The following is a 72,089-nucleotide window of genomic DNA, read 5'->3' as shown; positions in this document are numbered from 1 at the left end:
GTCACTTGGGAGAAATGTCGGATAGACCTCTCTCTACTGGAAGAGCTACATACCCTCACTGAAGCCTGATGAGTCGACCCACTGCGCCGTATGGGGCAGTTAGCCAGGAAATGCCCCATCTGAGCACAGTAGATGCACCTTCCCTCGTTGCGTCTGCGAAGCCGTTCCTCAGGGGAGAGCCGGGTGCGTCCGATCTGCATGGGCAGGGGCGGAGCTACAGGGGTGGCTACGGGGGCATTTGACCCCCTTGAAATCTGATTGGCTACCCCAAGTGCCCCCCCAGATGATTGAAATGTTACAGCACAGAAGATTATGATAAACCTGATGGAGCGCTTCCATTTTCACCGGCGCAGCTTTTGCAGTCTTTACGGTAGCAGTTCAGCTGCTGTGATAAAACCTGACGGAGCGCTTCCATTTTCACCGGCGCAGCTTTTGTAGTCTTTACGGTAGCAGTTCAGCTGCTATGGAAACGCACAGACCAATCCCACGTGATACTACTCAGCCAATCAAGTCTGTGCATTACAGGCGGTAAACATTGCGAACCTACAGTGCAGACAGAAAAGAGATTGAGTCAAGTCACACATGAAAAGACGATAGATAGCATACAGTTAGAGAAAACAAAGGGAGATATACAGACGACTGACTTGTAGAAAGTTGAGAAACAGGAGTGAGACGGACAAAGGGAGAGGAACGGACGACGGAGCCAGAGAAAGGTATAGAAAATTAAGGAACAAATGGCACTCTCCAAAAAAAGAAAAGTGGACAGCGAAAATAGAGCATTTAATCCGGAATGGACAGACTCGTTTCTGTTCATACTTCCCACTGGGAGCATTAAAACAGTGTGTCTCATATGTTCAGAGACTGTGGCACTTATAAAAAGGGCCAATGTGAAACGCCATTATGAGACAAAACATAAAGGTTTTGAACAAACATACCCACTCAAATCTGAAGTGAGATCACAGAAAATAAGTGGTCTCAGAGCCCAATATGACCAGTCCAGAAAGCGTTCTGTGAAGACCTGTTAGGTGTCACTCCCCTTCAGACCAGTACAAGAGGAGAAGACATCTACCTGGCCATAAAGGAGATGTTAACAAAGAGAGGAATAGAGCCAAAACAAGTGGTTTCAATAACCACAGATGGAGCCCCTGCTATGACCGAGAACATTATACTTATCTGCAGTCATACATACATGTTCAGTTCTATGTTACGTGACAATAAATATTGTCAAAAAGTTTTTGAATTGTACTGAATTCATTTGATTTAACCGTAAGGTTTTGATTACATGCAGATGTTGATACAACTACTTGGCTACTTAAATATATATCACACTAAACTTAAATATATATCACACTAAATAGTTAGACATTATGATCTTCCGGACCTTTGCTTCGAGAAATTTTCTGTAACTGGACCTCTTTAAATTTTAGTTGAATACCCCTGCCCTAGAAGGTAGAAGATCTATGCTTTGTTGAAGCTAAGATGGGTATTGTTTGTCTCTGGTTATGGCCATGCTCTGCACTGTGTCCTACTTACCTGTGTAGTATGTTTTGCTTAGTTAAAACCTTGTCAGTCTTTGTATGTCATGTCAAATTGTTGTCAGTTTACTTTTTTGTTTTGGTTTTGGGTTTTTTGTTTGGTTTTTGCTGACAATTGAGGGACTGCTGACTGTGTGAACAACTGACTACCTGTGTGTGAGAGTAACTGTGTAACAGACCCAGTGTCTGAGTAACTGTGTGACTCAGTTATTAAGAGCATTTTAGTTTCTGTCAATGGTATCAGGGTGTTGGTAAATGCACCATATTCATTTTGTACATAAATAAACTAAAAATTGCACTCAAAATGACATCTTCTGTCTGCTTAATATGTGGCTACTTAAACATTATTGAAAATTGAAATTACTGTTTATAGGTTTATATAAGAAAGATCAATACACATTAATTAACTTGTAAAGGCACCAGAAATAATCACTTCACATCTTTCATCTGTAGTCCCTGGAAATTGTGTGTGTGTGTGTATATATGTATATATATATATAGTATAAGACAAAAATGATCACAAGTCATGACATATCAAAGAAGAACACAAGACAAGAGAACAACATGCGTAAGTCCATATAGGAATAAATAATAATAAAACAATAACAATAATAATAACAGATATACATTACTCAATTACTAACAGATGGTTTGATGTTCTTCTGGTGCCACATTACTGTTAGCGCATAAACTTATTTGTGTGTGGTGTAAACCATTGACCCCCTGAAAAACACTTGGCCACCCCATTGCTACCCCAAGAAAAAAAGTCTAGTTCCGCCACTGACTCCCAGGTTATTGTACTTTTGATATAAATCCACATCCCTCTGTCAGAAATCACAGTTATTTTCAGGTTTCAGCCGCTAGCGGGGACATTTTTTGAGTTATTAGCGCCAGCCCTATGGAAAATGGTCATTCTGCACTCGCTCGCCAGCGCCCCCAGACAAAATCAACTGAACTGCAGCCAAATTTTTTATAATGGGGCGAATAGGAAGTGGAACGGCTGTCTGTAAAAGGGCTGTGGTCCAACTCTGGACCTTGAAGGCCATTCAAAGACTCTGACCCTTGGACTGCTACATTTTTATCTATTTTTAGTCCCGTATTTCTTTTATTCCCTCTTATTTGTTATATTTTAATGGTTTTAACAGATGGCTTTTTATTGTTGAGACATTTTATTTATTTTTTTTTTTTTTTAGCTTTAGCCCTTTATTCGTTTTTAGTCTATTGCTGGTTAGTCTGATCCCCAAATAAATTTCATTGTGAATCCAAACTTTTTAGTGCCTTTTCATTTCTCAACAGTGGAATCATTTGCTGGTGTCACTGTTCAATATTTTAATATTGGAACCCCCACCCACCCACCCACTTGTGACATTTGTTCTTGTAGGCAACTTTCCTGTTAGCTGACACATTTCAGAGTTCTCCTCAGACTGTACTCAGCGGGCATAAAGGTGTCTTCAACAGAGGGAACGAGGATTTATCTCTGTGCTTCACCCCGGCAGAAGCAGATAGCAGGGGGCGGGGCTTGTTCCAAACTCTCAGCTGCTCTCCCATTGGTTATTACTTATGACGTCAGAGACGGACAACGTTCCTACTGGCTCCTGAAGCCGGTGTAGCGGAAGTGGTTCTGGAGGCAGCAGCGCCGCTTGTAATGTTCACAGCTTCTGTTTGACACCTCAGAGTTTATAAAACTCATACAACACTATCAGAACACATGGTCACCATGGGAACCTTTATAAGTTCAGGCTTTCTAAAGTAACGGGACACACACATCAGTCCAATCCAGATGTTTTTCTCATCTTTTCACAGTTTCCTGTTTTGCCTTCATAACTCAGATGGAATCAGTCAGTGAAAAAGAGAAAGTAAAGGTGTTCACCAGACCAACCAAGTCTGAACCTGACGGATATATCACTGAAATTACTGAGCACATCATCAGACAGGAGAAGAAGAAGCTCATTTTCACTGATATCAGCATCAGATAGCAGATCTGGAGGTGCTTTTCTCTCTACAGCTGGCCTTCTCTCCTCTGTGTCTTCTCTCCAACCATCTTTGTCCCAACCATTGCATCTGTGGTGTTCAGCACATCTGCAGCATCAGGCCCGCTGGCTCCGTTCTGCTCGTCTTCTGCAGACGGCAGGAAACCATCCAGTGAGTCAGGACTCTGCAGGAACCACTGGAAGACTTTCACTTCCTCCTTTAGTTGAACGCTTCTGTGTTCCTCAAACTGACTTCATGCAGTTCCTCTATTCGCCACCAGAGGGAGACATCTCCATCAATGCAGAGTCCCGCTCAGTATTACTGACAGTACTTCACAGCCACTGAGAGGACACATTTAAATCAGTAAGAAATGATTTCTATATTTGAGCCAGGCTTCCACCTCCATATGAGACACACACTGTGTCCTCATACAACAAGCAGCTCTCCTGTCTGAGCTTCACATCTTTACAGTTAGCATCAGCACACACAGCATGTTGATGAAGATTCTCACTCATCCAGCTCATGGTAATCCTAAGAGCTCCCATGCTCTGGCCTAAAAGGCCTCTAGCAAAGAGCCAGATAAGACCTGAAGTTCTTCAAGTAAATAAGTTTATATTAGCTTCTCTTTTGGTCAGAGGCTCTGGTGCTCTGGAGTTACACCAAGTGTTTCTGAATGTTAGCTGCAACACCTTTAAGATCTGTTTCATCTCCATGCAAACAACAGCTAATCCTAACTGTCCTGTTGTTAGTAATGTGTTATCTGAGTTCTAAAATGATACTTCTGCTATTCATGCTTCTACTACAGAATCAAGAGCCACACATGGTTATGAGACATTCCTGTAGTTCCCTCCTATCACTACCTATGTCAGATGAGTACAGTGCAGTAAGTATCACAGCGTCATATAAGACTTCTTTGTTCACAGAAGCAAAGAAATAGGAGTTCTTTTTGAGCATCCAAGGTTAATCTAACAAGATAGGAGGAGGCTTCCCCCAGCACACAGTGCCCCTGAATCTTCCAACACCTAAAGAAAAACATTATTGCTCACAGTACTTCTTTTCTCATAGTATAACCTCAGGATATTTTTCTAACATTTTCTACAGAGGCAGCTACATGGCTGTTAAACGTGTACGTCCGCATTATTCCCCATTTGCTTGTTTCATGAAACAGAGTTTAAAGTTGGAACCTGTGAAACTTTAGTTAAAAAAGGATTGCTTCCATAAAAATGGAATTTGGACTGCTTTTTAAACGGGTTTTATTCAACTTTGACCAAGAATGGAACTCGGGCTCATTCACTTCAACAGCTTTATTGTTTCCAGGCTTTTCCAGGCAGCCGCTCAAGTTAACCTTCACAAACTGAAGCTCCCGTTTGTGTTTCTACTCTTCCGGGTCACGGACTCCGTATCCGAGTCGGTCTGCGGAGGTACAGTGAGCCCAAAAGGTTCTGGCCAGATCCTGGATCCGGTCGCAGCCGGCATGTTTTCTGAGCTCCTCCACCCGGAGTCAGAGGAGGTCATGGCCCAGTTTGGGACGTCACGCTTCTGTCGGCCCTCTGCAGAGGAAATGAAACGGGTTTAAACAGAACCACGTGTGCTTCCTATAGCTTCATAGCGTCACTGTCCTTCCACACACAGTTTGCTGCTTCTTTGCATTTTGTAAAGTTAATATATGACCAAGATTAGACAATTTACCCAAAACAGCTCAAATCTAATCTGCTGATATTTGTAATAGTTCTTCTTTTTTACAACCAAATACTCAGACTCAGCTGTGTGGACCCCACTCTCCTCTGCACCTGAAACACGGCAGCACAAGCATCAGTTCCTCCTGTTTAGATCCAGTTACTGGGACGCAAATACAATGCTGACTGTCAATCTTTCAGTCAAGATATGATGTGTCACAACTGCAAGAAGTACGTCTTATTCTATAAACTGTAAATGAAGCAGGGAGGATCCAAGCTTCCTAAAGTAACTCAGGAGTCCACAAACTCAGGTACGTCATGACCATGAACATACAACTGGCCTCAGTTTGGCTCCTCCACCACATAAATGCTGAACAACACCACTCCCTGTTTGCCTGTTGAACTTGACTCTATTAGCCTCAAGGCCTCTGAACTGCTTGAAAGTCAAATTTCTTGCCATCTAGTTTCACAAATGTATAAAATAGACTGAATTACAGTTTAAAATCACTGGACGTTATCCAACAAAAAGAATGTCACAATGACTGATCTTGTAAGAGGTTTAATTTTCTTTTATACACCAGCCCGCCTCTTGGATATTACCCAGATACATCTCCAGCAGCAGAAATTTAAAAAAACATTTTAGTGCCAAAAGCCAACTAGTTTGAAGATGATTTATGAACTGATTTCTTTCCACAGTTCAGTAAACAAGGAAAGCCAGATTTAAGAGTTCATTCCTCTTGAAGCAGAGGGAGACAGGAGCTGGAGACTGAGGCAGGTACAGGTAGGCCACCGAGTGTTTCCAGGTGGATGTTGAATGGAGCAGTCGGTGAAGTGAGTGCTCATCAAACACAGCTCCAAAGCAGTCCCCAGGTCAGAGCCGGCCTTCTTTAGCAGTTTGCTCAGTTTCTTTGAGCCGCTGGCTCTGATGCTGCTGCCACAGCAGATGCTGCTGAAGAAAGATGGCACTCTGCACCACAGACTTAGGAAAGATATGCAGCATCTTGCTGCAGACACTGAAGGATCTAAATTTCCTTCACAGGTACAGTCTGGTCTGTCCTTCTTTAAGACAGCTTCAGTGTTGCATATCCAGTACAGTCTGCTGCCCAGGTAAACTCCCAGGTGTTCCTCAGCCACCTCTTCTGCTGGGATGGAGACGCTGTTTGGCTTATTGGTGCTCCTCCTAAAATCAGCAGCTGAGGCGATTATTCCCACACCAGGCCACACAGTGGTTGCCCACCTCCCTGCCTCTTGTCCTTCCTTCCCTGGTTACCTGTCAGATTTTATTACTCATTTTAAAAGCTTTGAATAGTTGGACGGTTGCCTCTGTCTATGATCTGTGAACTCCTTACTCCCCTGATTGCTGCTCACACGGCCCACTGTTTAAAATAACTGACCTGTTCATTAGATGGAAAGGAATCCCTGCATACTCCTAAAAATCACTTTATTTTGAGCCTTTTTCTTCAAATTTAAACCCCACTTTCATAATTACTCGGAACCCTTTGTAAAATACAAATAAAACCAGAAAGATATGATCTTAGAACTGTTAAAAAGTTCTATCTAATTAGAAATAGTGCAAGTTTGGTGCTATCTGTTGGTTTCCTTAGCTAGGAAATAGTTTTTGAATTGCTCTGTATGAATGAATTGGATTCATTCTGAATTGAATGAATTGGATTATAATTACAATGAATTGAACTCCAATCGGCCTGAATTGGACTTGATTATTGAAGTGCCCTGAGCTGACATTTGTTGTAATTGTAAAAGTTTATTTTGGCAACATTTAAAAAAAAAACGGACATAATTCTGTCAATTGCATGTGGGAAAGTAGATACACGCCTAACACAACACTCTCACACATGTTGTTTATCTCATCCATAGAACATGACGAAGACGGTGTTTGACCTGCTCATGTCCAATTATGCTCCGTCGAGTGTAATTACGGCCTCTGTAAGATAAAGTTAATATAAATATGAAATGTTTCCGGATATCAGAGCTCTGTCACTCCGAGTCCAGCGCTGCTATACTTCACATGTGACCACTAATAAATACTTTGTTTAACTTAAGAGTTCTTCAGCTTGTTCTTGGGCTTACAGTGAAAGAATCGGACTAACACCATCAACTTGTATCTTAGACCCATTCTCACTGTTCAAGCAGGTTTTCCCCTGAATCCACACCTCCACATTGGATTTGATCAGTCCACCACAGAGTTTTCAGATTCCTGGAATTAAACCTTTACTTTGAAACTTTACTTTTGCTCTGGAAGCAGAAATTCCCCTTAAAGTTCTCTGAGCCATAACTGGTGTTGGCAGCAGAGGCCTTAGAGGGAGTCCCCTCCCTCTGAGTGCTGCCCACAGAGGGAGTGGAACAGCTTCCTGAATCTGTAAACTCCCTCTGAGTGCTGCCCGCAGAGGGAGCGGGACGGCTTCCTGAATCTGTAAACTCCCTCTGAGTGCTGCCCACAGAGGGAGCGGGGCGGCTTCCTGAATCTGTAAACTCCCTCTGAGTGCTGCCCACAGAGGGAGCGGGACGGCTTCCCGAATCTGTAAACTCCCTCTGAGTGCTGCCCACAGAGGGAGCGGGACGGCTTCCCGAATCTGTAAACTCCCTCTGAGTGCTGCCCACAGAGGGAGCGGGGCGGCTTCCTGAATCTGTAAACTCCCTCTGAGTGCTGCCCACAGAGGGAGTGGGGCAGCTTCCCGAATCTGTAAACTCCCTCTGAGCGCTGCCCACAGAGGGAGTGGGATGGCTTCCCGAATCTGTAAACTCCCTCTGAGTGCTGCCCACAGAGGGAGTGGGACAGCTTCCTGAATCTGTAAACTCCCTCTGAGTGCTGCCCACAGAGGGAGCGGGACGGCTTCCTGAATCTATAAACTCCCTCTGAGTGCTGCCCACAGAGGGAGTGGGACAGCTTCCTGAATCTGTAAACTCCCTCTGAGTGCTGCCCACAGAGGGAGCGGCACAGCTTCCTGAATCTGTAAACTCCCTCTGAGTGCTGCCCACAGAGGGAGTCTGTAAACTCCCTCTGAGTGCTGCCCACAGAGGGAGCGGGACGGCTTCCCGAATCTGTAAACTCCCTCTGAGTGCTGCCCACAGAGGGAGTGGGGCGGCTTCCCGAATCTGTAAACTCCCTCTGAGTGCTGCCCACAGAGGGAGTGGGGCGGCTTCCTGAATCTGTAAACTCCCTCTGAGCGCTGCCCACAGAGGGAGTGGGACAGCTTCCTGAATCTGTAAACTCCCTCTGAGCGCTGCCCACAGAGGGAGTGGGACAGCTTCCTGAATCTGTAAACTCCCTCTGAGCGCTGCCCACAGAGGGAGTGGGACAGCTTCCTGAATCTGTAAACTCCCTCTGAGTGCTGCCCACAGAGGGAGGGGGACGGCTTCCCGAATCTGTAAACTCCCTCTGAGTGCTGCCCACAGAGGGAGTGGGACGGCTTCCTGAATCTGTAAACTCCCTCTGAGTGCTGCCCACAGAGGGAGCGGGACGGCTTCCTGAATCTGTAAACTCCCTCTGAGTGCTGCCCACAGAGGGAGTGGGACGGCTTCCTGAATATGTAAACTCCCTCTGAGTGCTGCCCACAGAGGGAGTGGGACAGCTTCCTGAATCTGTAAACTTCCTCTTGCCGTGTTGAGCTGCAGAGGCCTGGGGATGATTCTGCAGGAGCTGGACATCCTCTGAGTGAGGAGTCCCAGCAGCAGCAGAGACCTCTGACTGCTGCTCTAACAACAGCAGATTTTCTGTGTTGGGTGTGTTGGAAGCAGCAGAGACCTGGGATTGATGGTGTTCTGAGCTCGCTGTTACAGCTTCTGGCCTGTTGGCGGGTTCCTCACAACTTTCCTCTTTGCCACTTTCAAAGGGAAATATGTAGAAACCCTCAGACTCCTTTTCCAGAATCTCTTCATCTACTATGTCCCCCCACAGAAGTGCAGGAGAGGATATTCTGCTTTGACTCGTTTTGCTTGTTGTTTTTTAGCGTTTGTCTAAATGACTTTTTAAGTACGTGTTGTTTTTCAGGCGCTTTGTCTTTCAGGCTTTTAGAAACTACAGTGATGTCATGTTTCCACTGTGAGGTGGGGTATTTTGGTTGTTTTGTTTGCTGTGTTTTTATATATATACTGGTTGCTGTGTTACCGTGTGCTGTGAATACAATGACTGAATTGCTGTGAGTGCACCGCGTGTTCCCAATTGACTCCCACCCACATACCGTCTCCTCATTGGCGGCTCACTAATGACTCGATTGCCTTGAATTAGATCTGCTACACGGACAATTAGTACTCCACCTATCCTGCTGCTTGGACATTGAAAGGGTTGGGTATAAAAAGGGATGGTTGCAGACTTACCAGGAGGTCAGCTGGGGCTGAAAGGCGGACAATGCAGCGGGATGCTGCTGTCAGTCTCCTGCGGGGTTTTTGTGGGAGATTAGCCGATACTTAGCTTCGCGTGCGTGCGGGACGCAGGACACTCCAGCCAGCCGCGTCAGGTGGATGTGTCAGCCTGTTGGAGACTTACCGGGAATTCAGTGGGGATCGGATGCAGCAGCAGACGAGCCAACACTGGTGGACCCTGGAGAGCAGGACGAGACCGGACGAGACAAACGAACCCGAGGAACCGTGGCCTGGACCAGAGTTGTATACAACGCCTGCTCTACTCTCCCAAAGGAACGTGAGAAAGTCCTGAGTGTGTGCGCGCTCTACATTTCCTCTGCTGGCATTTGTGTTTCCTGATCCCTGCTCTTTGCGACACGGCGGCTGACTTCCAACCGGAGCCTAGACCAGACCTGGAGGACCACGACGCCGACCTGTCTTTCATACAACGCTCGCTAACAACAACTTAAATGGACGTAAGACACCTCCTTTACGGTTGCCTCTGTTGTTGTTGCACTGTATGCTGGCTCCGCGCTGACGCTTGGTTCTGCTGTCCGAGGTTGGGCCGCTTCCTGGACAAGCCACTGACGTCATCAGGGATTCCCTCAGCCATCGACCGCCAGAGCGGTGACGTCACGAGCCGGGCTTTCCCACTCACCTTGCTTCCTCCACGACTGGCACGCCTACGGAGGCCCACTCGCGCCATAACTGGACAGCTTTAATTTAATTTCTTTTATTTTACTTTCTTATTAGCTTAGGCTATTTTAGAGGACAATTTATACTTATATTTACTTAATAAAATTGTTATATATTTTAAATCTGTTTCTGTGTCGTGGGCATTTACCTAAATCCAAAAGGTTTTTAAAAAGGCTTTTGGCTGACAATGTCATGCAAAACTGAAGTCATAATCAGTGATGACATCACTTGTTGTGATGTCAGAAGCAGTGGTGCTCTGTTCTCAGTCAGCAGTCATCACGTGTGCTGTTTTGCTCTCTGTTTCAGCTTTCTGATCTGAACTGTAAATAATATGCAACACATAGAGCCCAGGCAATGGTGGCAAACATGGGTTGTATGAATGCTGTATGAGATGTAAATGAAAACAGAAGCAGTGATCCTTTACATATATATCTATATATATGTGATTAAAAATGGGACAACAGTAACTGAACCTGAATGCATCATTGTCCAGGTCAGTAATGTATTTATTGTATGTTGTTCAGCTGTTTTCATGCATCAACATAATACAGTGCAGTCATGCTTGTTTCTGTTAAGAGCTGCTTACAAGTCTTCAGTCTACAGTGAGGACTCTGCAGAAAGCTGCACAGCTCCTTCGCTGCAGAGTTACCGAAGATGTTCCCGCTCAGGTCCAGTTCTGTCAGATGGGAGGGGTTGGACTTCAGAGCAGAGACCAGAGAAGCACAGCTGATCTCTGACAAACTGCAGTTCCTCAATCTGAATAAAACATGTGAGCTGAAGCCAACAGGATGCAGGTTAAAACAGTCCAACAGAGCAAGTGAAAAAGAGCTCTCATTAATATTAATGACAACATGCTGCTGCTTCAATAAAGACGGAGTGACTTCAGCTCTTAAACTCTGCCAGCTCCACCAGTGGCTCCATCCATACAAACTCATGTTGTGCAGCCAAATGATTCAAGTTTCAAAGAAAACAAACATGTCAGGAGGAACTTTGGAGCAAATGGGAACACCTGATAGAAATGGAGATCAGGTTCACTGTTTTATTGAAGGTTAAAGGCAGAAAAACATGTTGCAGTGATGTTTAATGGAATCATGGAATCAAACTTCTTTAGAGTCGACAGCAGCAGAACTTGTTACTGTGACTTGTTGTGTTTGAATATTTCAGTCAGTGCAAACATTACAGAGCCTTAGAAAAGTGTTGGAAGCATCCAGAGGTGGACTGATTGATCAGTTTGGCTGATTAATGGATGCTGATGGACGCTTTGACTAACTATCAGAATCAGTGGAGTTTGAGGCTGATGGTTGGGAGACCTCCCCCATCTCCAGCAGGAAGCTACAAAGCTGAAGTCAAGGAGGAGTCAGAGTGTTAAGTTCAGTGTTTCCATTCAGTGTTTAAACATCACAGCTTCCATCAGAGTCACACGATTTAGAAGCAGACAGAAACACAGCAGGCAGCAGCTCCACTGAGAGACTCATCTTCAGGAAATGCAAACACTGGACTAATGAGCAGATCAGTACAGATGCTCGCTACCAAAGCAGGAACTAAAAGATGTATCTTCTGCTGTTATGGGCTCATCCTGTTTTGTTACAGATGATCTCAGCTCAGGAAAGAACACCATGTGAGCAAAGCATCTTCTCACACTGACAGTCGGCTGTTTTGCCGGAGTGAACAGGGCAAATAATACGGCCTCTAAATAAGGCATTATCTGTCTTTATTTCACCAATACTTTCAGACCAATGACTGAATGAACCGTGCTATTGCACTGTTAGCTCAGAGCTGCCATGTTGTTGTTATTTGGAGCTATCAGGGGATTTCTATACACGCGTCTCGTGGCACCGCATGCGTCGATGATGTCATCCCACTGTATTGTTTAAGCCCGGTTCACTCCCGTTATATGGATATACGCGGATCTCGAGTGATATAAATAGCGTCCGAAGGACGCCGACTGTTGAGTTGTAAATACATGTATGATTTGTTATCCCATATATACTCTATTTTTGCTATTGATTAAGAATCTTGAGTTGAAGTGTGCCTAGCTTGTTGTGTGCAGGTCATAAATTATATTGTTAGGAATGTGGCCTGGTCAAGCTTGTAACTGGATATCCTTCCTTTGTTTCTTTGCACATACACCCATTTCTCTAATAAAATAAGGGGGAGCGGCAAGAGATCGGCAGAGCGGGTTAGGAGATTGTAACTGGAGGTCTCTTGAGCGCTCTCCTCATGAGTAAGAAATCCTATAAACGTCTCTCTCTCTTTTCTTTATAAATTTGTAGGTATTTGAACCTGACACCGACTTTCACCAAACTGTTATCGGTGAGTAGATGAACGTATTTTATGCCAGAAATAAAGTTCAGGTTTAAAAAAACGAACTTCCCCTTTAAGTCGAGTGTGTCATCACCCAGCAAGGATTGGCTCTTTTGGCCCTTCTGCCCTAAATTCCTCAGGTTTATCTTGTCATTTTGATCCCCTTGGTCCATCAATAAACCTTTGAACTCCAACTTAGCATGTGGAAATATTTCATGTTCCTCTCCTCTAAAGGCCCGGTCACACATGTCCTCCACGGGCATATCGCGGCCGAATCACGGCCAAAACTGTCTGCCCGTGAAGCAGACGCTGTTGGACGCTTTGAGGTCGCGATTGAGACGCGATACAGCCGTACTTCACCCGTCGTTACACGCGGTAAGAAATTCACACGCGGTTGGCCGCGCGAAAAAGTTTTGGGCTGCCCAAAACTTTAGACCGCGGGTAATCGCGGGCGGTACACGTTGTACACACGCGGTAAAGACGCGGTACAGACGCGGAACGAACGTGCTGGGACGTGCTACGGCCGCGGTTAAGACGTGGTTACACGCGGTAGGATCAGCGGGTAATCGCGGGTGGAGCACGGTCATAACACGTTTGTTCCGCGTCTGTACCGCGTTGTTATCACGTGCATTAGCGTGTGTACCGCGTGTAAGCAGGGACAAACGCCTTTCTCCGCGATTTGCCGAGCATTCGTCAGTTGTGCTCCAGACGTCAAGGGGTGAACATGGATCCCCGTCACAGTAATGACCTCGTCTTGCTGCTCCAGCAGCATCAGAACCAAGTGTTACAGTGTTACAGCACTGGGCTGCCTTCATCTGCTGCCTTCGCCCTCGGCTTCTTGCTCGCACGCTGCTTCTTCTTCGGTGCCATCTTCACGGGACTGTGTCTTGAGCGGTTATGATTTCTACAGCCCGGTTCGGCTGCTTTATTATACCCGTGGTAGGCCGCGGTACCGCCGCGCTTCACCCGCGATAAGGACGCGGAACAGTCGCCGGCGTCTGTTCCGCGGGCATACCACAGGTAAACCGCGGGTAAGCCAATTTTGCACATTTTCCACAGCGTCTGCTTCACGGGCAGAAATTTTTGGCCGTGATTCGGCCGCGATATGCCCGTGGAGGGATGTGTGACCGGGCCTTAACCCAAGCGGAGCGGGGCTCTGTAGCTGCAGCCTTTGTGTGTCACTCTGCAGACCGCCATGCTTTCTGTAGGACTGGCAGACCTTTCTTCCAAGATATTAATACAGAAAGGACAACTTGTTTTTCTCTTACATTGACTCACTTTAAAAAGTTTCGACAGGAAAATACATTTAAATAGCTTAAACTGAACTTTGGTTGGTTATTTATTTATTTATTTTTAGAGTTTCTCATGTTCAAATCAGACAGCAAAACTAAATCTACACTTCAGGACGTACTGTGATAGAAACAATCTGATCCTTTATGCCCATATAATCATTTCTACTTCTGTGTAACTGCTTAAGTTGACGCATGCATGAGATTAATAGCTGCACTCTGGAGATCACCACTGTCCGCTCTAAGAACTGAGTGTCCCACAGCCTGGGCGGCATCAGCACCACTATCTGCTGCCAGCAGGACAGAAGGAAATGTCTCATGCATAGACGCAAGCATCCGTCTTCTCTGCCCTATAAAAGCTTCCTGAGAGCTCTGCATCTCTGAACATTTGCATCACAGCTTCTGTATGTAAACCTTCCCTTGCTGCAGGACATTTAATGTCCTCTGCTTTTGAACTTCAGACAGTATTCCTGAGTATTCTTATTCATTTTCCTGACATACTGAAAACATGCAGTCATCATGACTCTGAGGAGTCTGCGGAGGAAATATCTGATAAAAACAGCAACATTTCTGTGGACTGTGGGGAGCTGCTTTTGGACAGCTTCTAGATTTAGTCTGATAAAAAGCTATAAAATATCCTTTTTGTGCCATTTTAATATTAGGACTCAGACTTGGTGAGCAGTAGGACTTGCAGATCCTGATTGTAGTCATCTACAAACATCTGTTTATAACAATCACTTGGACATGATTTTTTTCCCCAGTGTGTTCAAACATGTCTTATTCACATCCAGTGACACTTAGAAGGATTCTGTGTGTTTGGGAAATACATTCAGCTTCTGATTCACTAAAGGATTATGTGGCTTTGTCGCCCGTTAAATGGCAGCAAACCAGAGGCTGCACATCTGTCTAATTCACAGTCGCCTTCACAAAGGCTCAGGTTCACCTCAAACCAAATAACCATACAGATATCATCACTGTGTTCCAGTGCAGTGTGTCCACATTTAAAGGAGGGTTGATGCTCACATTTAGAGGGAAAAACAGCTCATATTTCTGTAAAGTAGTTTACTTTGGGTATGTGATGGATCTGTGTTTTAGGACAAATCTACAGGAATGGAAAGGAGTTCAAGTAAAAGAGCACTTTGGTATTATTATACCAAATATTTCTTATCAGAGTTATCAGAGTTATTTAAGCCAGATAATCAAAAGGCAGAACAGATCAACCTGTTTCATTGATCAAGGTACCTGGAAGCTGTTTTTAATCCATTTAAGCCAGAATTATATCAGCTCGCAGCTGGAAAGGTCATGAATCCTTACCTGAGTTTTTCCAGTCTGCAGTTTGGACTCTTCAGTCCATCAGAAAGCTGCTTCACTCCTGAATCCTGCAGCTTGTTGTTACTCAGGTCCAGTTCTGTCAGGCTGGAGGACTGGGAGCTGAGAACTGAGGACAGAGCTGCACATCCTTCATCTGAGAGCTTACAGCCACTCAGTCTGAGGAGGACAGGAGATGGAAGGAAATAACTTGATCCATTAATCAATCAAACTACATTCGAATTTGATTAGGGGAAGAGTTCTGTTTCCCTGTTTGTTTCTGTTTATATGTCAATGGAAATAAAGTAAAAACATAAAATAAAAGAAGCTAAATAGAGTTTTTTTCTCTGTTAATAAGTAAAGAACGTATTTAAAAAGAAATATATCTATGTTGTACGTACAGGGCTTTGTTGGAGGCTTTGACCACTGGCAGCAGCCTCAGAAGAGCCTCCTCTGAAGCAGAGTACTTCTTCAGGTCAAACTCATCCAGATCTTTTCCTGATGACAGTAAGATGAAGACCAGAGCTGACCACTGAGCAGGAGACAGTTTATCTGTGGAGAGACTTCCTGAACTCAGGGCCTGTTGGATCTGCTCCACCAGAGAACGATCATTCAGTTAATTCAGACAGTGGAACAGATTGATGCTTCTCTCTGCAGACAGATTCCCACTGATCTTCTGCTTTACGTAATCGACTGTTTCCTGATTGGTCTGTGAGCTACTTCCTGTCTGTGTCAGCAGGCCTCGTAGAAGCTTCTGATTGGTCTGCAGGGAAAGACCCAGGAGGAAGCGGAGGAACAGGTCCAGGTGTCCATTTGGACTCTCTAAGGCTTTGTACACAGCACTGTAGTAGAAGTGTGTCTCTTTGCTTGATATAAACCTTTTGGAGGTTATTTCTTCTTCCATCAGGTTGAGTCCAGAGCTGATGAAGGTCAGATGCACATGAAGAGCAGCCAGAAACTCCTGGACACTCAGATGGATGAAGCAGAACACCTTCTCCTGGTACAGCCCTCTCTCCTCTCTAAAGATCTGTGTGAACACTCCTGAGTACACTGAGGCTGCTGAGATATCGATGCCACACTCTGTCAGCTCTGATTCATAGAAGATCAGGTTTCCTTTCTGCAGCTGCTCAAAAGCCAGTTTTCCCAGAGACTCAATCATCTCCCTGCTCTCTGGACTCCAGTGTGGATCTGTCTCAGCTCCTCCATCATACTTGAGCTTCTTCACTTTGGCCTGAACCACCAGGAAGTGGATGTACATCTCAGTCAGGGTGCTGGGCAGCTCTGCTCCCTCTCTGGTTTCCAACACATCCTCCAGAACTGTAGCAGTGATCCAGCAGAAGACCGGGATGTGGCACATGATGTGGAGGCTTCGGGATGTCTGGATGTGGGAGATGATCCTGCTGGCCTGCTTCTTATCTCTGAATCTCTTCCTGAAGTACTCCTCCTTCTGTGGGTCAGTGAACCCTCTGACCTCTGTCACCATGCCAACACAGCCAGCAGGGATCTGATTGGCTGCTGCAGGTCGTGAGGTTATCCAGAGGCGAGCAGAGGGAAGCAGCTTCCCCCTGATGAGGTTTGTCAGCAGCACATCCACTGAGGTGGGCTCTGTAGCATCAGTCAGGGGCTCCTTGCTGTGGAAGTCCAGAGGAAGTCGACACTCATCCAGACCGTCAAAGATGAACACAACCTGGAACTGTTCAAAGCTGCAGATTTCTGCTTCTTTGGTTTCAGTAAAGAAGTGATGAACAAGTTCCACCAAGCTGAACTTTCTCTCTCTCAGCACATTCAGCTCTCTGAAAGTGAATGGAAACATGAGCTGGATGCAGGGACGCAGGAACACATTTTCACCAGGGGGTGCTGGGGGGGATTCATTTTTTTTAGAGGCAATTTCCTGCATTCTAATCAATTTTAGGGTGAGGAATGGCGAATCCTAGGCTATCTGACTTACTCTTGCATGTTTTATGCAGCCTAAAACAAGGAGGCTAGATTCTACCATTTTTTTATTTTAAATCTCACGTTGAAACGATCAAGTTCTTCTTTTAGACAAAAATTGATTGTAGTCCACTCGCGTTTGTGCTCTCTCGCTCTCCTGGGCACACAGCTGAAGCAGCCGCGCTGATTCTCCTCAGACTTGCGCTCATTCAATGAACTACAGCAAAGTAGGATGACTTTTTCTCTTTGGCTTTTTGCCCCCCTCCATCTTTAAAGAAATCTGAAATCCTTTTCTGGCTCATTGCTGCTAGCTTGACACCACAAGCTAAATAAACGAACGTCTCTCCCGTCACACTGTTCTACGCCACTGTTCTTTCCGGTCTGGTTGAGGTCTAAAAGTTTATCATTCGTTTCAAACCAGATTTTCAAAAGACATTTAAAACTACTTATAAGTGTGAAAAAAGTAGAAAACATTCATATTTTGTGTTTTTATTTTAGAATAATAATTAGGGGAGATAAACTATGCCTGAATTTAGGCTAATACACAAGTGGTGTAGTGGGAGAGGGTCTGGGTACTAAAGTATAATCCGTTTTTCTGTCAAAACGAAAAACGGAAGTAGCTGTCCTTTTTCCGTTTTTGGTTTTAAACCAAAAACGAAAAAACGGCGAAAAAACAGAAAAACGGATTGTACTTTAGTACCCAGACCAAACAGACCGCTGTTGGTAAGCTGTGTTTCTCAACTCAATCAAAAGCTGTTAATTCCAAAATCCGTTCTTTATTCCAAGAAAATCTGGTTTCATCCCCATCTTGTGTATCTTATTGGAACTCCTTTGTGCAGAATGTTAATTGGGAGAAAATTTGGTCTCTCCCACACAAGTTTTTTCTCACTAATAAAGTCAAAGAAGTCTCTTTTAAATTAATTCATAAATTTTATCCAACTAAGCACTTTCTTCAGAAATATAAAGCTGATATTGATATTTCCTGTTCTCTTTGTAAGCTTTACCCAGAAACATCTGTTCATCTGTTTTGGAACTGTACATGCTCGAAGAAGTTCTGGAAAGACATTGTTGCTCTAATATCCAACTATATACAACCAGATTTCCTTCTTTTCTTTGAACATTTTTTGTTTGGTATTACAGATTTCCAGGCGACAAATTCCTCTCCCACATACCTTATCAATCTAATATTGTTGCTTGCTAAATTTCATATTCATAAAAGTAAAATAATGCACAGGAAATCACTTTTCGACCTCTTTGTAATAGATGTAAAATTGTATCTTGACTCTATCTCAAATTCAATTAACAAAAAGGCTGTAAAACAATAAGTATTTGGAAAGAATATAACTTATTTTTGTAACTCGCATTTACTTGTGCAATTTTTTTTATTTGTTATTTATTTTATTTTTTTTGTCCTTTTTTTCTCTCTTCTGTTCTAACAGTTTTCTATCGTTGTATTTTTGTATTTTTAACTATGTTCTTTCATTTTATGTCCTTTGTTCATTACTGTACACTATTTCTTTCATAACTACTGTTACTGTGATTTTGTGAAGTTAAATAAAGTCATTTAAAAAAAAAAGAACTTGCATGCGTAATTCGTTACTCGTAACTCGTAATTCATAATTCGTTACTCGTAACTCGTAATTCGTAATTCGTAACTCGTAATTCTTGATGTCAAAACTTTTGGACTCATTTATGCATGCATTTCTAAATTATGCACACGAACATCAAAACATATGCATGCATTTCTAGTTTATGCACACGAACATTTTGACAGCTATTTTACTCCATAGAGGTGGCTTACAGCGCACATAGAGGTGTGGCGTGTGTACTGCATCGTTTTCAGCAAGCGTCGCGTTTCCATGTGGACACAGAAGCTTTCCTGTGTGGTCGCAATAATTTTCGTACCCGTTTTCAAAAAAACCCTCGTTTCGTTTTCGTGTAGCCGTAGCCTTAGTGTTGGTACAGCCTTAACTTTCAGCTTCAGTCATCAGCATCATACAGCTGTCTGGGAAGTACAGGGAACAACTCCAAACCTTTTTCAGACTGCGTTAAAGATTTCTGGGTCTTTGGGGACGATGATAAGGGTCAACTTTCCCTCGTAACCAAACACACATTTTCTTCAAAAAATATCTGTGTAGCAAGAACAGGAAAAGCACGAGAAAAGTTAACATCTGATCTTTAATGAACTGCAGAACAATGAAATACAGAGCATACATAAAATTTTTATCTGAACAAACAAGGCTTCTGATTGGTAGTTCCTCTTGCTGCTCTCAGGTGAATGTTTGCTTATCTGCTGTAAAAATTGTTGTTGATTTAAGCCAATCACTTCTCTGCAGTGTGAATACGTTGGTGTGTCTTTAGATGACCTAATCTAGTGAAAGCTGCCCCACACTGACCACAGCTGTAAGGCTTCTTTCCTGTGTGAATCAGTTGGTGTCTCTTTAGATTAGATAATCTAGTGAAAGCTGCCCCACACTGACCACAGCTGTATGGCTTCTCTCCTGTGTGAATACGTTGGTGTATCTTTAGATTACCCAATTGAGTGAAAGCTGCCCCACACTGACCACAGCTGTAAGGTTTCTCTCCTGTGTGAATCAGTTGGTGGTCCTTTAGATGATCTAATGGAGTGAAAGCTGCCCCACACTGACCACAGCTGTAAGGCTTCTTTCCTGTGTGAATCAGTTGGTGTCTCTTTAGATTAGATAATCTAGTGAAAGCTGCCCCACACTGACCACAGCTGTATGGCTTCTCTCCTGTGTGAATACGTTGGTGTATCTTTAGATTACCCAATTGAGTGAAAGCTGCCCCACACTGACCACAGCTGTAAGGTTTCTCTCCTGTGTGAATCAGTTGGTGGTCCTTTAGATGATCTAATCGAGTGAAAGCTGCCCCACACTGACCACAGCTGTAAGGCTTCTCTCCTGTGTGAATACGTTGGTGCGTCTTTAGATTAGATAATCTAGTGAAAGCTGCCCCACACTGACCACAGCTGTATGGCTTCTCTCCTGTGTGAATACGTTGGTGTATCTTTAGATTACCCAATTGAGTGAAAGCTGCCCCACACTGACCACAGCTGTAAGGTTTCTCTCCTGTGTGAATCAGTTGGTGGTCCTTTAGATGATCTAATCGAGTGAAAGCTGCCCCACACTGACCACAGCTGTAAGGCTTCTCTCCTGTGTGAATACGTTGGTGCGTCTTTAGATTAGATAATTTAGTGAAAGCTGCCCCACACTGGTCACAGCTGTATGGCTTCTCTCCTGAATGAATTATCTGATGATACCTCAGATTTGATCGTTTGATAACTTTCCCACAGTCCTTACAGCAGTGCCATCTGGATCCCTCTTGGGCTCCATGTTTCTGCAATGACAGAGAGGAAGAAGACTTAGATCCTTTTGAAGTTCACACAAAAGATTTCTTTAAGCTAACCTACGCAAACCAACATATTCTAACTGGACCTGGACAAACCGAGCCACACAGGTCTCAGTATCTCAGCTCAAACGTGAACGCTGAGGGTGCGTTTATAAGTGCCCTCAGCTATCAGCACTGTGCTCTGATGTGTTCTGCACACGTTCAGCTTTTTAAGCAGTAAACTCTTGCTTTTTGCTCTTTCACTAATTCTTTTTGTCATGATGAAACTCTGAAAAGGAACATGAGCTACAATATTTCTAAATGATGGAAGGAACCAGAGTCTTGTCCAAGTTCACTTAAACACCATGTAGAGCAGGGGTATTCAACTAAAATTTAAAGAGGTCCAGTTAGAGAAAATTTCTTGAAGCAAAGTTCAAGTATTTAAAACATTACAACAATACATGCCCAGTAATATTGTTGTAATGTTTTAAATACTTGAACGCAGTTTTTCTAGAGAAGATAATTGCTTTGGATATGGGAGTATCGTCCATCAACTCTTTTGGGCTTTCACATGCGCGAGCGTACAACCAGCCGGTGAGTTACATGCTGTTCCCCATGCCAGTAATGTGAGAACCATGCATATGGTTTTGATGGTAAGGCTTGTGACTTTATTGTCGGATGGTTTATAAAGTGGTGTGACGTTTCTGCAGTTGTGTTTTACGTGGAAGGTTTAGCGCTTGCCCCTAGCCACCACGTATTAGCCTCGCATGACATGCTGTGCGAACAGCGCGATCTCCACACAGGGAGCGCAGATTTGCACCTCTCTGTGTCCTACTATCAGTATTTGACAACCTCTAGCAATGGAAATGCGCTTCAAATGCCCCGGAGTTCCCCTTTAAACACAAATAATGAAGATTAGCTCCTGAACCTCTCAAATCTGCAGACTGAGAGCCAGAAAACGTCCCACCACAACAATCTGCCCGCTGATTTTCTTCCAGCAGATCATTCAGCCTGCAGCACATGTTGAGTCTGAGCACATCTGGATCTGCAGCTCAGAGAGAGGAGATGAAACCAGGAAACACTTTGCTGTTTTTAACCAGGAAAAACATAAACTGAGCAAATGGAACATTTATTAAGGGACTCTAATATTGATATACTGGGAATGTCTGAAAGTTGGTTGACACATTCATCATCATCTACAACAGCTACCAGCATTTCAGGATATAATGTATTTAGAAAGGCTAGAGAAGCAGGGCGAGGTGGGGGAGTATTAATCTATGTCAGAGAAGTTTCAACATGAACTAATAAGGTGGCCTAAAGACGTTAACGCTGAGTGTATTGGTCTAAATGCATCACTCCGCTCTGCAATGTCTTTTACTGTGATTTGTGTGGATCCACCTCAGCAAAGGATGTGTTTTATGATCATCTTCAGACAATCTTAAATCACTGCAACTCGAAGAAGGAAATCATCCTACTCGCTGATTTTAATATCAACTGGGACATCAAGTCAGGAAAAAAAATTAAACAGCTGATGGATGAGTACAATTTGACACAAATCATAAAAGGAGCGACAAGAATAACTAATACGTCAAATACAACAATTGATCTAATATTTACTAATAATCCTGAAAGAATCTCTAAGACTTTTAATCTATTATCTGGCCTGTCAGATCACAATTGTATCTTGTGCTCATGGAAAATTAAGAGGAAGCATTTAATGGCATCCACCAGAGGTCACCAGTTCTACTTCATACCCAAAAGCCAGCAACAATTCCTGAATGAGGAAATCCAAAATCTAAATTGGTCTAATATTCTGGAAAATAACGACATTGAGGCTGGCTCAGGTAACTTATTAAAGAAGTCAATGATATTACAACGATTCACAAAAAAAAGGTAAATCCAAGCAACATAGAAATAATCTGCCCTGGTTGAACAATGAAATTATAAAATGAATGAAAAATAGAGATAAAGTCCCGTAAGGTGGATGACCCGTAAGGTGAAAGCAGATTCTATATTGAGGCCATAAATGGGGCAAATGGTAATTAAAAGCTAATATGGAACAATCTAAATGAGTTATCTCCCCATCTTAGTGATCTACAACTCCAGGTAAATGATGAGCTATCTGGAGATTACTGCGAGTTATCAATAGATTTTTCATTGGCTCAGTTGAGGACCTTGCGAAGCCCTTTAAATGCTCACATATTTCATCTCTAAAAAGGCCAGAGATTTATTTGGTCTTACTAGTGACCTTTTAAAGACCAATAAACAGGCTCTTGCTGACCCAGTTGCACATCTTGTAAATCTATCCATAAAACAAGGAACGGTACCATCGACATGGAAGATTGCTCGGGTCTCCCCCGTCTTTAAGGCCGACAAAATCTATCCACCCATAAGTATTTTACCTAGAATTTCCAAAGTAGCGGAGAAATGGGTTACCACAGAACTGACTGAACTCTGAAATAATGGCCAAGCCACTCTTCATCCAATGCAGTTTGGATTTAGGAAATTTCATTCAGCAGAGACAGCTCCCTGTTATTTCCTAGAAAACTTAAAGAGCTTGTTGGATCAGGGTGGCTTTGTAGCTGCTGTATTTCTTGATTTAAAGCATACTTTTGACACCATTAATCAGGATGTGCTTATTGGTAGACATACGTAAACTCCGGCATATTTACATGGATGCTTTGCTGATATGTTGATTAATGTGTAGTCCTAATAGGGCTGTCGCAATAACCGCAAAATGCAATCACCGCGGTGCTGAGAGGACCTCCGCGGTGCGTGTCCAGGCCACCGCCACCACTGCCCACCGCACGCCCCCTTGCAGAACAACTCAAGAAACTAAAAGAGTTTTTAAGACTGCACAGTAATAATTATACATTGTATATTCACCGCAAGGCAGGAGAAACACATTAACACAGCTAGGTGCCACGTTTCTGTCGTCATCTTTGCATATAGGCACCGCACACGCACACACGTCTGCATGCTACTCGTTGTGGTCTCATTCTCCCTCAGCAGCTGATATTACAAGAATATGCCTACTCAGTGTCGTAGCAATAGAAGTTAAAATAAAATGCAATGGCCTACCTTTATCTCAGCTTTACTCCTCTGCCTAGTCCGGACACTTTATGGCTTTGAATCTTCCCTTATTATCCATGTTTAACGTTGTAAATGCGACCGTCTAATATCAACAATAAACTAGCTTCCACAGAACCACAGCTTGGTGTGCACATTTGCTGTTGGGAAATACCTGATCATTTCAACAAAACTGTGTAGGTGAAACGTATTCTCAGAGTAGTTTGTGAATTGTCTGTTCGCGGAAACAGTTAAAGTTCAGCTTGGGTTGGTTGGTCGGCGGCAGTCTGTTTAAAAAAACTGTATCCCGGACACATGAGCTCAACTGCTGTACTGATCTGCTTCGTTTTTCTCCGTCATTACTAAACAAAATGTGCGCAGGTCTGCAACAATGTTGATATTTGCCATGTGGCACTGGCAACAATGCAGAACTGGGGTATGCGCTGCTTGATCTCTGCTATGTTGGTCTGTGAGCAAGTAAATGACAGGCAAAGCAAAGTGAAATGTCAGAATCGCTGGAAAAAAAAGACGGATTATGCGCTCGATTTTCATCTAACATTTCGTGTCGTGGAAAGTAGCCTAATGAACAAAAATGCGATATCACTGCTAGGGATGTGGAAATTTAAAAAAAGTCTTGACCGACCACTGAACCTCATTAATCGATTAAAGGTGGTCACCGAAAATTCTATAAGTGCCATTTATGATATCTGTGTCCTGTCGCGCGTCTTTCTCTGCCGCGTAGAACAAGTTATGCCCCCATTTTAGACTGGTTAGGCTCCCACCACACAATCAATGTTAGTTCGTGCCCTTGGTATCATACATTTTCCCCAATCATTGACCACTAGTTCTAGGCATACTTGTGGAGGAATGAGGGTTTTGGGTAGAAAAATAATTGCTGTGCCTGCGCAGACACGCACAGCCACACATTACGCGCAACGGCGCCCTTCCAGTCACGGTACTTTTTAAACACGAATCAAACGCGGCACCGAACTCGGGCTGTTAAAAGCCCCCGTTACAAAGTCACAAACAGAGAACGGTGCATTTGGCGGTGTTACAGGAAAGTAGGTTAACCAATGACTTCGTTTAAAAAAAAAACTTACCGAATGCCAACAGCCTCTGTGGCGTAGCCTATGCTGCACAAAATCCTTTGCAATAAGTTCCTGTCGTCATGCCATTTAAGTACAGATGAATATATCACAACAAGTAGGCTAAGTTAGTCTTGTGTCTTTTGCCATTACAGTGTTACAATTATCATTATGTTGTAGTCCACACGCAGCCACATTGGCTTTATTTAGGTTAATAGTGGCGATTTTTTTTTTTTTAACTGCGCAGACAGGACCCGTCATGTACAGCGCACAAGTTGCAACCGGTGTAAGAGAGGACCTCTGAGGAGGGCGCTACGTGAGCTCTGCTGCGGTTGTTCTTCCATCGTGGGATGGTTCATGCTCACATAACATTTCTAAAGATATAGTGAGTTTTTTTTTTTTTTTTAAACCGACGGCAGAAAAATTCTAACCGGACAACGTTGATTCGGTCAACCATCGGTCATACGGTCATCGGTTAACATCCCTAATCACCGCATACCGTGCTGTTGAGCGGCTATGAGTCACCGCGGTGGGAATTCCCTCACCGCGACAGCCCTAAGTCCTAACCAAATAAATAAGAAATAAAATAAAAACCTCCTCCACACTGACCTGTGGCCCGGTGGACCCAGAGGATGTGCCGGCTCTGTTACTGGTGGAGGGGTACTGCTCCTGGTTCTGCTCCTGGTTCTGCTCCTGATTCTGCTCCTGGTACTGCTCCTGGTACTGCACCTGGTTCTGCTCCTGATTCTGCTCCTGGTTCTGCTCCTGGTTGTGCTCCTGCTTCAGCTCCTGGTACTGCACCTGGTTCTGCTCCTGATTCTGCTCCTGGTACTGCTCCTGGTTCTGCTCCTGGTTCTGCTCCTGGTACTGCTCCTGGTTCTGCTCCTGGTTGTGCTCCTGCTTCAGCTCCTGGTACTGCACCTGGTTCTGCTCCTGATTCTGCTCCTGGTACTGCTCCTGGTTCTGCTCCTGGTTCTGCTCCTGATTCTGCTCCTGGTTCTGCTCCTGGTTGTGCTCCTGCTTCAGCTCCTGGTACTGCACCTGGTTCTGCTCCTGCTTCAACTCTTGCATCAGCTCCTGCTTCAGCTCCTGGTTCAGCTTCTGCTTCAGCGCCTGGTTCTGCTCCTGGTACTGCACCTGGTTCTGCTCCTGCTTCAGCTCCTGGTGCTCCTCCTGCTTCAGCTCTTGCATCAGCTCCTGATTCTGCTCCTGGTTCTGCTCCATTCTGGTTCTCCGACTAATGGACTCTGCAACAGTCAGCACATATGATAAGTTCCAGCTGTGGCGTGCAGCGTGTTAAACCACACCCACTTTTCTTCTTCTCTTGATAACCTTTCTGCACAGTTTTTAACCATCCAGTCACATTCCATTAAACTCATTCCCACACCCTTTATTATCAAGGAAACTCTTTTTATTTTTTAAAAAAGGGCATAAGTAATCACTGTATATGATTCATTCATATTTATGGCTTTTATTTTGTAATAGCTCTCTTGTTTTTATAGATATCAAAGCCAAACCACTTCTGGCGTGTTCCTGAACTCATTGTGTACTTCCCACAACCCTTTGTTATCAAGGAAACCCTTTTTAATTTTTATTTTAAAAAAGGCATAAGTATTCACTGTATTTGATCCATTCATATTTATGGATTTTATTTTGTAATAGCTCTCTTGTTTTTATAGATATCAAAGCCAAACCACTTCTGGCGTGTTCCTGAACTCATTGTGTACTTCCCACAACCCTTTGTTATCAAGGAAACCCTTTTTTAATTTTTATTTTAAAAAAGGCATAAGTATTCACTGTATTTGATCCATTCATATTTATGGTTTTTATTTTGTAATAGCTCTCTTGTTTTTATAGATATCAATACCAAACCACTTCTGGCGTGTTCCTGAACTCATTGTGTACTTCCCACAACCCTTTAATTTTAATAAAAACCTTTTAATTTTTTTTTAAAAGGCATTAGTAGTCAGTGTATATGACTCAGTCTTATTTATGGATTTTATTTTGTAATAGCTCTCTTGTTTTTAAAGATATGAACACAAAACCACTTCTGGCGTGTTCCTGAACTCATTGTGTACTTCCCACACCCTTTATTATCAAGGAAAACATTTTTATTTTTTAAAAATTCAATTCAATTCAATTCAATTCAAAAAATACTTTATTTATCCCAGAGGGAAATTAAATGTTGATGTAGCTCAATTAAATCAAGGAGTTATTATAGATGCTGATGGCTCTGGGCAGGAAAGATTTCCTGTAGCGGTCCGTTTTGCATCCAAACTGAAGAAGCCTTTGACTGAAGAGACTCTGTTTTCTGATAACAGTCTCATGGAGAGGATGTTCAGGGTTGTCCATAATTCTCTTGATTTTATGCAAAATACTTCTTTGCATTATTGTCTCCAGAGGTTCCACAGTCGTCCCCAGAACAGAACCAGCCTTCTTTATCAGGTTGTTGAGTCTTTTTAGGTCCCTGGTTCTGATGCTGCTGCCCCAACAGATGACGCAAGAGGAAATGACGCTCTCAACAACAGACTTGTAGAAGATCTGCAACATCTTGTTGCAAACCTTGAAGGACCTTAGCTTCCTCAAGAAGTACAGTCTGCTCTGTCCTTTCTTGAAGATGGCTTCACTGTTGTGTCTCCAGTCCAGTCTGTTGTCCACATGAACACCAACGTATTTATATTCCTCAACCACCTCCACTTCTTCTCCCATGATGGAAACAGGGTTTGATCTGACCCTGTTTCTCCTGAAATCTACAATCATCTCCTTTGTTATCAAGGAAACCCTTTTTAATTAAAAAAGGCATAAGTAATCACTTATACAGTGATTACTTATCCATTACTTACTTGATCCATTCATATTTATGGCTTTTATTTTGTAATAGCTCTCTTGCTTTTAAAGATATGAACACAAAACTCTGGAGTCTACACAGCAGGAGGCTGACACCAGGATCATACTCCACACCCTCTACGGTGTCCAGAATGAAGGAGTTGACAGAGTTGTCATACAAGCAAATGACACTGACGTCATTGCCATGTGCCTGTACTATGGTGCAATGCATTAGTGATCTGGCAGAGCTATGGGTGAGAACAGCCCAGAATGCATACCTGCCTATCCATGAAATGGTTGTGGCACTGGGACCTTCACAGCGCGAGGTTTCAAGAGTGAGCAAGACTGTCAACAGGTAAGGCATCAATGTTTACATTCTAATAGTAACAGTAATCTAAGTGGAAATATAACAAAAAAGAGGACGCTAATCTAACATGTGAATGCTTTATAACATTGTCATCCCATGTCCATTTGTTTTCAACTGCATTGGAGTTGAAGAAGAAATGAAAGTTGCTTAGCGTTGTGGTTACGAGTGCACTGGGAATGCGCCGACTATGCAAGCCCCCTCAACGCTAGTGAGGTGACTGGCTGCTATGTTACGATCTAAACTTAAATAACGGACAATCTAAGTGAAATGTTAACAAAAAGAGCACGCACAAAGAACAAGTGAACGTTTTAAAACATTGTCATCCCATGTCAATTTGTTTTTCGCGATGTATATCGCTTGATTTGATTGTGAATTTGAGAGCGATCAAACGGATGTTCTCTAGTTCCTATTTCCGGTTTCCTGCACAGCATGCTGGGAGACGGAGTTTTATATTGTTGAAACATAGGAAAGTGTATGTGCAAACATAGGAACGTTTAAGGCATGGAAGTTCCTGGCAGTATTAAGAATGAGAAGCATAAAACATGCCTGTGAAACTGAAATAGTGAAACTTGAACCTCATTATTTTTTATGTTGCTAGTGTGTTTGCAGCACTAATATACATTTTTTTCATATTTATTTTTATGTTGATAATATATAGTTATATATATATATATAGTAACTATATTATTATAGTTGGTATTTATTTATTTTATATTTAATTCATATGTTGTTTTTTCAACAATAGTTGTTCAATTTTCAATAAATCGTGTGAAGTTTACAAGTGTTGTGGCTCCTCTTACTAGTATGTTTGTTTGCATGCCAATTAAGAATAATACGATAGCATATCGGCCCTAAAAATCAGCAGGTCACATCGGCCATCGGCTGACTCTGACTGCTAAATATCGGTATCGGCATCGGCCTTAGAAAAACCCATATCGGTCGGTCTCTAGCCTGGCTTGTGTCAATGAACAAGACAATCTCATGTGGATGTGTCAAAGGCTGCCAGAAGAACTGTTCCTGTGCAAAGAAGGGAGTTCCATGCTACATAGGGTGCCGTTGCCAGGGACTGGCAACCAGATGCAACAGATTAAACACTGCCACATTGGAGTTCAGTGACAGCAGCAGTGAAGCAGAGAGCTAGATACTAATACTAAAACCTGTTGTAATTTGGACATGTATATGTCAGCGTACTTTTTATTTATTTATTTATTTTAATCACAATCCTATTTTCTAGTTCTGGCCAAGAAGGTTATTTTATGTTCAATTTCTGAAAATTTAAATGAAAATAAATGTTTTGCTGCCAAGAATTTTGTTTCTTTCATTATCAAAATAGGATATTTTTCATAAACACTGAGGCATTGATTTGCACAAATGATACAAGAAGAAATTAAGAAACAGCACTGAACCCCATTTGGTAGAACACTGACTGGAAATTCAGTTTCAGTACAATTCTTGATTTGGGATATAGAGAAGACTTTTGGCAACAGCAAGTGCAATCTTTGAGATAGAAAGGCTATCTTGGAAAAATATTCACTTTCATGAGAATTTGTCAGACAAACAGTACTTTTTTTTGTCTTTTTTGGGATGTTGAGGGTGATATCTTAAAATGGAGTGGCAGCAAGCCCCAGAATCTTTTTTTCCTGCTTCCCCCTATGTGTCAGGATACTCTCTGCCAAATTTTATAGGTGTGTGACTATTTATGCCATTGTAGTGCCTATATATATGCATTTACATAATTCCGCCAGGAACATGTCCCAAAAAGAGGGTCTTTGGCCCCCTGTAGCTTTCCAGCAGCTAGTTGACCGGGTTGTCCACCCAGGTTGTGATCCTTGAAGGTCCTAGATGTCATTTCTGGTGTCAAACCTTTTACAACGCTCCGTGTCTGTTTTCCCAAACACTGGGGTTTTGCTCCCTGGGTATTATGCCTTTTTTTAAAAATTAAAAATGTTTTCCTTGATAATAAAGGGTGTGGGAAGTACACAATGAGCTCAGGAACACACCAGAAGTGGTTTGGTTTTGATATCTATAAAAACAAGAGAGCTATTACAAAATAAAAGCCATAATTAGGCCTATGACTGAATCATATGCAATGATTACTTATGCCTTTTTTTAAATAAAAATTAAAAGGTTTTCCTTGATAATAAAGGGTGTGGGAAGTACACAATGAGTCCACGAACACATCAGAAGTGGTTTGGTGTTCATTGGTTGAATATCCAGTGAGTTATTTAAAAAAAAACGGCGTTGCACTTTTGCAATGGTCCCTAAGCGCTCTGGCTGCCGTCGTTCACTTAGAAGTATATTCGGCGCGGTTACTCTGATCATTCGCCAGACTTGCTTACTTCGGTGAGTTGATAAAGCCTGTGGTATGTTAGTCTTAGTTTTCTGTACAAATTAATACCATCCTTATGCTAATTGGTGCTGTTTTCGTGACGCTATTACAATTACACCTCCGGAAAATAGGCGAATGTCGAATATAAAACCAACTTCACCCCGCTCCTTGAGCGTCAGTTGACTACAGTTGAAAATATTCTTGTTTTGTGTTTAACCCTCATACCTGATTTAAAACACAACTAAATTTCTGAAAAGGGACATTTTTGTCCCCTTTTAAAACGACCTAAAAACATCATATGTTAATATTTTTTTCCACTTTTTTTTCGTAGATCTTTTATTCCACTTCAGTTCTGATCATAACTACCAAGTTTTCAATTATTTTCAAAAATTTAACCCTTTAAATACTGGTTTATATGACGTAAACGCCAATTTCTGTAAAAAAAAAACTCACAAAAACTGCTATATTTTCAATATATAGAATGCAAAGTGGAATTGTTGAGGGGGGATAATTATGGTCTGGGATAAGTCAATGATCAGCAACAACATTGATTTTTAGGGATTTTTTTTAAATTTTTTTGCTATGGCTGATTTTTAAAAAAACTCCTTAATTTCTGAAAAGGGACATTTTTGTCCCCTTTTAAAACGACCTAAAAACATCATATATCAATATTTTTTTCCACTTTTTTTCATAAATCTTTTATTCCACTTCAGTTCTGATCATAACTACCAAGTTTTCAATTATTTTCAAAAAAATTAACCCTTTAGATGCCAATTTGAACTTTTTAGCCCAAATTTGAAGCCTTTTGGTGCCAGTATTTTCAAAATATGGAATGCAGAGTGGAATTATTGAGTAGGGATAATTAGGGTCTGGGATATGTCAATGATTAGCAACAACATTGATTTTTAGGGATTTTTAATTTTTTTGTTATGCCTGATTTTAAAAAAAATCCTTAATTTCTGAAAAGGGACATTTTTGTCCCCTTCTAAAATGATCCCCAAAATACCAAATGTTAATATTTTTTTCCACTTTTTTTCCCCAGAAATCTTTTCTTCCACTTCAGTTCTGATCATAGGCTACAAGTTTTCAATTATTTTCAAAAAATTAACCCTTTAAATACCAGTGTATATGAGGTAAACACCAATTTCTGTTAAAAAACGCACACAGAAACTGCTGTATTTTCAATATATGCAATGCAAAGTGAAATATTCTATGGGGGATTATTAGGTCTGGGATATGTCATTGATGAGCTACAACATCAGTTTTATCAGCTTTTTAGTTTTTCTGCAATGGCAGATTACAGAAACGGCTCCCATAGACATCCATTATAATGAATACAGCATTAGACTATTGATTGATGAGTATCACTGTCTACAGTGTGAAATTAGAGGAGAAAGTTCACCCCAAGTGGACAAAAATGTCCCCTATCAGGGATTAGGGTTAAACAACGTCTCACTTCTGAGTTATTGATCCCGGAAGTCCGAATCTGCCAATTTCTTTCCAACTTTACCGAACTCCATTTTATATTTGGCTATCTGGCCGGCTTATTGAAATCTGTTGCTGGGACGTTTAACGGTTAATGGTTGGCGGAGCATTAGCGTTAGCGGGACGTGCTAACTGTGAATAGCAGCCAGGTTATTTGAACTTTTTACTCTCTGCTGCATGTTCTGACTGCCCGTGTCCAGGAGCAGGAACCAAACCAACGACACAGAACACTTTGAAGACATTTCTGCTAACATCTGACCGTTAAATTAATTATTTTTCTGGACTCACCTGCTTGTAGCTTTCTGTTGCTCTGTGCATAGATATGGCTAGAATGGCAAGATGTCTCGTCCGCATTGCTGGGCAACGGAGTAGTCGAACGTCCGAAGATGGCCGCCATCTTACCACAGGCATCTCTCTCGCCGACAACATTGTGGCAGAGGTTTAGGCTCAGAGCTCCAGATTGCCACTAAATGGTCGCATTTTTGTCCCTAACATTTGAGACAGTGTCAGTACATTTTTCATCTGCTAGTGCATTTGCTACCAGTACATTTTCAGATTTAATTTAATGGCATCTTATTGTTGTGAGAATTTATGCACATTCTATCACTTTTATCATCATGACATCATTTTAACAAATCTATAACCTATTGTAGTTATGAAACTTATGATTGTCAATCTATTATATATCTTAGTCTACCTAATCAGTTGACTATAATCCGTTTTACTATCAAAACATGCTTGCTAGCTAGCTAGCTATGTATCTAAAACAGGACAAAATACGATTCTTGTACAGCTGTATTGGAAAAATGAATTATGTTTGAAATATTTTTATTGTGAATCAAACAGTGTATCAACAGTACATCTATCCTTGATTTATACAATGCTTTGTTAATTTGTGACCTGAATAACAAATGTTTACAAGTGAAAAACAATAGACGGGAGAAAAAAAATCGAAAGATATACAAAATAATAGATGAATAAAATAAAATAAAGAAATGGAAAACTGAATGAATTGATATTTATTTATGTTGTAAAGGTCAAACATGGAGAAGAAGAGCCACGAGTGCAGTGTGTGCAACAGGACTTTCACTGAGAAGTCTAACCTGACTATAGGCACAAGAAGCTTCATGCTCCAAAGCAGTGTTTCCCAACCCTGGTCCTCAAGGCACACTGCCCTGCATGTTTCCCATGTTTCCCTGCTCCAGCACACCCGATTCAAATAATTGGGTCAGGTCTGAAAGCTCTCCAGAAGGCTGAGTACGACCCATTCATTTGAATCAGGTGTGCTGGAGAAGGGAAACATGGAAAACATGCAGGGCAGTGTGCCTTGAAGACCAGGGTTGGGAACCACTGCTCCAAAGGAGAATGAGTGTGATGTGTGTGGTAGAAGCTTCACCTTCAGCCATCAGCTGAACTCCTGCCTGAAGCAGCACCTGTATCCACACATTCCTCTGTATAGGCAGGGAGAGGCCAAGCTGCTGTGTTCAGACGCAGCTAAGACTGTGACAGAGGCCCCCAGCAGAGCAGCAGACCCTGGACTGCAGAGGCTGCTGCCAAGAAATCTGGAGGGGAAATGTGACTGGAGAAATCCTCTGCATTGATGGTACAAAAAAGGTTTGTATAAAATATCCCTTTGATCTGGATTCTGAGTGTTGAGTGAGAATACTTTGTAATCCACAGACATGTTGTAGGAAAGACTGTAATATGAAATAATATGAATGTAATATGAATGTTCTGCTTTTTAGGTCCCTAAGAAGATATATGGTGATGGCCCGGGCACCACGCAGCCTGTCACCAGTGTTCTGAACGAACGGGGACAGTTCTTGACGACGGTGGTGGTGGCAGCTGAGTCTGAGGGGTGCTGCAGGCGTACGGCGAGCGGTCTGATTGCCCGCTTCCAACGTGCAAACGCTCCGTCACCAAAGGTCATATATGCAGACAACAACTGTTGTCGGTAAGTTTAAGAATAATTCCAAATAACTGATAATGAAATCAACAATTTAACTGACAGATGAAACCGTTAACATTAAATCACATCTTTTTACAAGGAACACATGCTGTATAAAATCTTGATATCATTTCAGTGACAGCGGTTCCTCCTTCCTGGAGACTCTGTTCAGACACTGGGTGCAGAAGGGTGCTGTGTGCCACTGGCAGCACCGCTGGGATCCAGCAGTGATCCAACAGAGCCATTCCAAGTATGGGGCGTCCATGAGTGCCTTGGCAGGTGCAGTGCTGGCCTACAACAAGGACGACATGGTGCTCTTAGTCCAGGCTGTCAGGAGTGGCAAAAAAGAGTTGTACGCCAGATGTTCAGACGAGGAAATGATGGCCTTCCAATAGAATAGAATGTGATATAATAATAATAATACTACATATAAGAATATTTTCTTGCACTATTGCACATTTGTTGGATGAGAATAAATGTAATTTTGTTTATATTGTGAGCAGAAAAACATCTGGTGCTTTATCTGACTCTGTGCAACATGTTACTGCCATTAATAAAATGAATTGTTTGTACACTTATTGACTGGTGTTTGCAAATCTCTGTTGCTGAAAAAAGATGTTACTGCAAGTTTTCACTTTCCCCCAATAGGCAGGATTTCAGAAAATGAGCTATACAACATTTGAAGGGGTATTCAAGGTTGTATGCTGTATGCCAGGCTCAAAAATGGGTTCGAAGCCTCCTAATTACCACAAGAACATAGGCATGAGCCTAATAACATAGGCAATGTACTACAGGTAAATAGGATAGAAAATTTAAGTATCAAATATCTACATGAAACCTCCCTGGCTTGTTCCTTACAAACAATATTTTTTATAGCAACAATCTTTAACCTGACTTTATCAACATTTTCAGATTTCTATATCTGAAATGTATGCAAATTAGCACATAATTAAAGATGTAACACCTAATTTGCATGGGAAAACATAACATTAACACAGTAATAACATAATCTCATCAGTCTACATCAACTCAAACTATGCAAATAATACAAACAACATTCAGCAGCCAAGTGGATTTCAATCATCCAGGCCTCATGCATGCATGACATCAAAGTAAATAAGAGTTCAGGCCAGTGAACACCAGGGGGCATCCTTCTTTTTGATCCTTTTTTGATCAATCCCAGGTTGAGCAATAGGGACTTGGGGGGGTCATGAGCCATTCCCAGGCGGTCTCCCATCCAAGTACTAACCAGGCCCGACTCTGCTTGGCTTCTGAGATCTGACGAGATCAGGCGTGCTCAGGGCGGTGGGGCCGTAAGCCAGCAAAGGAATCACAAACCAGCTTTTTATAGATTCTGAAACAGAATCTGTTATTGTATTCTGACTTCTAAAATAGAACGATACTGTTTAGAGAAGACGCAGTTTATGAGCATGTCGTGGGATTGAGCTTCTCTGGTTTCTCTATATGACAACGGACACAAAACTACACACAGGGAAAAGAGGCTTTTGACAGACACTAAGTTATCTGAGAGTCCCATTTTCAGCTGCAGAGAACAATCACATCAGGGAAGTCAATGTGCAGGCTCAACAGCAGCCTCTCAAGCCAGCTCTCTGGTAAAATAGTGGAATCTCTTCGCTCTACATTCTGCAGGGGGCATTGACCTACAATCAAATCACTTCAGAGGAAAATTTTTGGAACAAATTCTTTAGAAACTGAAGGTGACAAATCTACGATGATCATTGCAATCACACAGTCTTAAAGTGGAGCTTCTTCTTATGTTTCTATGCAGCTGAGCACTCACATCATGATGACTGACATGTGGAGAAATCCTGCTCTTCAGCACATTTTATTTCACATCCAATAAGGTTTAAAGTTCACATTGTTCAGCTTTGATGCTGCTTCCTGTCATCAAAACCTGGGCATCTGGGGTCCGTTTCACATAGCAGGTTCAACCAACTCTGAGTCTATTCCTGATCTCTGAGTTGATCTACTCTGAGATAGAAAACCCTGAGTTTTCGGTTCCAGAAACGCTGATTTGAGTGAGGTTAATCAACTCTGAGTAGGTTCACCACCACTTTAAAAAGCCAGCATCAATGGAGCCCCGATTCGACGAGTCACCATGGCAACAGGGAAGAGGCGGGCTACATATTTTACAAATATAGAATTGGAAATTTTAGTGCGCTCTTACGGCGAGTTTGAACACGTTTTTAAAAAGAAGTGCAACACCGCTGCAGCAGCAAAGGAGAGGGAGACGGCGTGGGAGAACATTGCTGCTCGCGTCAATGCGTAAGTTTAAATGTATTCCTTTGCAATCAATCGCAATAATATTATAGGGAAAACTGCTTGAATAGTAGCTTATTATTTGTTTCATTTAGGTGCAATCCCGCGGGGGAGAAGCGCACTTGGCAGCAGTTTAAGATGAAGTATAAAAATATTGTTCAAACAGGTGAGACCTCGGCATGGAGGTACCTCATTTTAATCATGTTTTACACTGTGAAATAAATATAAAGTGGCTATTTAACTGTGCAGTCGTTTTATCCCCAACATAGGCTAATGCTGTTTTCACACACATAATTGTCTTCTCATCTATACCATGTTCTGTTAAATAATTTAGCCTATTTAAACTAACATAGACTTCTACTCAGCCAACAGAAAGAAGGCAGATGCCCGTAAAACGGGTGGTGGGCCAGCACCTCCACCTCTAACGGAGGCAGAGGAGCTGGCCCTAAGCCAAAACTTTGGAAGGCCAGTGGCTGAGGGAATCCCTGGAGAAAGCTCATCCTCCGAGTCCACCCCCCAAGACAAAAATACCTTTATAAAATGTAATGGGCCTATAGATATATTTTTTAAACCTATTTATACAAATATTTATTTGTCTTTTTCTTTTGTCCCAACAGATTCGGATGGTGCTCTCCGCCTGGTGGAGCCCCCTGACGCCACAACAGATCTTGTAACTGTAAGTTAGCAATACTCCAATGATTTTACCATATAGTAGTTTAAGTATACTGAAAATTACCACTCATCTGGGAAGAACAGGATGAGGAAACTATGTCTGCTGCCTTTACTGAGGGGGATCCAGAAAGGTCTATTGAGGTAACATCTTCATTATACTGATAGTTCTCTTCCCATTCCCATTTCTTAACATTCTGGTGGAATATGACTTTTAACCTACACTGAAATATTAACACATTCTCATCATTTTATTATTTTTAACAGAGCATGGCTGGGCAGCAGCAGGAGGGTCCCTCAACTTCCACTGCACAAATTGACACAGTGAGATGGATGTTCAGTAAACACCAGAGATTCATTCTGTGGAATGCATGTGCAACTGTATAATTTAATGTCGTCCTTATGTATTTCCAGTTGCCGGTAAAAGAGCTTTACAAAATTCACCTGCTGAAAAACATACAAAAAGCTGATAAAGAAATGCTCTACTTAGACCGCCAGATGAGGAAGACAGATCTGGAAATTGAAATACTGGAGCACAAGTTAAAGGTGGGTGCATGGTCACAGGTGAATTATGTTAACTATTGGAACATTAACTGAACTAGCTCTTGTATTTGTAGGAAATAAAGAAGACCAAATGAAATTTGTATTTATATTTATATGTCTTTATTTGACTGCTGTGGTGGTGATGATGGTGATGATGATGATGGTGGTGATGATGGTGACTTAAACCCTAAAGTGATTATTGCATATGGTGTCTCTGACTGCTCTGCCATCCTGGTTAGCTGGCAGGTGGATGGGGTCATCATCTGCGTCTTCAATTTGTAGGACAGGGTGTTGCTCTCCTCTAATAGTGGCGATATTATGAAGAACAACACATGCCACAATTATATCACAGGCCCTCTCAGGGGTCACCCTGACGTGACGTAGGCACTGGAAACGGGCTTTCAACAGGCCTATGGTCATCTCCACCCGGGCTCTTGTCCTGCAGTGAGCCCGGTTGAAGTTTTGTTGGGGGCCTGGTTCAAGGTCAAGGTAAGGGGTCAGCAGCCTAGGTTGGCATGGTAACCCCTGTCACCCAGCAGAAGGCCATCAAACTCTCCTGTAATGCGTAGTGGATACATTGGAGTGTATTAAAGGAGGGAGACAAGTGAATTATATTGTGCAAATCTTTAGGCTGCTTACCATGTTGTAGTCTGTTGCTCAGGTTAGACTCGCGAAAAATTCTTGAGTCATGAACAGACCCAGGCCACTAGGCCTCCACATTCGAAATGATGTTTGCAGCATCACATATGATCTTGACAGTGCAGAGAATGAGATGTTGGAACTATGATGCAGTCTTTAACATCTTGAAACAGTAGTCAGTCTACATGTGCCTGCACATTTATGCTGTGAATGGACTTCCTGTTCACATAATCGGCTTCATTTTGTGAGGGAGCCTTGATGGGGATGTGTGTGCCATCTATGCACTCCCACTCCAATCACACTGGGAAATCCTAAAAGAAAGTAAAATTACTAATCCCAGTCTGAGGTTGCAGCACAATGTCATTAACAGAATACAATTTAACAGATCTCTACATCATTCACCTGCAATCCTGTGGAACTCCTCCTTGATGGCTCTGACAGGTTTATGTCCAGGGAAAACCACAAACATGGGTAAAAGCCGTTTCAGGGTGAGGCACACTTTTCTGACCGCCCTGCATACAGTTGCCTTGCTCAAGTGTTCTGCATCTCCGACATTGTACAAAAAACTTCCATTGGCAAAGAAACGAAGTGCAACACACAATATCTGCTGAGATGTAAGAGCATGACTGCGGTTGGTAATGTTGCCAATGTAAGGACGGATTATGTTATGTATGTAAATGATGGACTCTGACGTGAAACGATACCGATCAAAAAGAAAATTGTCTGGAAATGCTAAAACATCAATGCGTGGTCAGATAACCATCTCCCGACAAATATTCAATTCTCTGCGCAATAATGCTGCACCTTCATCCACGGGATCGTTGATAAACGGACATGCCATGTTCGTGGAAAAAGTCGCCTCTAACTGTAAGCTATATTATAAATTTTATATATCATAAATTTTCTATATTATAAATCGACTTCTAGAACTAGAAGACATAGGCTACGCTAAAACTCGCTCTGCTGACTGAATGAATGAGGAAATCAAACGGCGTGTGTGGCTGAAAGAGGGCGGAGACAGAAAGAAACCCGAGGTTTCTTGAATAAAACCTGGTCCCGACCAGGTTACATTCAGAGAGTCTGTTACTCCGGTAAATTACCGTGAAGTTAAGTTACCTCTTTGTGAAACAGGCTAGAGTTACCCCTCTTTCTCGGGGTTGAGTTACCTCCCTTTGTGAAACGGAAAACTCAGGGTTTCCCTCATTTCAGGGTTAACCTACTCAGAGTTTTCACTAAACCTGCTACGTGAAACGGACCTCTGGTGTGCAATTAAATGCAGTCAACACACACGAGTCCATTCTTCCAGATATACCCAAAACACTAGTGATATAAAGATTTAGACTTCAGACACCCAAATCATGCACATTAAAACAAGGCAAACAGGGCAGTTGAGGAATCTATGGAATAAATTGAAGCTTATTTTAAAAAAAAAAAAAAAGGCTAGAAATTTGAAAGCAAAATGAGGAGCTGGGTACTGGGAGAGCACCATTAGTTCTACCAATACTTTGCTCAGTGAGTTAGACCAGAACAGCAAATGAAAGATTTCACGTTTACTCAGTAAACCATGTACACTTCCAACTGTACAAGGACTTGATAAAGCTTACCAGGATACCAACAAGAAAATTTGACTTCCCATTTAGAAGTTGTAAATTCAGAGGATGCAACATCAATAGGCATGTTCTGGCACAACTGCAGAACAGAGTGGAAATGCAACAAGTTGCCTATTAAAGCCCAATATATTCTTAAAGCCCAAAGAATATTCTAAATTTGAATAGGTTTTAAAAACAGACAGTCGGGGGTCAAAATTATTGCTTGAAGGTGGAAAAACACTGCTTTGGCGAGTCAGCGCACTGCATGACGGGGTCTGGCACAGCGTCACTGCTGAAAGTCGACTTACGTGAAGATGGCAGAAAGTTCAGAACCCAACTTGACCGCAGGCTCAAAGAAAGTGATTTTAACCCCCAAAAATATATATCTTTTTATAAATATATAAAGCCCCGTCTGGAAATACTTCAGATTTGTCGGTTGATGGAAAACAATTGTGGAGCCTCAAGACAAACTTGTATACAAGCTACAGTTAGCTTTTCATTCAACCAGCAACATGGTTAATTCTTTAAGATGTTCACCCAAATGGACTTGGCATAACATGAAACAAATTGTTAAATGTTTAAACTACCTATACAAGTAGTTAAGTTGGTTTGTCCCGTTATTGATGTAAAGCTGCCGTTGCCTGACAGTTTGAAAGCCCCCAGATGCACATCATTGACATGTGCTAATACAGATGTCTGAATACATTGTTTTAGAAGGAATATTCCATTTTTATTTAAAATCCTGTTAAAATATATATGAGAAATATACTGTGTGTCCTCAGGATGAATGATATTGCAGTGTTTTTGTTGTAACACTAGAGGGCGCAAGAGCACACAATGATTAATGTGTATCAATTTGACATTGTATTTTTGGCACTATGGACTTACCGTAGTTGGACATTTTTAAATGTGCGTTTGTCGTGTGCATCTCAGTGTACGTTCGGCTCAACTGGCAGATGTCCATGTTTTATGGTTCGGTGAAATAAATGGGATAAAATGCAAAGAAGTCGTCAGCTCCTTCCCTGCGAATCGTCAGCAGCAACACTCTGATGATAAACTCAACAGGTTATGGGCCCAGGAGTCGTTCGGAAGAGAAGCTAGTCGACGAAAGTCAAGAAAGTTGCAACGGATCGCGTGTTGAGAAAACTTTCAACCTGAGGACATAGCAGCTTTTAACCTGAGGACACAGCAGCTTTCAACCTGAGGAGACGGGTAAGCTAACATGGCGGAGCAACGAAGGACAAGTAGCAGCAGGCTACATCGACTGCTATTCGACGGAGACGAGACAAAGTATGAAGTATGGGAAACTAAATTATTGGGACATTTTCATTTAATAGGGCTGAAAAACACTGTGTTAAATAAGCCACGAACAGCAGATGAAAAAGAAGAAGATCCTGAGAAGAACGCGGACGCGTATGCAGAGTTGATCTTACTGCTAGATGACAAAAGTCTGTCTCTGGTAATGAGAGATGCGCAAAATGATGGCAGAAAAGCGTTAGGTATTTTAAGACAGTATTATGCGGGGACGGGAAAGCCTCGTATAATTAATTTGTACACCACGCTGACCTCACTACAGAAGTCCAATGATGAAAATGTGATGGACTATATAATTAGAGCAGAGACTGCCATAACTGCCCTGAGAAACGCAGGAGAAACGTTGGGGGACGGTCTGCTAGTGGCTATGGTGTTGAAGGGATTGCCAGAGAGCTTTAAGCCATTCGCAATTCATGTAGCGCACACGTATGAACATATCACGTTTGCTGACTTCAAGACCAAACTGCGGAGTTTTGAAGAGACCGAGAACATCAGAACAACTGAGTCCAACGACAGAGTGATGAAAACTGAGGGGAGAACCGGGCGGCGACCTCCAAAGGCTAGCGCACGAGGACCGACGAGAGACGACAGCGAGATAGTGTGCTTCAAGTGCGGGACCAAAGGGCACCGAGCGAGAGCGTGTAGACAGAAGACATGGTGCAGTGTTTGCAGAAGTGACACACACAGGGACGCAACATGCAGGCGAAAGGACAAAGACAGAGACAAAAGGGACGGTGTGAACAAAGTTTCGGAGAATGCTGAGGTCGAGGAGGACTACGCGTTCAAGATGGCGGACGGACGGGCCAGTGTCCAGCGGCAGCCGTCGCGCAATGTGCAGGAGAGGGGCCTGACGGTGGACACCGGAGCCACATCCCACGTCATCAACGACATCGCCTTGTTCACCAGTTTCGACAGCACCTTCAGGCCGGAGACCCACAGCGTCGAGTTAGCTGATGGCACCAGATGCAGCGGCGTCGCACAGCGGAGAGGCACTGTAGTGGTTACCCTCATCGACAGCAGTGGACGGCGGTGCAAAGCGAAACTGAGAGACGCTCTGTATGTACCATCGTATCCACAGAACATTTTCTCGGTGAAGGCACCAACCACGAATGGATCCACAGTCGTCTTCAAAGAAGACAAAGACGTCCTGATAACCAGAGACGGTACCAGTTTTGACATCCATGTGTATGGCAAGTTGTACTACCTGCACACTGAGGATGAGTCTAATGATGATAAGTGTAATGCAACCCATGACATCCAAGCATGGCATGAGATACTTGGCCACTGTAACTATGATGATGTGCTTAGGTTACATGATGTTGTTGATGGTATGCAGATCAAAGGAAAAATGAGTAGGCCTGAACAAGAGTGTGATGTGTGTATTCAGGGGAAGTTTACACAAACTAGAAATCGGAACCCCGATGCCAGAGCAAAGGCTCCCTTAGAGATGGTACACACAGACCTTGCAGGTCCAGTAGCCACAGAGTCACTAGATGGGCACAAGTATGTGCAATCTTTTACTGATGATTACTCCAATGCAATGTTTGTTTACTTTCTGAAGAAAAAGAGTGACGCAGTGCAGGCAACTGAGAAGTTTTTTGCAGATGTATCCCCTTACGGGAAAGTGAGGTGTATCAGATCCGATAATGGAACTGAGTTCACAGGTGGTGATTTCCAGACGCTACAAAGGAAAAACAAAATTAGGCATGAAACAACAGCTTCGTACTCCCCGCACCAAAATAGAACTGCAGAACGTGTGTGGCGTACTCTTTTCGAGATGGGGAGGTGCATGCTAGTCGAAAGCGAGGTACCAAAACTTCTATGGAATTATGCAGTACAAACGGCAGCAGTGGTACGCAACAGATGCTTCAATAAGCGCACAGGGCTGACTCCAACGAATGCAACGATTTGGGTCTGTTTGCTATACTTACAAACAGGAAAAGGGAAAACTTGACTCCAGATGCGAACAGGGGCGTTTTGTGGGGCACGACAAAAATAGCCCAGCGTATTTGGTGTATCACCCAGACACGAACAAAGTGCAAAAACACCGGCTGGTGAAGTTTGTGAACAAAATGGCTGCAGAAATACAAACACAGACAGATGAGCCAGATCTAAATGATGACAGTGTGGGGCACAGAATTAGGACTAGTGGGACGCAGGGGGTCAAAAGGAGTGCAGAAAAAAAAGCTCCAGAGCTAAATGAACCCGGTAAAAGTCCACGTCGTGATAGTAAAAGGGCAGCAAAGGAGTCTACTGAACAAAATGAAACAGAGAGTGTTACAAGCGTTGATCCTGAGAGTAGGCGGTATCCAACTAGAGAAAGGAAGGCACCGAATTACCTAGGCGCGTACGTAACCGAAGACAATGATAGTGACGGGATGAATGTCACAGTAGACTACTGCTGCAGAGCAGTTTGTGGCATTCCGCAGACCTATGGTGAAGCTATGCAGTCAGACAATTCAAAAGAGTGGAGAAAAGCAATGGATGAGGAAATCCAGTCTTTAAATTACAACAAAACCTTTACCCCGACAACACTACCCGTGGGCAAGAAACCAGTGGGGGGTAGGTGGGTGTACGCAATCAAGTCTGGTGTAGATGGGAATGACCAATACAAGGCTCGATTTGTCGCAAAGGGCTACAGCCAGAAAATGGGAATAGACTATGGGGAGACGTTTTCACCAACTGCAGATCTAACGAGTGTAAGAGTTGTGCTACAGAAGGCAGTGCAGGAAAATTTACTGGTCCACCAAATGGACGTGAAAACTGCGTTCTTACATGCCCCCATCGACTACGAAATTTACATAAATCCACCAGAGGGTTATCAAGAAAAAGAGGGTGTAGTCTATAAGCTGGAGAAATCACTTTATGGGCTCAAACAGTCTGGACGAAACTGGAATAGGGTTTTACACGATTGTCTAACTGAAAATGGATTCACACAAAACAAAGCTGACCACTGCGTATATTCTCAAGAGTCAAAAGAAGGGAAAGTGATCATAATTGTATGGGTCGATGACTTAATCATTGCTGCAAGCGATGAAGAAAAACTCAAAAAGGTAAAAGGGATGCTTGCAGAGCAATTCAAGATGAAGGATTTGGGGCAACTCAAATATTTTCTTGGTATTGATTTTGATTTTTCTGATGGGTGTATTAAGATGTCACAAGAGAAGTACACAAACAAAATTCTACAGCGTTTTAACATGTCAGAATGTAGAGTGAGAGAAACTCCTTGTGTGCAAAAGCTCGAATACAGTGATGATGCAGTTAAAATGACAGACATCAGGGTGTACAGAGAGGCCGTAGGCAGTCTGATATACCTGACGACCTGCACAAGGCCTGATCTGAGTTTTGTATAAGCAGGCTGTCACAGTACCTAGCTGAGCCTACAGAGGAGCAATGGGTCACTGTGAAGCATGTCCTGCGATACCTTGAAGGTACAGTAGACAAAGGTTTAACCTTTAGGAGAAACAGCACTGAAAATCTTGGTATACAAGCATACAGCGATGCAGACTGGGCAGCTGATAACAGTGATCGCCGCAGTACCACAGGATACTGTGTAAGCCTTAGTGAAAACAGTGCACTTATTTCATGGAAGACGAAGAAGCAACCTACTGTTGCACTTTCCACATGCAAAGCAAAGTATATGGCACTTGCTTCTACTGTTCAAGAGTGTCTTTACCTAGAGCAATTATTGGGGAATATGGATAGTTACAAATATACACAAACGATCATACATGAAGACAATCAGGGAACAATTGCTCTTGCCAGAAACCCTGTAAACAGAAAGCGTTGTAAACACATAGACATTAAGTATCACTTCATTAGATCTACTGTGAATGAGGGTAAGGTGAATCTGATGTATTGTTCTACTGATGAGATGGTCGCTGATTTGATGACGAAACCTGTCAGCAAGTTCAAATTGAGAAAGTTTGCAGATCTTCTTTTTGGTGATTAATATGTGTAAGCCAAGGGTACACATTTGTTCAATTTTGTTTGATGTTTTTCTGTTACCAACCTGAGTACAAGTGGGGGTGTTAAAATATATATGAGAAATATACTATGTGTCCTCAGGATGAATGATATTGCAGTGTTTTTGTTGTAACACTAGAGGGCGCAAGAGCGCACAATGATTAATGTGTATCAATTTGACATTGTATTTTTGGCACTATGGACTTACCGTAGTTGGACATTTTTAAATGTGCGTTTGTCGTGTGCATCTCAGTGTATGTTCGGCTCAACTGGCAGATGGCCATGTTTTATGGTTCGGTGAAATAAATGGGATAAAATGCAAAGAAGTCGTCAGCTCCTTCCCTGCGAATCGTCAGCAGCAACACTCTGATGATAAACTCAACAAATCCGTAGTATATGGATACCCAGAGACAAAAATAGAAATCATGTTCATTATCCACTGGCTCGCCATTACTTTAGCATTCCATCTGCAGGGTTTGGGGGAAAAACCCAGACAACATCATATGACAAGACTGCCGAAGACAGCACTGGCTGTGGCTTAACTGCAGAAGAATATTTGAGGGGTATCCAGCCAAGTATTTCAAGCACAATGTTTGTTTGGAAAGCCTTCAGGTTGGCTACCGTGCACTCTGCAATCTATAGAAGGGGTTGTGTCTGGCTGCCATGTACAGGTGTAGAGAAATGGCTGTAAAGGATGCTGTAGCCAATTGAGCAAAGGGTGCAACCATTTAACACTTCCATAGCAATTCCTCTCAAGATGCAGAGCTTTGAGAAGCCATGTTTGAAACCAAAAGCAGAACGTCCGAGTCAAATATGACAGGTGATGCCTGCCATTGCCTTGAACCCAGATGGTGTTCACAGGCCATTGTTTCCATTAGTCATTCTGAAGCGAGATCATTTGACAAGATTTTATTCAAAGACTAAAAAGAATCTTGTGCCGTTGGATTCAGCTTTCCTATCTGAAACAGAACCAGATTAGTTCAAGCATTGAGATAAAGACATTTGCAGGTACCACTCCCAACATACCCTCTGCACATCATGTTCAGCTCTAGCGGGCACTTGGGAAGAACTTTCTGCTGCCCAGAACCATGGCTGTCAGTAATATGCTCCTTCAAGTAGTGGACATTCTGAAAATAGTCTTTGCCCTTCTCATGCTGCTGGCTGAAGGTGCTGTAGGTTCCAGAGGGGTACGAGCCATACAAAAGCCTGTAGTCAAAGTTAGGAGATCCACCCACACCAAAGCGTGGCACCAGTACGGTTGTGGATCCCGGTCCAGACCCTTGGCGATCATCCGGGTAGCCGAATTCCTCCGTCTGCTGCTGGTAATTCCCGAGTTCAGCTTCCTTGGTGACACTGGAGGTCTCCCCTGACTGGAGGACAGGGCCAGGTGGTGACAGAGGGGCTGCAGGGAGAACGTCAGTGAGGCTGAGGGCTTGGGCTGACGCATCCCCAAAGACTGAGGGAGCAATAGCCCACTGGGTTTCTGTGTGGAGACATTTCACAATTAGTCCTTTTCACAGCAGAAGTTCTGATAGCACAGAGTCTTAACATCACAGTTTCCTAGGACGTAGAGTTAAAAGCTCAACCCCCCTCTCCAGAGATTTTGAGCAGGCCAAATGAAAAGTACAGGTGCAATGCTCAGGTTCTCTTTGGTGCCTCAGTAAGGCTGCTTAAAGTGAAGGGCCTTTCCTCCAAGCAGAAGGGATCCATTATTACACCACTGAGCATCAATTTGTGTTTTGATACATATATTCTGAATTTTTTATAATTCAAACACACCAGGTTTCAGAATAGAGTTCGGCAAAATTTGCTAGTGACTACATGAAAACGCACAGACACCTTTAGGGTTCCAAACATTTTGGGCCATCTACACTCCAAGCAGAAGATTTACCTTGTGGTCCAGATTGGGCAGGTCCAGGTTGCAGAGCGCCGGCGTCAGATCCTACGTCAACAGGCACATAAGTGACAGTAGAGTATCCTGTTGCAGGCAGGCCAGAGCTCAAGCTGCTCAATGCTGGACCCGTCTGAACAGCCTGTGGGACACCAGAAGCTTGCACAGCCATTTGCACGGGCACAACGGAGCCAGAGCTGCTGATTCTTGGGTCTGGCTGAAAAGCACCTTGGACAAAACCGGGAGCTTGGACAAAACCGGGAGTTTGGACAACCATTTGCGTTGGCACAAATGAGCCATAGCCGCTGAGTCTTGGGTCTGCCTTAACAGGTTGACTTTGACCAGAGACCAGCAGAGGTGTCGCCATATAAACGTCACCCTCCTGTCTGTGCTAAAGGCACTTAGTCACTGCCAAATATTTTACTGTCGTAAAATAGCTCTACCCAAATTGTCGTAATTCTCAGATTTTCTATTTCAGTTAAACGTAGAAGCTGGAAATAACATCCTAGATGTTGAGTTTTCACACCGACCCACTCACACATTTAACAAGTTAACTGAGGCCTGTAGAGTCTGAGATGTAGCTCTTATTGGTCCTTTAAAGGAGACATGTTTTGCCCTTTTTGGTACAATTTCCCGAGGTCTTACTGAAATGTATGAGACAGGTCAGGAGCTCCTGGTCTTATTGGCCAAGTTTTTCCCCCAAACGTGTATTTTATTTCCTAAACATGATGCTTTTCAAACTTTAACCCAGTACTTTAAATGTTTTACACCTTTCGACCAAGTAGTTTTGGAAAAAAAGGTGAAAAACGAATGAAGGAAACAACGGTCTCACAGCAGTTCAAAGACTGGTGTCAAACACAAGTCCCGTGTTTAGGAGATGGTTGACTATCCTCTGCATCCTTTTTAATCTCCTGACTTGGTCAGTATTACTTGTTGATAATCCAGCGGTGCAGGATGATGTTTCCTGTTAGTTTTGGCAGAACTGGTGCTCAGCTGCTGGCACAGAGGAATAACTGGCCCAGCAAAGAGCCTCCAACAAATAACCAACCGGATGATCCAGAACTTCCTGCAGCTAAACAAAGATAAAACAGAGGTCATTGTCAGCTGTTAAAAATCTGAGCACAGCTTCAGGCTGTGATGTTAAAAATCACAAACCAAGCAGGAATCTGGGTGTTATTATGGACTCAGAGCTGAACTCAGCAGCCAGATCAGGTCAGTTAGGAAGTCAGCCGACTATCACCTGGAGAATATTTCCAGGATTAAAGAACTTCCTTCCCTGGTTACCTGTCAGATTTTATTACTCATTTTAAAAGCTTTGAATAGTTGGACGGTTGCCTCTGTCTATGATCTGTGAACTCCTTACTCCCCTGATTGCTGCTCACACGGCCCACTGTTTAACATAACTGACCTGTTCATTAGATGGAAAGGAATCCCTACATACTCCTAAAAATCACTTTATTTTGAGGCTTTTTCTTCAAATTAAAACCCCACTTTCATAATTACTCGGGACTCTTTGTAAAATGCAAATAAAGCCAGAAAGATATGATCTTAGAACTATTAAAAAGTTCTATCTAATTAGAAATACTGCAAGTTCGGTGCCATCTGTTGGTTTCCTTAGCTAGGAAATAGTTTTTGAATTGCTCTGTATGAATGAATTGGATTCATTCTGAATTGAATGAATTCCAATTGGCCTGAATTGGACTTTATTACTGAAGTGCCCTGAGACGACATTTGTTGTAATTATAATAATTTATTTTGGCAACATTTTTAAAAAAACTGACATTATTCTGTCTTGGAAAACACTGCTGGTGGAAAACATGATGCTGGCTGCTGAAAAACTGGCAGAAGTGGACCTTCCAACGTGACAGTGACAGGAAGAAATCAGCTGAAGTCGTCCAGAGATTAACAGAGAACACAAATCAACATTCTGGAATCCGGACTTCAGTTCCATGCAGAATCTGTGGTTGGAACCACAGACCAGAAGAGACAGAACAGAAGCCTTCACAAAGTTGTGATGTGTTATGGAATTATTGTCTTAACTCCCTATTAAGATTTTGCTTACCTTCCTATTACATCTGATGAGAAGTGAAATAGAGACTTTCAATGTTTGTGCCGGCCGGCCACGTGTTTATTTTCTTCTGCAAAAGAGGTCAGTCCTCACCAGTCAGCGTTCGTGGTGAGAAGAGACCCAGAACAAAGGAAATCAGAAGCATTTATACAGAAAGAGGAGGGTTTGGTTCTTTCAGGTGACACCTGAAAGAACACGCCGTGTGTATTCTCCAACTGTCTCCTTGCCACACCCCCTGGGGGAAAGTCTCGCACTTTGGGGAGATGCAGAATCCGGAGACAATGGTCATTTGAATGATTATTGTCAATGTGTTAATCAACAGACACATGGTCTGCAGACATTGGGTCTACAACAAGGTGTCTTTTAAAAGACAAGTGGTTAGCAGACATCAAATTTACCATCACAGATGTCATCACTATAATGACATCACTGTAGTGACATCACAATCGATGTCATCTCTGATCTTGTTTGACATCACAAAGTTTATACAGGCCAGACATTTTCACTGCTTTTTCACAGTTGGTCAGGAGTTTATCTGAAGAAACACGTCCAGTTTTTGAAGCATATTTGAAAGTCACAGCAAACGGTTTTCACATCGCCTAAAAAACACTAAATTACTGTCTTAAATAATCATTTTAACAAGCACTTAGAAACAACGCTTACTTACTATCTTAGAAAGCCATTTTGATTTTAAGTTCTTAAAACAACAAACAAAATGAGTCAAAACAAAAAATCATCTCCTCCACTTCAGTGGTGTGACATGGCAGACATTGATTTGCCCGAGGGTTTCTACACGTGTCCCATTACTTTTTGCAGTGAGGAAAGTTATGAGGAACCCACCAACTGTTGGAAAAAGAACAATCCCAATATGAATATCAGAGTAGAACTCATGCTGCGTGTACACCAAGAGCGACCTCCGCTACTGGAGAAGCTTCGCTTGAGAATTTGCTTTGGTAGCTTTGGTAGCTCGTGACGTCACATTTAGAATCTTCAATTTTTAAAGGCCCCGCGGCTGTGCAGCACCCCCGCGGAAGAAAAACATGAGGAAAGTGAGGGCAGGGACACGAATAAACGTGTTGTTATTTACAATTTGTTATACAAGATATACATCACGTTACAAATGATGTAAAACTACATTAGGTACACCTGAGAAGAGCAGGAAAAGCAGAGGCAGCTGTGAAAAAGAAACTAAATTCGAAATAAAATCCGAAATAAAACTTAATTGCAGTGAGAAAGGTATGCGTGGGGTTACTACACTATTGTATTGAAGCACTCGACACGCCAATTGCAACAGTCTCAGGATTAAACGACTATTGTTTGGATAGGAACTAAAGTTTACACGTCTGTTTCCGCGAACCCCGCGGATTGTCGGACCCCTACAATCTGTGGATTGTCATTGGTTTTCGCCGAAACGCGTCATAGCTCATTACCATAATGTTAACTTGAGTTTAATCGCTTGAATCCGCTCTGGTAGTGCAGTTCTCTTCGCCACTGGAGAATCCGCTCTGGTAGCCCAGGTAGCTCACCCTCCATAGAGAAATAATGATTTCCGGCACTCAGGTAGCGTAGGTCGCTCTTGGTGTACACGCAGCATTAGGAGGAGCAGCTGAAGCTTCTGCTTCTTCCATCATTACTTAGAGAGATGACACTGGAATGACACTGAGATGCTTTGGTATTCAGAGCTTTTATTGATTCTTTAAGGGTGGCAGCTTCATGACACTTTCTCCAGTCTGACCCTCACTTGGAACACAATCAGACATACTGGGACATGTGGGAAAGGATCACAGTGTTCATACTGTACATATCTGAGAACATCCACAGGAAGACACTTTATCATTTACACGTTGATTCTGTCTTTCAAAGTCAGATTCTTACTGGAATCCATGTTATACACTGTATGCTGACACGTAGAAATAATCCCAGTCTGCTTGTAAGCAGCTCTTAATAGAAACCAGCATGATTACACTGTTATTACTGTATTATGTTGATGCATGAAAGCAGCTGAATGATTGTGCTGTAAACACTGAGAACAAGCTGCAGATGTGGCTGTTGTGTTACTTTTGCTTCACAGTCAGTGTAGACAACATACAAAACAGCTTCAAAGATACTTCCAGGTGAGGCGTGAAGAAAGCAGCTGTGAGCACCGTAACATACAATAAATACATTATTACTGACCTGGACAGTGATGCATTCAGGTTCAGTTCCTGTTGTCCCATTTTTAATCACATATATATAAAGGATCCCTGCTTCTGTTTTCATTTACATCTCATACAGCATTCATACAACCCATGTTTGCCACCATTGCCTGGGCTCTATGAACATGTGTTGCATATTATTTACAGTTCAGATCAGAAAGCTGAAAAAGACAGAAAAACAGCACACGTGATGACTGCTGACTGAGAACAGAGCACCACTGCTTCTGACATCACAACAAGTGATGTCATCACTGATTATGACTTCACAGTTTTGCATGACATCACAGTGGAAACATGACATCACTGTAGTTTCTAAAAGCCTGAAAGACAAAGCGCCTGAAAAACAACACGTACTTAAAAAGTCATTTAGACAAACGCTAAAAAACAACAAGCAAAACGAGTCAAAGCAGAATATCCTCTCCTGCACTTCTGTGGGGTGACATAATAGATGAAGAGATTCTGGGAAATCTGCTGTTGTTAGAGGAGCAGTCAGAGGTCTCTGCTGCTGCTGGGACTCCTCACTCAGAGGATGTCCAGCTTGTGCAGAATCATCCCCAGGCCTCTGCAGCTCAACACGGCAAGAGGAAGTTTACAGATTCAGGAAGCTGTCCCACTCCCTCTGTGGGCAGCACTCAGAGGGAGTTTACAGATTCAGGAAGCTGTCCCACTCCCTCTGTGGGCAGCACTCAGAGGGAGTTTTGTTGTCGGCTCAGAGAGCTGGACTGGACTAAATACAGATCAGGTTTCTACACATACTTCTGCAGCTGTCACTGAGCCCTGATGTTGAAGATGATCGTCCTGTGGTGACCAGTTGTGGGTCAGACTAAAAACAGCGCACCTTGAACTAATACACATCATCCCTTTCTTCAGTAAAGCATAAAGTATGTGCTTTTATAAAGTCCTCTAAAAGTGGTCTAAAGTCTTTGCTAGGAAAATGGGAAAAAAGATGGAGCAGTTTATTGTAATACATGCAAGCATGAATGGAAATACAGCAAAGAAGATAATATATTTGTATAATTCCAACAAGACTGAATGTGGACGTTTGGTCTGAGCTCCTTTATTCTCCAACACAGCCTGAACCCTCTGAGACGAGCTTTCTGTCATTTCTTTAAGGAGTCTTCAGGAACAGTTCTCCATGCTTCTTGAAGGACATCCCAAAGCTATTCTTTGAACCTGGGTTCCAGAACCCCTCCACCAACACTGCCTTACTGTATACAGAAAATGAGCCTGTACTGGAAGTATAAGAACATTTATTCAAATGTGCACGAACCTCAACAGGTTCAACAGAGCTACAGGCTATCTCAGCAAATAAAAAGACCTGAGTTCAGCCATTTAGCTTTTCAATTCCTCCTTCTGTAGCTCATCAAACATAATCAAGTAAGCCTTTTACAAGAGGCAATATTACTAAAAAACACAGTATGCACAGTGTTACAACTTTCAACAGATCAACAGATACAAAATAATGAACAATATTTCAGTCCAGGAACTGAACATGTTTTAATCTCACTGTGGCACAGTAAATAAATACTTCTACAAGAGGGAATATTGCTAAATAAAAAGTCAAAATCTTAAATTAAGAGTTCCTTATATGGTCTCTGATAAGTTATTCCCCTGATTGAGTAGCCTTTTAAACTAGCCTACCCACATTTTACCCATTATCAATGCCTAATGTAGTTAAGTAAATAGGCTATAATAGGCAGAATAGGATATTGTCTCGCGTTTTTCATGTGCTATGGACAGTGGCGCCCCCCCCCCCCCCCCCCCAACACCCTCACCCTCACCCTCGTTCACTGTGCGTTGTGGTGGGAGCATCGGTGTAGTGTAGTGTTAGGTTAGCAGACTGACCTGTCATTATTTCCTTCTCCGTCCGTTTTCACCCTTTAGGTCCATCACCGCCTGTAGCCTAATACTGTGCTACATTTTCAGGCTGCTCTGATTGGCTGTCGCAGGATCAAAGGTCTTCAGGCTGCTCTGATTGGCTGTCACACGATCAAACATCTTCAGGCTGCTCTGATTGGCTGTCGCAGGATCAAAGGTCTTCAGGCTGCTCTGATTGGCTGTCGCAGGATCAAACATCTTCAGGCTGCTCTGATTTGCTGTCGCACGATCAAACGTCTTCAGGCTTCTCTGATTGGCTGTCGCAGAATCAAACGTTTTCAGGCTGCTCTGATTGGCTATCGCAGGATCAAACGTCTTTAAGGCTGCTCTTATTGGCTGTCGCAGGATCAAACGTCTTCAGGCTGCTGATTGGCTGTCGCAGGATCAAACGTCTTTAAGGCTGCTCTGATTGCCTGTCGCAGGATCAAGCGTCTTCAAGGCTGCTCTGATTGGCTGTCAGTTGCCTCGGGAGGATATTTGTAACGCACAATTCCTCAGCAAACACATGGCAGTCTGTTGAAAGACTGCTGGATCATTTCGACTTGAAAATTTTGAATGTAATGGAAGCTGTTGCACCGATAAGAATCAAGAGCACCTTGATCAAACAGAAAACCTCATGGAGAAACACCACTACGGTCAAAAACCTGAAAAGAGAATGCAGGAAAGCTGAACGTAAATGAAGGAAAACAAAGCTTCAGATTCACTATGAGATGTACAAAGAAAGCCTGCGTAGTTATAACAATGAGCTGTGCAAGGCCAGACAGCAGCATTTATCTGAAATGATTAATAAGAATGTCAACAATTCTCGAACTCTGTTTGCTATGGTTGAAAAACTCACAAATCCTCCTAAACAGTCAAACCCAGACCTCTCCACTGAGAAATGCAACGAATTTGCCAACTTTTTTAGCCAAAAAAAATCAAAACAATTAGACAAAACATTCACGCAACACAGACAAACAAGAAAACTAATCTGTGTCTAAAACCTAGAAACAACTCTGACGTTGTGTCACAATTTAATATTGTTAATTTAAAAATCCTAGAGGAAACAGTTTGGCATCTGAAATCAACAACTTGTACTCTAGACATAACACCATCCGACTTTTTAAAAACTGTTTTTATCTCAGTAGAAAGTGATCTCCTACGAATAGTTAACAGCTCACTGGCATCAGGCATTTTTCCCAAGTCACTAAAGACAGCTGCCATTAAGCCACTCCTAAAGAAGAGAACTCTAGACGCCTCTATAATGAACAACTACAGACCTGTCTCTAATCTCTCTTTTATATCTAAGATTATTGAGAAAATTGTATTTAACCAGCTCAACGACTTTCTGAATGAAAGTGGAAGTCTTGATAACTTTCAATCAGGCTTCAGACGTCATCACAGCACTGAAACAGCTCTGGTCAAAGTGTTAAACGACAATAGGTTGAATATTGATTCTGGTAATGTTTCAGTCCTGGTTCTGTTGGACCTCAGCACTGCGTTTGATACTGTAGATCACAGAATCCTGTTGCACAGGCTGGAAAACTGGGTTGGACTTTCTGGAGCGGTCCTTAACTGGTTCAGGTCCTACTTAGAAGGTCGGAGTTATTTTGATACAATTAGCAGCTATGAATCTGAGCGAGTGGCCTTGACTTGTGAGGTCCCCAGGGGTCAATTCTTGGACTTCTTCTGTTTAACTTGTATATGCTCCCTTTGGGTAAGATATTGCAGAACTTTAAAATCAATTATCACAGTTATGCAGACGATACACAACTTTATGTGTCTCTGTCACCGGACGACTGCAGCCCAGCAGACGTACTGTGTCAGTGTCTGGAGGAAGTAAACACCTGGATGAGAGAATTTTCTACAATTAAATGAAGACAAAACTGAGATCATTCTGTTTGGTAGCAAAGAGAAGAGGGTCAGCGTTGGTAAATATCTTGAGACTCGGGACCTTACAATCACTGACCAAGTTCGTAACCTCGGAGTGTTGATAGACTCAGATCTGACTTTCAGCAGCCACATCAAAGCTGTCACCAAGGCAGGCATTAAACATCTGCAGCTCATCCAGAACGCTGCTGCTGGAGTTTTAACCCGGACTAAGAGATCTGAACACATCACACCAGTTTTAAAATCTTTACTCTGGCTTCCAGTCAGTCACAGAATAGATTTTAAAAGCCTGCTGATGGCTTACAAATCCCAGAACAGTCTAGGCCCAAAATACATCTGTGATATGTTCAGAGAATATAAACCCAGCAGAGCTCTTAGATCCAAAGACTCAGGTCAGCTGGTCCAGTCCAGAGTCCAGACTAAACATGGAGAAGCAGCATTTAGCTGTTATGCTGCAAACAAGTGGAAGAAACTGCCAGTGGAGAGCAAACTTTCACCAAATGTAGACATTTTTTAAATCCAGCTTAAAAACATTACTTTTCTCATGTGTCTATGCATGAAATCTGCACGATATCTTTTAACTTATCTTGACTGTTGCTTGTTTTTAAATTCATTTAAATGATTTTATTTGTTTCTCTTTATATTCTTTTATGTATTTTTAATGCTTCTTACACTCCCTGCTGCAATGCGTTTATTTTATGTAAAGCACTTTGAACTGTTTGTACATGAAATGTGCTATATAAATAAATTTGATTTGATTTGATTTTGACTTTGCCCGGAAATAGTTTTTGAATTGCTCTGTATGAATGAATTGGATTAATTCTGAATTGAATTAATTGGATTATAATTACAATGAATTGAACTCTAATTGGCCTGAATTGGACTTTATTATTGAAGTGCCCTGAGATGACATTTGTTGTAATTGTAATAGTTTATTTTGGCAACATTTTAAAACAAACTGACATTATTCTGTCTTGGAAAACACTGCTGGTGGAAAACATGATGCTGGCTGCTGAAAAACTGGCAGAAGTGGACCTTCCAACGTGACAGTGACAGGAAGTAATCAGCTGAAGTCGTCCAGAGATTAACAGAGAACACAAATCAACATTCTGGAATCCGGACTTCAGTTCCATCCAGAATCTGTGGTTGGAACTACAGACCAGAAGAGACAGAACAGAAGCCTTAACAAAGTTGTGATGTCATCACTGTAGTGACATCACAATCGATGTCTCTCTGATCTTGTTTGACATCACAAAGTTTATACAGGCCAGACATTTTCACTGCTTTTTCACAGTTGGTCAGGAGTTTATCTGAAGAAACACGTCCAGTTTTTGAAGCATATTTGAAAGTCACAGCAAACGGTTTTCACATCGCCTAAAAAACAATAATTACTCTCTTAAATAATCATTTTAACAAGCACTTAGAAACAACGCTTACTTACTATCTTAAAAAGTTATTTTGATTTTAAGTACTGAAAAACAACAAGCAAAATGAGTCAAACCAAGAAATCATCTCCTCCACTCCAGTGGTGTGACATGGCAGACGACGATTTGCCCGAGGGTTTCTCCACGTGTCCCATTACTTTTGGCAATGAGGAAAGTTATGAGGAACCCACCAACCTGTTGGAAAAGGAACAATCCCAGGTCTCTGCTGCAGCTGGGACTCCTCACTCAGAGGAAATATGTTGTTTGCTGCTCACACTGAGCATTCTTATCTTTTTTTAACTCTTATTTCTATAACATGCATCAGTTGTGTCCAGGAGCGTCTTGCTGTCCCTCTGTTCCCAGCTGCCTCTGGCCTCCACCTCAGATCCATTCATTTCTGTCCTCATTTCTGAGCCTTCTTTCTTAACACAACACGCAGTGTGGACACATCATGGCTGAGACAGCAGCAGCAGCCACAAACACATCCAAACTTTCTGTATTCAGCAGATGTGGAGAGGGCTCCTCAGGAATATAGCTGATGTATCACTTTTTGAAGACATGAAGCAATTAACTGCAATCCACAGAACAATCTATCTACAGGAGGAGACCAGAGACTCAGGTCTCGAACAGCTGGTTGAGAGACCAGTGGTGCCAGGCGACCAGGTGCACATCAGAGTGTTCCGGAGGAAGTGGCTTGAGCCAAGATGAAAAGGACCGTACACAATGGTGCGAGCAACGCCAACAGCAGTTCAAATGGAAGGTAGCAACACATGGTACCATTTGAATCACTGCACTAAGGTTCGGGCTAAAGACACAGTCGGAGTTGAGTCCGAGGGAAAGGATGAACAAAAGGAAGCGGTTCAGATTTCTTACACTTATGAGCATCCAGGTATGGGGGTTGGCTGACAGCATGGGCTCAGGAGAACGAAGCCTGGAGATGTTGGACGGGATCCCGCAAACAGGAGAGGCTGGAAGGGTCCCGGGATGAAGCCAACCCGCGGGGAAGTACCCAGCCTGGGTCAGATGAGTATGATGCAACAATACACACCCACTCAGACCATGCCATACCACTAACGTTGCCAGCAATACACACTAGAGCTAGTCGTGAAGAGGTATCGGTTAAGCGTGAAGAAGATAAGTACGTGGGAATAAAGGAAATGTAAGAAAGGATGGAGGAAGTGTGAGGAAGTATGAGTAAGTGAGAGGAAGTGTGAGGAAGTGTGAGGAAGTGTGGAGCATGGGTCCGGAGGAGGAGACGACCAAATCAGCGCCTCCGGACGCCCCGACAAAGGGGCAATCTGGTATGATCATGTTGTCCTCGGGTCAGAAGAAGTTGTTCATAATGGTTGTAAGAATAGAAAGATTTCTCGTGAAAGTCTAGGGGGACTTGATACCATTAGCACTACAGGACAGAATAATCATGTTAATCCAAGAACAGACGGTGTGTACATGCACAGGTAGAGTCAGGAAAACAGTGTAACTGTGGAAAATGGGTTAAGGCAGCACAAGATTTGTGGTATAGTTGGGCATGGTACACTTCGAGAGAACTGACAGCGACGGAGTGGCTCATATGTGCAGACGCTCCAGGAGCATTGCCTGTTGTTGTTCCAGAGCCACACACCTTTAGGGACTGTGTGGTGGTCCAGCAACGGGAATGCAGAGAAGGTAGGTTCACATCGGAAGAGGATAAATTGTTATTGTTTCCTAGGTGTGGGATTAAGTGCAGATTGATGTGTGGGCCAAATAAATTACTTAATTGTTTTCAAAATAAGGAAGGGCCACAAATTGGAGTCTTCTTGTGCTGAATTTAATCATAGTACATCACAGGATAGGCCTCCGACTGATTATAAAGTAGATTACGATGGTAAGTTTGAATGCTTTACGAGTGGTGGATTTACTAATGACAGTGGAACTCACGTAGGTAACACTACCGTTAAATGCAATGTCACATGGGTTTTATCTTGGTTTCCACACGCAAATATGAAACCAATATTTATCAGGACACCTGTGTGGATTGAAAATCCGGTTCCTTTGGATCAAAAATGTGAAAATATAGAAATGACAATTCCGACCCTCTACCTGTTTGGGGATCAGACACACCCAATAGCTGATAGTTACTGGATGTGTGGAGATGATGTTTTGTTAAATGTGTACCCAACAGGTGGATAGGTCTGTGGGCACTTGTGAGGAGGAAGACATCGGTTGTGTTAGTGTATGACAAGGTAAACGAGTTACTGGGGTTTGGATGTGGAAAAAGGGAGAGTTAAAAGATTTAGTGGTAACTACATCATAGATAAGCATGTTTACTTGGACACAATAGGGCAGCCGAGAGGGGTTCCTTTCGAGTTCAAAGCACGCAGTGAGATTGCGGCTGGATTTGAGTCTATTTTGTCGTGGATCACAATTAACAAAATGGGGAGTGGATTAATTACATATACTACAACCAACAGAGAATTCGTAACTACAAGAGTGAAGGACTTGTAGCCTTTGGAGAACAACTACATGAGACGAGTATGATGGCTTGGTAGAACAGACAAGTTTTAGAATGAATATTAGAGGGAAAAGTGGTGTTTACCAGATGGTTGGGGAAAATGTTGTACATTTGTACCCGGGAACATGGGACGTTTACAACGGCCATGAAGAAGATCAGAGAACGGAAAGAGGAGCTGGAGAGTAATGCTGGTGGGGGTGGATGGTGGTGGACTGGTCTGCTTGGGATTTTGGAAGAAGGGGGAGCGATGACAGTTAAAGCGGGAATAGCTCTATTGTTGATAGTGATAATGGTCTCCCTATTGGTGTGTTGCATTATACCCATTCTGAGAAGGTGTTTGCTGCAAGTGATGTTCAAACAAACAGTGGAAGGAATCTGGAGGCAGATGACCATGCCAGACCAAGTCTGAGGACCCACGCATGGAAGAGCTGGCCAACGAGTGAAGGTTACCAACGGACGGTTCACAAGATTCTTTCCTCGAGTGTGGAACCAAGTTTAGCCTGGCAGGGAGAAGAGATGCTGAAGACCTCTTTGATTGGGAGTGACGTACTGGCGACCTCTCCTCCCAGAGTTGGCTTAGCAGTTCCAGACCAGCCGAACGGATGTTCGGCCAGGAGCAGACGACACCAGAGTACAGGAGATGGGACGGGACTGGAGGAGCTGCATTACATTGCATTTTATTACTATTGTTGTGTGATAATCCATAATTTTATGTATTGTACTTGGTACAAAACTGTGATTAATTCATTTGATGGTGGTGTATTCATTCTATGTGTATTATCAATCAGAACTAATCACTAATATATCCATTGCCAGTTGTGTTAGTCAACTGTTCGGGAGTGCGACCTTTGGTAAAGTGGTCGGTCGCCAAGTGGGGTGGGGCCGTAGGTGAGTTTTCCCAAAATAAGAACATGAGTTACGAAAGTAGCAGCCGGTGGGTATTTCGCTCCTATGCACTGCGAACAGTGGACAAGTGTGATGGCGATGTTGAAATTTGTGTTATTGTCGAATTCATTTAATCATGCAATGTGATTCAGGTGCGTATATATATTCCTTTTCATTTATTCAAAATGTTCCCGTTGATTGAGAGTGTAGAATTATTAGAATAATTTAGTGTTGATTATTAATTAATTCTTAATTAACCATGTGGGATGATTTTCTTTCATTTTAGATTATGTCTTTATTAAATCACTGGTAAGTGATTTCAGGGGGGACTATGTGGGAGAGGAATGTCATGACAGCCCTCATGGCCTGATTACATCTTGTGCCTTGTTGACTGGTTCATATGAATATTGTTGATAGTTAGAATGAGCTTGTTTATGATTACGGCGAAAGCTACGTGCCTCCAGAGTGGGCCACGTACGCTTGTTATGATCCAAGGCAGTATAAAAGGGTGTCGCAAAATGAGTTCTTTGGAGATCGGTGAACATTCTGTACGCATATTTGCTGTGACGGCTTGTTCAATAAATTCCCCAATGGAAGGCTGACCGACGCATATTCGACTCCTTTTCTCCACAACATATGCAAGTAAGATTTAAGCATGAAATTAATATCAGGAGTGGAATTTACATCTGTACAACCTGAGTCAGGAGAGAGTCCCGTTGCTGTGGAAGACGTCACACGTGGTTCCTGTCCCCAAGAAGTCGAGGCCATCCGACCCAGTGGACTACAGACCGGTCGCTCTCACATCTCATGTGTTGAAGATCATGGCGAGACTGGTCCTAGCCCAGCTGAGGCCTCCGTTGAGGACGTTTCTAGACCCCCTACAATTTGCCTACCAGCCCCACTTGGGAGTTGATGATGCTGTCATCTTTCTGCTGCAACGAACCCACATGCACCTGGATGGTGGAGGAGACACTGTGAGAATCACATTCTTTGATTTCTCGAGTGCCTTCAACACCATCCAGCCCCTGCTACTGGGTGAGAAGCTGCGGGGGATGGGTGTCCACAGCTCTGTGATCTCCTGGGTTACTGACTACCTGACAGGCAGGCCACAGTCTGTCCGTCTGGGCAGTGTCCTGTCTGATGTGGTGGTCAGTAACGTAAGAGCTCCAAAGGGAACCGTGCTTTCTCCTTTTCTCTTTACCACTGATCTCCAGTACAACTCTGAGTCACGTCACCTACAGAAGTTTTCTGATGACTCAGCTGTTGTCGGGTGTATAAGAGATGGAGAGGAAGGGGAGTACAAGGCACTGGTGGACAACTTTGTGGAGTGGTCTGAGCAGAATCACCTGAGGCTGAACGTCAGCAAGACCAGAGAGATGGTGATCGACTTCAGGAGGAAGAAGAAGACGCCTTCACAGCCACTTAAGATCAAGGGGGGGGGGGGTGGTGGTGGAGGAGGTGGATGACTACAAATACCTGGGAGTGGTGATTGGCAACAGACTGGACTGGGCATCCAACACTGACGCTGTGTGCAAGAAGGGGATGAGCAGACTTTATTTCCTAAGGAAGCTGAGATCCTTCAATGTGTGCAGCAAGATGTTGGAGACCTTCTATCACAGTGTTGTTGCCGGTGCCATTTTCTTTGCTGCTGTGTGTTGGGGAAGCAGCATCAGAGCCAGCGACTCTAACAGGCTGGACAAAATCATCAGGAAAGCTGGCTCTGTACTGGGACAAAAATTAGAGTCACTGGAAACCGTGGTGGAGAGGAGGACACGGAAGAAGCTGTTATCTATCATGGATAACATACAGCACCCTCTCCACCACACAGTGGACAGACAGCGGAGCACCTTCTCACACAGACTGCTTCAGCTCCGCTGTCGAAGAGACAGATACAGGAAATCTTTCCTGCCACATAACATCACCCTGTACAATAACAGTTAAGTGTCATTATGGTATCTCAATACCATAACTGCATAACCGCACAACTGCATTGTTGCACTTTGATGTACATATATTTTTATTATATTTATTTTATTTTTATTTTTTATTTTATTTATTTTATTTCTATTCTTATTTTTATTTTTACTGTCTGTACGCTGCTACTGCAAAATAATTTCCCAGCTGGGATGAATAAAGTAGTTCAATTCTATTCTATTCTATTCTATTCTATTTGAACCCATGTCTCCTTTGGGAGACCAGAAGTCCCTGTGCTAAGGAAGGAATGAAACCTTGAGTCTGGCACCTTAGACATCCCCGATCATTCTGACACCATTATTTCCCTGACTGTGTAAAATACGACAAACGTGAACCAAAATGCAAAACGCTACTCCACTTGACTATATTCGACTCAGGTTTTAGGGTCTTCCATGAGGGAGTAACAGCTGGTAGCAGGTACATTTTTAGCACCTACACGGCAAGGATACGAGTTGAGTCGAGCCGAAAATGTGACGTCTACAGACTGCAGGCCACTGATTGGCCAGGGAGTGATGTCACTGGATGAGTAATGAATGCAAGAGAGGGCCAGAGGCCATGGGTCGTTATTCAGATTTTCCTTCTTTTGTTTTAAAGTGAATGGTCATACTTGAGCAAAAAGGGAATACAGAAATGACATGAGCCCAAAGAAAGGTAAACATAATGTTCTTGCGCAAGTTTGAATGTTTTTGATTCATATAGTGCATTTCAGGAGGTCTGTGATCATTCAAAGAGGCACCACTGAGGACGCTGTGATGGTGGTAACAGAGCTGAACTTTGACTTTAAGTGCTGGATGAAAAATCTGTTGATTATTAAAACTGTTACGCCCAACATGGGGCTCGAACCCGTTACCCTGAGATTAAGAGTCTCATTCTCTACTGACTGAGCTAGCCAGGCTATTTACATGTTATAAAACATGCCTTCCGAATAAAAAGAAGAGATAAAACAAGCCTAAGTAAACTTTCTGAGATTTAGAATGACATCGGAACACATTCCTCCCTTTTCAAACTCTACCTACTCCACTCGACTGGATTCCACTCAGCTGTTAGGGTTTTCCATGAGGTAATACCTCCTGGCACCAGGTGGTACATTTTTAGCACCTACTCGGTCGTGGTCGAGTTGAGTCGTGCCGAAAATGTGACATCTAGAGACTGCAGGCAACTGATTGGCCAGGGAGTGATGTCACTGTATGAGTCATGAAAGCCACTCCTTAACAAGAACCAGCAACAGCAACAGTTGGATTTTATGTATTCTGTGATCGTCAATGAGGTGGATTGCTAGACGCAAAGACATAGACCAAGCAGCAGGTAAACCTTCGCCTCGATGTCCTAAATTGTTGTGTCATGTTTGTGTCACATAAGACTGACATCACAGGACTTTTGGACTTCCTTGCTATAACGACCCCACCCACATTGAGGTGGTTGTGAGTAAGTACTAGTGGAAAAGAGCTTAATGTTGCAGGAGAACTGCCTCATCGCACATCAGAATTGTGTATGTTAATGGAGGAACTGAAGGCCCGTCTTCAGAGATAAATGCCCTTTTTCACCATGGCCTGACATGGCTTTCTTCATGGTCTTCTAATATGCAAGTAAGATGTAAGAATGAAATTAATGTCAGGAGTGGGATTTGAACCCTCGTCTCCTTTGGGAGACCAGAAGTCCCTGTGCTAAGGAAGGAATGAAGCCTTGAGTCTGGCGCCTTATGCCCCTTTTTAGGGCTGGGCGATAATTTGATCTTGGTTCGGGATCGCGATAAAATTTTGATCAATTTCGATAATATACTTAGGACATATTATTCGATATGACATTTTAAAAAGTAGGCCTAGGCGCCGCGCAACAACACCAGTATCAGTTTGCCAGCTGCTGTATGCCGGTAGGACACGCCCACGAGCGAGCAGCGTGGCTACCATTGCAAACAGAGTGAGCCTAAGACAGAGGGAGAAAGGGAAAGAAGTAAAAAATGAGCGAAACTGAAGTTGAGGACCGTGAAACTATTGGCGAACATGAAAGCGACACCTTACTCGAAGACATTGTTGATAAAAAAGGTCACACCACGTCAGCTGTGTGGACATGGTTTGGTTATGGCAAAAGCGACCAGGAACAGGCGAAGCCGGTCTGCAAAATATGCCGGTGGGGAGTACCATTCAGGACGGGGAATACGACTAACCTTTTCAATCACCTGAAACGGCACCACCCCACTAACTACACAGAGAGTGTGACACTGCGGGCTCAAGCAGGCACAACCACACACACAGCTAAGCTACACACACACACGTCGCCCGGCAGCATCAATAAACAACAATCCATCTAGTCGTGCTTTGCAGCCATTGCCCCGTATGAAAAACAGTCAAAGCGGAGCAAAACTATAACGAGCGCTATCACTTATTGCCTCGCTAAAGATATGATGCCCCTGAACACAGTGGAAAAAGAAGGCTTCTGGAAACTGATCAAAGTGTTAGACCCCAGGTACGTGCTCCCTGGTAGAAAATACTTTTCTCGGACGGCGATGCCACAGGTTTATGATGAATGCCGTCGTAAGGTGGAAATTCATCTGAATGATATTAAATACTTTGCCACCACCACCGATCTATGGTCTAGCCGTACATCGGAGCCATATATGAGTCTCACGATTCATTTCATTGACGAGGAGTGGGCTCTACACAGCCAATGCTTACAGACAGCATACTTCCCAGAGTTTGGTTTGGTACTGCCTCAACAAATATTTGAGATTATTATTATTTAATAATTTTTTTTTTTTAATTCTGTATGAGCGAAAGCATTTTGTGCTCATTATTGGAAGGCATTTTTTTTATGTTATTAAACTTTATTATAAAGTTTCAGTGAATCTCTTGTTTCTTAAGCTTCAGGATGTCCCTCACACTGGCAGCATCTGCAAAAACTACATATCGTGATAAGAATCGAGATCGATCAATATGGAAAAAACTATCGTGATAACATTTTTTTCCATATCGCCCAGCCCTACCCCTTTTCCACCGAACATTTTCGTACTGGTAAGGCTCTACACGGTACAACTCTACCCTGATTGGGAGCTTTTCCATTGCGGGTTGAAGGTGGGACCCGTTACGATTTTTAGTAGCGGCTTGTACCTTCTTCAGAGGTGGGTCTAGTCGGTACTGAAACGTCACGTGATCAGTGCTGTCCACTGATTGGTCAGGTGAAATTACGTCATACACGCAACAAAGCTCGGGGAGCTTTAAATAATCACCTGCCGCATGAAAACACACCTGCGAGAGCAACAGAGAATAAACAGAATTGCGAAGATGGAAGACCAGAAAAGAAAAGCCAACCTATGGACCATGAGCGAGGTGCAGACCTTTCTGTGTGTGGTGGCCGAGGACCGCATAAAGAAGGAACTGGACGGAGCAACAAGAAATGAGAAGGTGTTCCAGGATATAGCCAAGCTGATGGCTAGCCATGGCTATCACCGGATTTCTCAGCAGTGCCGAGACAAACTGAAGAAGCTGAAGAGCGATTACCGGCAAGGTAAAGGACCACAACAGCCGGAGTGGGTCAAACCAAAAGACATGGAAGTGGTTCGACCAAATGGACGGCATTTACGGGCACCGCCCGGCGAACCGGGGGAAGGAGAGTGGCGTGGATACGGCAACATCTTTGTTGGAGGCGATGGAAAATGGTAAGTGTTGTTCTTATCCCCTTGGTTCAACGCTTATATCTCAACAAATACATGTTCAGTATTTAACTTGTCTAAGTTACACAGGTGTCTCATGTAAGTTGTTCTGAGTGAACTAGCAAACAACGCTGTTTTGGAAGGCTAGCACAGTGTCTCACCTATGCGGTTACGTGTATGCTTTCGTATGTTCACACTTTTTATTTTTTTTCCCTCAAGACTTGGTTTGTGCAACCGATGAGTGTTCGGTTGCTGGGGTCAGCGAAGATCCTCCAATCCCGCAGGCTTCAGAACCGACAATCTGCAGCTGAGGCAACAGCTGCTATTCCACCGGCACCAACACTGGCGTCGACACCTGTCGCATCTGAGGCAACTCCTGCTACCACTCCACGTTCTGGTAAGAATAAAGAAATGGCACACCATGTAGCTTCTATTTAAAAGTCTTTCTGTACTATATTTTCACCACTTTGGTCAACTACCTCTCATTTACATTTTCCTTCATTTTGACTAGGGAAGAGAAAAAGGAGCCTGTTTCAGGAAAACAGCAATGTCCTGCGTGACATGATGGGAGCTGACGAGAGGAACCAGGAGAGGATGCTGACACAGCGTGAACGCCACTTCCAGTTGCTTCTGGAGGACACAAAAGAAGCAAGGAGGCAAGAACGGGAAGCAAGGCAGCAAGAAAGGCAGGAAGAGGCTGCGGCTGCTGCTGCTGCTGCTGACTTCAACCAAGGCTTTCTGGGAGTGCTGGGCCCGCTTGTACAGGCGTTCGCGGGCCGGAATGCAGCTCAACCACCAAAGTGATTTTTCGGTTTACTTTTGTACTTTGTACTTTTGTCTTTTTTAATAAAGAGCTTGGTTTAACTAAACAATACACAGTTGCTTTATTCAGAGCTTAAGTGTAAGCTACACTTAGACCATACCAAAATTCCTCTGAGTGCTTACAGGTGTAATTACTTTGACAATAGGAGAATGTGAATAAGCCAATAACTGACATACAAACTATTGTGTCCAGATGTAGTGCAGGTGGCCAACATCCTGGGGGCTATTAACCAGGATGGGCCTGTACCTGGTTTACATAATGTAGACCAGTGATTCTCAACCGGGGGTCCGCGGACCCCTAGAGGTCCGTGGTGAAATTGCAAGGGGTCCGTGAAAAGGGGTCCATGAAAATAAAACAAATCTTTAAAAAGATCCTATGACATTTATTGTTGATATCGTTGATACAAAGTTAACAGGATCTGCATCCCTTTCCAATTATGAGCCTCCTAGTGTTTCACTGGGCATACACCGTTCATTTCTTAATAATGCTTTTATTGCGAAATATTTGCAGGAAGCTTGTGTGGTAAAACTCGTTAGCTTGCTAGGTTCGAGTTCGCGCTTGAAATTAAGCTAATGTAAAATAAAATAACGGAGATAATAATAGAGACGGACTTTGATGATAAAATAGAAACAAAGAAAAAGAAGAAAAAGAAAAAGAAAAATACGACTTGACAACATGGAGAGATGGCTCAAATTAAAAGAAAGACTGCTCGCTTCGGACAAAGCGCCACCAGAAAAGAAAAAGAAAACGGACAACAAAAAGAGACTTTATAAAGAGGAATACATCATATTTGGATTTACAGCAACTGATTCGGACCCTCAGCAGCCTCTGTGTTTTTTATGTGGAGAGGTACTCTCAAATCACGCCATGAAACCGGCACACATGCAGCGGCATCTGAGCACCAGGCACCCATCGTCAGTGGGCAAGACCGCGGACTTTTTCACGCGGAAATTGGAGTTCAAGGGGGCGCAAAATCACATGTGTGCCGCGAGTCAGACATCAGCAACTTCCCTTCAAGCTTCCTACCAGGTAGCTTTGCTTCTCGCCAAAGCTAAAAAGCCATATACAATAGCTGAGGAGCTAATTGCACCAGCTGCAGCTATCCTAGCTGAGACCATGGTGGATAAAAAAGCCGCAGATGCAATCCAATCAGTACCGCTGTCGAACGACACTGTATGCCGCAGGGTGGATGAAATGGCGGGCGACATTGTCCAGCAGGTGACCGACAAACTTAAAACAGCGGGATCTTTTGCTATACAGTTAGAAGAGTCTACTGATGTGAGTGGAGAAGCCCAGTTGGTCATGTTTGCTCGTTTCAAAGATGACACGGTCAACGATATAGTTGAACACACCAGAGCAACTCCATGAGAGCCTCATTGATCTGTCTTCAGACAGTGGCTTCAGACTGAAGTTTTCAGAAACCTCACTGACACAGATTTGGTGCTGTGTGGAGAACGAGTACCCAGAGCTTGCAAAAGAGGCTCTCTACCACTTGCAGCCATTTGGGTCGACATACTTGTGTGAGGTCACTTTCTCAGCTCTAACACACATAAAGACTAAACAGAGAAACAGACTTCAACTGGAGAGGAGTATCATTACAGCTGTTGCCACTATTCAACCCATGTTACAGAAACTCATGAGTGGCAGACAAGTCCAAGTGTCTCACTAACTGTTACACAGCGCACCTCACCACACCACACCCAAGTGACGCAACAAAAGAAATGAGGATGCTTTGCTTTGATAGTGCGCACACACACACACACACACACACACACACACACACACACACACACACACACACACACACCATCTGCCTCTACTGATAAAACTAAGACTTAATTCTATGATATTCATTGAGATTTCATACTTATGTATGTTTTTTGTTATAGAGTGCGTAAAAACATAGTTTTATGACATTCATGTTCCTGAAAGCTACTGTATAAATATTTTTTTTTTTTTTTTTACCATATCTGAAAGTTCAGAAGATGCTGCATAAATGTTTTCTTACATGTGATATTTCTGGAAATGGCATGCTGTTGTGTTACTTATGATTTTTTTGGAAGTTGCTATAGAAAGCTCATATTTGGCTCAAAGAGTGAATAAATGCCAAAATGCAATGTAAAATACAGTTTCTGCTGTTTCTATCAAATCGCACCCCACCCTCCAGATTGGGCGGGGGGTGGGGTTCCTCGGGGTTGATCAAAAATATGCAGGGGGTCCAGGACCCCAAAAAGGTTGAGAACCACTGCGCTAGAGAACCAGACACACCGTTAAAAAGTGAGAATAAAGATCTGTAGGAGTATGTTTGAACAGAACGGTAAGCTATAGAGTTTAACTATGCAAAATTGTGTAAGTTATAGATCGAAATAAAGTGATTATCAGTACTCCAAGCGGAGCAAGAAAATTCCACAGTGCACGCGCAAGGTAACAGGAAGTGATGCAACACGTCTTACCGCAAAGCGTCACAGCGTCAGATCTGCAAGGGACATGCACCTGAGTAGTAGACAAGTGTCTGAATATATGCACCTATAAAAAAAATTAAATCATTGAGACTGAAGGCACACAGCCAACAATCCAACAAACACAAATAAAACACACCAAAATGAGTTGAAATAAACAAAAACAAATAAAATAATGCTCAAATCACTCACAGGTGACAAAATGTCAAAACCTCACTTCAGTATGGGCAAACAGTGAAGAAATTGACCCCTGCTGTCACAAAAAAAAAAAAAACTCCCGCCCACCTGCTGGCGAAAGGGTGACACTGCACCAAACAAACAATGGCGTGCTTCAATGACGCAGCTGCAACCACGGTAGTTTTCCCCGGGAAACGATGATCTCTCTCCCGACATGAAGAATCCTGGAGTAGGTCGCGGCACCATTGTAACCGTTGTCTGCATTGTGTTAAGCTTTTTTAAGAAGGACCGACACTCTTAACTTCAGGACTGGACTTTTATTGCCTGAATAATGATAAAGCATTGGACTGGTAAGCTCACGGTCAAGCACAGTACTCGTTCGGCACAGCTTAAAGGGGCACTAGGTAGCATTTTCACCTAAAATTATAGCCTTCAGGAGTTTAACAAAGGCTAAACAAGTCAATAGTAAGCGAATGAAGCCTGTCTTGCTCCCAGCAGGGGTCTGTTTGCTGAAAATCCCATATGTAACTTCGGCAGGAGCGACCCGCTTCTGAAGTGTCGTGATGTGCGAGAAGAGTCGTTTGTGTTTACGGCACTTAGCTAGGTACTGTTTGCTAGCTGTAGTTGTAGCTATGTGTTCGCTTGCGTTGAAGAGCTAACACAAAGCGTTTCATAATCTGCCTTTCACAGACTGAATATGAAACGTTTGATGTTGGCACTTCCCATCTTTGTGAAATTTCTCCAAGCGTGATCTTGTTCATCTACCATAGTGATCTGCGTTTTAGATCGTAAAGAGACAGGTGATGATGGTGCTCTAATTCCTCCTGAGTTCGAGACGTAGCCTAGCTTCAGAAATACACAGACTGACCTGATTAGAATAAAAATAGCGTTTTGATCCGAACAAGAATTGTTATCTACAAATGAAAATTGATTAATTTGTGATTGTAATCGGAATAGTGTAGAGCTAGTCTGCGTTTATTGCGGCTTGTGTTGGTAGTGCTTGCGCGCATCTGTCTAAGATGTAACTTTTGTAAGTGTCTGCTAATACAAAGGAATCACTCCACGAATATACCATGATGAGGGAAGAATCCCATTCAAGATCAGCAACAGTCCATCCATACATCCATTATCTGCCGCTTGTCCGGGGATCGGGTCGCGGGGACAGCAGCCTGAGCAGAGAAACCCAGACGAGCTGTCCCCGGCCACTTCCTCCAGCAACAGGATTATAGCATATTATCTTGAGTTCTCTCTTCAGAAAATCTCTGATTATAGTATCTTACGTGGGCAGTCTACACTTGTGAATCAGATGACCTAACTGCACTGACTAAATAACACAACGGCAGCATTCGCCACGATGGTTAGTTAGTGGGTGTGTACAGGTGGGCATTTTTACGACAGTGTAGAATTTCAGTTTGACCAATAGAGATCGCTATACTGCCGCTAAATCCAATGTTGTCGCCATCTTGCTGAGCATGATATACAAATAATAATAATGCTAACTGCATTATTAAATTAAATACAGTTTCCATATGCGCATGTATCACAGCCCATATTTATGTACCAAGGAGAGCCCTGCCGACCAGTGAGCATCCAAGATACACGAACAACAGCAAATATGATTGGCAGTCACTGTGGAAGTGGAATCAACACTTTACACCCGTTACACAAGTATCCAAGGAACTGCAGGTGTGTGTTTGATTGCTTGTACCAGAGGATTATATCATAGTTGTCAATAGAGTGTGAGCAGTGGATTTGAGCTGTTTGCTTCTCTTCTTTGTACAGATCAGGTGGAGTCTGGCTGACTTTGTCACTGAGTGAGGAACCTGTGGAAAAGCACAAACAGCAAACATATAACAATATACAGTGAAGGATAAATCAAAAACTGACAACTGTTCTAATAGTGTTTCATTTGAAAAAATGATAAAACCACATTTGGTTCATTACCTGAGACCCACATAAGATGAAAGGTCACAGAAGCCTGTGATGATCATGTGGTGTTTCATGGCTGAATCTAAGGACATCCTTGTTATTGCTGCCTTGTTTGCAGTTCAGTTGATTATTCAGCTTTCATGTCAGGGCTCTTATCCATCAGGAAATGTGCTTTTAGGTGGGCGGGGCCTTCGAGCATTGTTCTCCTTTCAAAGTAACACAATACACTACAGACATACTGCGCCACCTTACTGTATGAATATTACTGAAATAACAAAGAGCTGAACTGAAGCCCAAACCCTGGTGTTTGTCCAGTCTGAAACTTTTTTCCATCAACTTCCTGGATCACCTGTTTGGATGAAACTAACACACTGATGTGCTGCAAACTAAAAACAGCTGAATGAGGACATAATGTAAATGTTGGTCATTATTCCTGAACCTCACAGGCTGCAATGCTCTGAAAACTTTGGCTACTTGATCATTAAAGCAGATATCTGATAATAACAAGGTTTCTTTTTCAGTCTGAAATGAACTTATACTGAACAGACTGAACCATAGTAATTCCATGATTATGGGCCTGTTTCTTTTTCAAACTACAATTTGAACAGAAACTAAAAGCCCTTGTATTTGAGCTTTATTTAGGTCTTTAGTGGTATTTTGTGTATTAAATGGGGATATTTCATATCAAGCCAACCAGGTGATCCCACAGGAACTACAAATATCTGAGCCATTATAGAGTTTTAATATTCAACAATGATATGCAGCCACCTCTGATCAAACATACTTGAGCTTGCTGCAGTTTATAAAGAGAGGTGGAGGTTAAAGTCACTCCTCTACAGTAAGAACCTCCTATTTTAATCTCCGAGTGTAATCAGGGGAGACCAACACTGGTTATGCTGCGTGTACACCAAGAGCGACCTCCGCTGGAGAAGCTTCGCTTGAGAATTTGTTTTGGTAGCTTTGGTAGCTCGTGACGTCACATTTAGAATCTTCAATTCTTAAAGACCCCGCGGCTGTGCAGCACCCCCGTGAAACAAATGAGGAAAGAGAGGGCAGGGACACGAATAAATGTGTTGTTATTTACAATTTGTAGCTTTAACATTGGCTCTTGTCTCTGTGTCCAGAGCAAATTAAATGCTCTCCCGCTTAGTGGAGCACACGATGTGTTCCATAAATTCAGACTCGCTGCTCCAGTTATCATCATTCTCAACATGGAAGATCAGGACATCATTGCTTGCGTCGGTTTGCTGTACCTGCAGCATCTTCAGAGCACTCGCCGCAGGAGGAGGAGGAGGAGGAGGAGGATGTGGGTGCATGACATTATTCAGGCTCGTGAGCAGTATGGCGAGGGCTACCGTCTGGTGCAGGAGCTGCGGCTGGACGGGGCTAAGTTCCAGGGTGCCTTCAGGCTGACAGTGGAGCAGTTTGACAGCTTGCTGTCAAAGGTCGGACCGCTGATCACGATGCAGCGGACCAACTACCGTCGCCTGATACCCCCGGATCAGCGCCTGTACATCTGCCTGCGGTTCTTGGCCACAGGAGACTGCTACCAAACGATTGCCAACAGTTACCGTCTGGGGAAGAGGACGGTGGCAAATATCGTCAACCAGGTGACCCGGGCCATCTGGGATGCCCTGGTGGAGGAGTACATGCCGACGCCAACAGCCGAGGACTGGAGGAGCATCGCGGAGGGCTTCCGGCGTCGGTGGGATTTTCCCAACTGCGTCGGTTCCATTGACGGCAAGCACGTCGTGTGCAAGGCCCCCGGTAAGTCCGGTTCCTTGTTCTTCAACTACAAGGGCTCATACTCCGTCGTCCTGATGGCTGTGGTGGCCCACAAGTACTGCTTTCGA

The 72,089-nt window shown here is 43.0% G+C and overlaps 1 long non-coding RNA gene across 1 annotated transcript; it reads left to right on the top strand.

Annotated features, from left to right (window-relative positions):
* Positions 1–32,926: 32,926 nt before the first annotated feature.
* LOC142366323 (uncharacterized) lies at positions 32,927–33,748 on the top strand. The gene is made up of 3 exons (XR_012766784.1): positions 32,927–33,193; positions 33,325–33,533; positions 33,664–33,748. It is a non-coding gene; the product is annotated as an uncharacterized LOC142366323 (long non-coding RNA).
* The last annotated feature ends 38,341 nt before the right edge of the window (positions 33,749–72,089 follow it).

Source organism: Odontesthes bonariensis, chromosome 17, assembly GCF_027942865.1.
Source record: "Odontesthes bonariensis isolate fOdoBon6 chromosome 17, fOdoBon6.hap1, whole genome shotgun sequence".
Classification (NCBI taxonomy): Eukaryota; Metazoa; Chordata; class Actinopteri; order Atheriniformes; family Atherinopsidae; genus Odontesthes; species Odontesthes bonariensis.
The sequence above is the reverse complement of the archived record's forward strand: the minus strand, read 5'-3'. Positions and strand labels throughout refer to the sequence as shown.